The sequence below is a fragment of the Gossypium arboreum genome, chromosome 6 (genome assembly GCF_025698485.1).
Source record: "Gossypium arboreum isolate Shixiya-1 chromosome 6, ASM2569848v2, whole genome shotgun sequence".
Taxonomy (NCBI): domain Eukaryota; kingdom Viridiplantae; phylum Streptophyta; class Magnoliopsida; order Malvales; family Malvaceae; genus Gossypium; species Gossypium arboreum.
In genome coordinates, this window is record NC_069075.1 from 121,167,157 (window position 1) to 121,239,245 (window position 72,089).

General features: G+C 34.9%; 3 protein-coding genes across 5 annotated transcripts; 2 read left to right on the plus strand and 1 right to left on the minus strand.

The window, feature by feature from the left end:
- The first annotated feature begins 22,431 nt into the window (after positions 1 to 22,431).
- Positions 22,432 to 25,300, plus strand: LOC108484433 (uncharacterized). Of its 2 annotated transcripts, none has more exons than XM_017788213.2 (6): positions 22,432 to 22,923; positions 23,035 to 23,163; positions 24,225 to 24,386; positions 24,488 to 24,659; positions 24,745 to 24,818; positions 24,896 to 25,300. In XM_017788213.2, the coding sequence occupies exons 1-6, from the start codon at positions 22,621 to 22,623 to the stop codon at positions 24,974 to 24,976; spliced, it is 921 nt and encodes a 306-aa protein (XP_017643702.1). In that variant the 5' UTR covers positions 22,432 to 22,620; the 3' UTR covers positions 24,977 to 25,300. The 2 variants fall into 2 exon arrangements, with proteins under 2 accessions (XP_017643702.1, XP_017643703.1); XM_017788214.2 differs by having other exon boundaries at positions 22,433 to 22,923; positions 23,035 to 23,142.
- Positions 25,301 to 27,534: 2,234 nt separating this feature from the next.
- LOC108483938 (uncharacterized) lies at positions 27,535 to 29,114 on the plus strand. Its single transcript, XM_017787489.2, has 3 exons — positions 27,535 to 27,794; positions 27,954 to 28,075; positions 28,145 to 29,114. Exons 1-3 carry the CDS (start codon positions 27,671 to 27,673, stop codon positions 28,463 to 28,465), a joined length of 567 nt encoding a protein of 188 aa, XP_017642978.1. The 5' UTR covers positions 27,535 to 27,670; the 3' UTR covers positions 28,466 to 29,114.
- LOC108483939 (sm-like protein LSM1B) lies at positions 28,719 to 31,234 on the minus strand. Of its 2 annotated transcripts, XM_017787491.2 has the most exons (5): positions 30,804 to 31,234; positions 30,108 to 30,176; positions 29,868 to 29,983; positions 29,694 to 29,756; positions 28,719 to 29,317 (listed from the first exon to the last, which is right to left on the minus strand). In XM_017787491.2, the coding sequence occupies exons 1-5, from the start codon at positions 30,862 to 30,864 to the stop codon at positions 29,240 to 29,242; spliced, it is 387 nt and encodes a 128-aa protein (XP_017642980.1). In that variant the 5' UTR covers positions 30,865 to 31,234; the 3' UTR covers positions 28,719 to 29,239. The 2 variants fall into 2 exon arrangements, with proteins under 2 accessions (XP_017642980.1, XP_017642981.1); XM_017787492.2 differs by lacking the exon at positions 30,108 to 30,176 and having other exon boundaries at positions 30,804 to 31,232.
- Between the last annotated feature and the right edge of the window lie 40,855 nt (positions 31,235 to 72,089).

Genomic DNA, 72,089 nt, shown 5'->3' on the forward strand with positions numbered 1-72,089 from the left:
ACTTTATTAAATATGTCTTTGAATATATTATTATGTTAACTGATATTATAATGTAAATCAAAGCTAAAGGATTTATAATGCAATTATACCTATGTATTTATGTAGTGGACGGTGGTGGAGGCTTAAATTGTTTTAAATGTTAGAAATTTATTATTAATAAATAGTTATGATATAAAAACATTATGAGTAATAAAATAGGAGGGGGGAGAAGGAAAAAAAAAACCTCTCAAGGGTAGGTTTGACAGCTGTTTGGGGGAGAAGAGAGCTTTACCTTCTTCCTTGTTTTTGCTTGTTCATTCGAATGGAGACAAAGACCATGACACTGGCTGCATGTAGGGAAAAACTATTCTTTTGGCTTGTTCAAAAGCTTAATTCTTCAATGATTTGCTAAAGGAGAGGAAGAGGGTTGTAACAAGAAGGTGTAGGAGCATATTAGAAGCTAGGATCAGCTGGGGAAAAATCTCTCATCCTTTTTCCTTTTTTTTTCTTAACTTCTCTATTAAAATGTCAACACTGGTTCGTCTGGTATGAAGGGAAATGAATAAATAGTGATGTATTTATTATGTTTGAAACTGTGAATAGGAATGTGTCATGCTGCCATAAATGTAGTTGGGTAGGTAATAGAAGACTAATTTAATGCTGCAGATGTATGACCGAATGCCATTTGATGTGCTAAATTAATGATGTTTATTTAGTTGCAGTTTATGGTGTCTAAACCTGATTGTTAAAGGGGTTAATGCAACAATTTATGAAGTTATTGAATGAGAATAAAAGCGAAGTAAATGCTGTAGAATTTATGTCTAAGTGTTAGTTAATGTGTTGGTTAAATGGTGTTCAATAGTTGTATGTTTATGTTGTTTGGGCAGTTGATGGACAATTAATTACAACAAGAGAAATGGTTGTAATAATGTTAATTAATAATGTCTAAATTAATGCCAAATTAAGCTGTCGAAGAATGTAATTGGTAATTAATATGTGCTGCATTAATAAGTTAATTGTTAATTATTATTTAAGTCTGATTTGGTAGGTTATTTGGGTTGCTAAAATGCAGAATTTTAATGCTATCAGAATTGATATTAAGTACCTAGTTATACTGCCATAATTTGTGCATTAAAGTTGTCTATTTTAGAAGTATCCTAATACTATCTGAATTGGTGTTATTTTCCCAATTATGCTGTAATATTTCGTATATTAATGTTTTTTTATTTTAGAGCATCTTAATGCTATCAAAATACGTAAGTCTTTAAGACTTTATTTTAGGTTTCATGAACTAAAATAAATTCCTACTACATTCATGTTGTCCAAATTTAAATGAATTGAATGTGGTTTGACTTGAATAATGACTGCACTATGTTGTCCGATTTTTGGATAGATTAAATATGTTTTACATGAATGAATTTCTAGATTTAATGCTGTCCAAGTTTAGATATATTGAATGTGATACCATCTTAACAAATTTAGTGTTATGCCTTATTCATGGCTGTCCTAAACAGCATATATATATATATATATTAAAATTTCAGCCATTACTTGAGTGTTATTAAATTTTGATTATACTATTTGAATAGCCCATGTTAAAATTTTAGCATTTATTTAAGTGATTCCTAATTTATATTTATACATATTAAAATATAACACTTATACAAGCAACCTCAATGACTCAATTAAGTTGTTCAGAATAGTCCAGTAAATGTAAATTATCAACATTCATGTGAAGTAATTCAATATTTTCTTTAATGCTAAGAATTTGCATCCAAAGTTGGAAGAGTGATTGGAAGTGAGGGGGGCTATTGAAGTATGTTAGTAATGGGAGATAATGATTTCTTTAAGTTTCCTTGGAAACTAAAATCTTGTGTTTACATGCTAAGTAAGTCGTAATTCCTTAATTTGAATTATTTAAATTTTTACTCGTGAACTTTGATATTTATATAGATACATATGATACTTGTATACATTTATTAATTATTTGAGATATGATAAAATGTATATTTAATCCAATGAATGGTTGATAAAATGAATTAATGAATAATTAGCCTTAAATTGATAGTATGGAAATGTTATATAAGGAGTTGCATTGCTGAATTGATGAGAATGAAGTTGAATAATGTTGGTTAATGTATGGAGTTAAATAAATCTCGTGTTTACATGTTAGGTAAGTTCGTTCGGTTTAATTTTAGTCTATATTTAAGTGAAATATATGAACCTAATTGTATAATATTATATTATATTGATGTGTGTAATTGAAAACGAAAATAATGAATTGATATTACGTCAATCATTGATTGAGAAACTTGAAGCCATTACTGCAAATTAGTTCCGTAAGTTCATTAAAATGAACTCAATTATATTTCTAAGTGTTTATGAATATTAAAGTTTAAATGATATAAAATTACGATATTAAATTGATTTGTTGATAGAACATGAATTATAAAAAGTTACGGAAATGGTAATTTATGATATCAATGGAGACAGATTGCATTAACACGTAAAACCATGGTTGGACTATGGTAGTGTTTATATGTAAGACCATAGCTGGGCTATGACATTCTGATGATAAGACCATAACTGGGTTATGGCACTATGGACATAAGACCATGGTTGGACCATGGCAGTGTTTATATGTAAGACCATAGCTGGGCTATGGCGTTCTGATGATAAGACCGTAACTGGGTTATGGCACTACGAATGTAAGACCATGGCAGGGCCATGGCAATACATATGTAAGATCATAGTTGGACTATGGCATAAAGGAAACATGTACCAGGGTTTCAATCATCTTCACAGTATTCATCGATTATAAAAAAAAGATGGTTTCGACCATAGTTTAACACACTTTGTGTGAGCTCCGGTAAGGGTTTCAATTGACTTCACTACGACAAATAGGGAAAGATATGATGTGCCAATGATTAAAGTATGAATATTCATGAATATGAAAGGTATAATTTAAGAGATGCTATGTTTATGTACTATATCTTACCATGTGATGATATCGGTGAGTTATGTGTTTAATCATTAGCTTGTGCTATGGTAAGTGTTTAATATGCACCAAGACATATGTGTATGAAATTTATTGAAATGGTGATACATGGAAAACATGATATATTCTTGAGTTAGATTATTAAAGTTGCGAAATAAATTCAAATGCTTTAGATATACTTGTGTTTATTCAAATAAGTGAAGTTGCTTAATGTGGATTGGTTTGTGCCATAATATAAATACATTGTTGGTTGATCTATGCAAAGCTACTCATATAGCAAGTGGCGTGAATTGAGATTTATGTTCAAACCATCTAAAGGTGAATGCTTGTGAAAATTGAGTATAGTATGAAATAAAGTGATGAAGGCATGAAATTGAGATGGAGATATATTGTAATTGTATGTTTAGATAGTAGTATGATGATATAATTCAATTTGAGCATTCATGTATTATATCATGTCTTAAAATGTTTGGATTATAGAAATATCACTGATTTTTACTTAGTGTGTGATTTTGTTTTTCGTACGCAGGTTAGGTACTCTCTTTTGATCACCGACTCAGCATCCAACAACAACAATCCCGATCTCAAGTATGGTGATGTTTAATTTTGTAATGGCATGTACCTAGGATGTCTTTGGTTGTTAGTTGTTTTGTGAATGTGATGTAAATTAAGTTATTAGAATATGCTTATGATTACTTATGAATTGGTTGTTAAATGCTTTGATTGGTTAGTAATATTTTGTAACCCTACTCTGGCGACGGATACGGGTTTGAGGTGTTACACAACCCCATATTTTAAAGTGACTTAGAGCGGGTTTCTTTCCATGCCACAATTCATAAGGTGTCTTACAAGCAGACTTAGTTGGCACATCATTCAGAATATAGCAAGTTGTTTGTATCGCATATCCCCAAAAGGAAGTAGGAAGTTGTGAATAGCTTAACATTGAAAAAACCATGTCAAGAAATATTCTATTCCTTCTTTTAGCTATATCATTCTACCGTGGAGTGCTCGGCCTAGTCAATTGGGATAAAATCCCATTCTCTATGAGGTATCCTAAGAACTCATCGGACAAATATTCCCTACTTCGATCAGACCGAAGTTTCTTTATGGATAAACCTAATTGTTTTCCACTTCTGCATGAAACTTTAGAAATTTATCAAAGGTTTCACTTTTGCGATGCATTAGATACACATATCCATATCAAAAATAGTCGTTGATAAAATTCACCTAATAATCATAACTTCTTCGAGCACTGATGCTCTTGGGAGCACATACATTAGTGTTTAGAAGTTCTAAAGGTTGGTTTGACCTTATACCTTTCGCATTAAAAGACCTCTTAGTCATTTTACCTTCCAAGCAAGATTCACATTTTGGAAGACTATCTTCCTTAAGCATACTTAAGGGACAATCTTTCATGAGTCTAGTGATTCTTTCTTGGTTAATATGACCAAGTCTTAAGTGCCAAGGTACCCCTTATTAGAATGAGAAGTTTTAAGCTTTTTATTTACTATTTCAATTTGAAGCATTGAGTAGTTATTTGGTTTGATAAAGTAAAGATTATTTTCCGTCCATCCATTACATATTAAAGAATGATTTTTGTGAATAGTAATCCCTTTATTGAATGCACGGTATAACTGTCATAAAATAAACATGCTACAGAAATTAAATTCCTCTTAAAATGAGGTACATAAAAAATGTTCCTTAAAACAATCTTCCTAAATTTATCAAAGTGTAAAATAACTTTTCCCACAGTTTCGGCTAAAACATAGCTCCAATCTCCGGTTTGTAATGAGAGGCTCCTGTCACGCAGACTTTTCGTTTCACTGAACCCTTATAGAGAAATGCACACATGATTAGTGGCTCCAGAATCAATAACCTAGTTATCAATTGATTCTTTCACTAAGCAAACTTCAACCACAAAGAGTTCCATACCTTTGCCCTTTTGGGCTAGGTAATCCAAGTACTCATTACAATTTAATTTGAAATTTCCTTTTCAGTTGCAAAAGAAACATTTGATCTTTTTTTTTTATCTTTTGAATTCTTAGCCTTCTTCCTATCCACACGAGGTGGAACTGAGGACTTAGTTGGTTTCTTCTTTCGCTTAGCTTTCTGTTTCCCCTTAGAGGATGAGGGGCCACAACTAAGTCTGTCTCAGGTTTCTGCTGAACCGACTTACCACCATTCAGCACCAACTCATAGGATTGTAATTCCTTCATGAGCTGAGTCAAGGTAAGCGCCTTGTTCCCCAAGTTGTAAACAGCCCTAAAACCAACAAACTCATTGATTAAGGATTTGAACACTATTTCAATTTACGTGTTCATGTCTAGTTCAACCGCATTATCCTCCGCTTCCGCAAAGAATCCCATTAGATTAAGCATATGTTCTTTGATCAGAGTGCTGGTTTTCTATTGAGAATTAATCAAATTTGTAATAGTGGATTGTCTAGCCAATAAGACTTGGCCTCCGAGCAAACCCTCCAAATTTGTCATAATCACTTTGGTAGTACAAAAATTCTCGTGTTGTTTTTGCAACAGATCACTCATGCTAGCTAACATATAACATCGAGCAATCGAGTTAGAATCTCTCCAACAATTTCTTGATTTGGACTGAGCTTTAGGAGGGCACGTTTCGTTAAGAATGAATTTGTGTTTCTCACAGTTGAGAACTATAAGTAAGTTTTGTTTCCATTCTCGAAAGTTATCCCCATTTAATTTATTCTCAGTAAGAATACTAATAAGAGAAGTAGGAAACATATTTGAAATAAAAAAATAATTATTTCACTAATTACTATTTTTGTGTTAAGAAAATATTTTAAATTTTAGCAACATATCAAGAATACAGTATGATTCATCCATATTGTATTAAAACCTTCAAAAAAAAAAATTGTTGCTACGATCATTATCAGGCCCATCAACCATGTCGCCTTAAGGTCCTATGATTAACTAGCAAGAACATGGATTACACTCAATCAGTTTGTCAATCTTAATTCTCAAGACTCCATACGAACTAATGACTGTTTAACGTTTGACCATCATTTCTAGCTTAAATATCATTTCTTGGGAAACTATTTAATAAAATATGATCTTGAGTGTGTAACCGTTGACTCAATACCCATCATGAACATGCTTTCATTTGTAAGTCATCTTAGGACAATCTCTTTGAAAGTCATGCATGACTAGTTGTCCTTAAAAGGAAACTTCATCTATTGAACCCACATGACAAAGTTTACCTTATGGTGCGACCAGGGTAGGAATCGGCTCGAAACTATATCATGCTATCACTTAGGGACCACCAATGAAGGTCGTAGGTCTTGTTCAAGGACTTTCTCTCACTCAATATTTTAAAAACATGCAAGGTTTTTTTATCCCAAATTTCAAGAATGATCATAGAATAGTCCTAGTGACATTCTTACCTAATCTAAATGACATGCTTCTAGTATATGCATGGCATACTATGACAATTTTATAATATTCATTCATAAGAATCAATCAATCTTAGAACAAATAATTTTAATTCTCTACAGTTTTTCTTTTAAAGGAAAAATCAAAGAAGTTAATAAGAACAGTGCACCAGGTAGGGTCCAAGGAAAGGGAGGTGAGTCAAATTTTCCCGCTTAAAAACCAAATCTTTCCTAGCCAAAGCCAATCCTAGACATGCATATTCTCATTACCACACTTCTCACAGTTATCGAATAACTTAAAGAAGTGAGTAGAACAATACAACACATCATTTTCTCATTACCACACTTCTTATTTTTAATCGATTAAATGTGGATCATCTCATATATATATATATATATATATATATCATAATTATAACATTATATAATATAAATATTATAAACAATTATAAAATAGACATATAATGAGATAGGTAATTAAAATAAAATTACCAACCAAGGTTTCCATGGTTTTATTTTTAGAAAATAAATGGAAAAAAAATTACACAAAATTTTCACCACAAGACATTCCTTAGGTCTTCAATTGCCATCGTATCTTTTACTCGTCACGAGCTCTGTTTGGAAAAATTACATTTAAGTTTTACGTCTGTTTCTGGCTCATAAGAATTCTATTTTTTTTTTTAAAAATAACCTTAGTGGATATGATAGCCCACGGTCTATTTCCTAAGAACCATAAACTCGACATAAAACAATTATATAACAAATATATAATATCGCATCCATTCCCAAATATAACTCAAAACATGCATAAGATCTAAAGAATGTCACTTTCTATGTAATCAAATCATTCAAGAAGAAGAGAAATTTATTTTGATTACTTGTTTATACTTATAGATAGAATACAATCTGGCTTATGATACCAATTGTTGGAAAAATGAGTTTGGAAAATCATAGCGAAAAATAAATTAGGGGAAAACCAGAGTTTTACATTTTTTTTCCAAAACAAGATCTTGGTTGTGATATCTAAAGTAATAAACACTTATCAAAATTGTACGTTTTTGATTCGTCTAGGTTGAGCGCTTCGACCAAGTAGCCTTCTCAGCTATCCTTAAGCTCACGTCTGCCAAGTGTGGACTCGCTTTGGATCGAAAAAAAATTTCACAAAAATTACCAGTAGGGTAATTCTTGAATTTCTCTAAACTTTTGGGTCAAGTTGTAAATTAGAAAAATATCTCTAGAAATTTTCTGGAATAATCTCTTCAGAGAATTTTCTCTCTACAACTTTCTATTGAATTCAAGTGTGTGTAAATAATGACCCAAGACTCTCTTTATATAAGGAGAATTTAGAGAGTTCAACTATGACTAAACTTAATCATTTTAATATTAAATTAATATAATATTTATCACGATAAATATTATATTATAATTTAATATGAAATCTTATTAAAATAATAGAATGTTTATCTTGTAGATAAACATTAAATTAAATTAATATTAATATAATCACTTTAATATTAATGTAACATCTAAATTGAGCCTAAAAGTATTGGGATTTGAACATGGGAGCGGTTAGGAGATTGCTCATAAATATTTTAGTTAAGCAAGAAAGTGACACAAATTTCATGTTTGCTTTATTGGTTAAGTAATTTAGGAGTAATTGGGAGTGTTTTAGAAGTCCTAGGTTCAAATCTAGGCTTTAGAAAAATTTTTAGTTTTCCTCTTAAATGAATTCTGGCGTTAACAGGTGAGCCTTATATTTAATTGTGGTTAAAAGTGTCTCAAATGAGCTTGTGGTCCATTGGTAAGTGGCGTATGATAGTTGCTTGAGGTCTAAGGTTCAAGTCTTAGCAAGGTAAAAAGAGTATTTATTTTTCTACTCTTGCCATATGAGAAGCAGAAGTGGACTAGAACTCTGTAATGTGGAATTTGAATTGGTCAAAAAGTAGATGGTGGAGTAAATCAAGGGGGAGATTAAGGAGGATTTTTAGAAGGGATAGGGGGAGAAAATTAAGGGATTTTTTATGAGGGGAAGAGTTGTAGACATTGGTGAACATCAACCACTCAGGAATTTGGCTTAATAGTGGAAGTGTGACTCTCCATTTTGGGTTTTTGGCTACTCTTTGTTCTGAAGCAGAATGTAGTGTTGATTTTTGGGTATTTTCTTTCGTTTTGTGCTCTTCTCACTACTTTGTGGTTTCCTTGTTACCATTTTGCTATTAAATCTCCGTCTCCAATCAACATTTTCGATTGTTCTCCCTCTAGCTGATTATGCCATTTTCTCCTCTTTCGTCTCTTTTTCTCCATTTTTGCTTTTAGTTTTTGATTATCCATACTTCTCCTCTCGGTTAGGCCTCAAACTATTTCTCTTTTCTTTTGATCTCTTGCCGAATAACCTTTATCATATCCTCTCTTCTTGTCATCCTTTCACCATTAATATTCGAGCCGTTACTGCATTGCTCTCTCTCTACTTTTGCTTCCGATTTTTACAGTTGATCTTTGGTCAATCGGTAAGTTGTTTAATTTCTATTCTTTCTATTATCATCTCTTTCTTTAAGTATATAGGTCGAATACTGTTTCCCTAATTCTCTTTTTTTCGGGTTTCTTTCCTTTTTTCACTTTTGGGAGTAGTAGAATCTTCCATCTCAGGAATGGGTGTTCCTTTTTGTGCCTTGGTGTTAAGGCATACTCTGGTAGGCTGATTACTGGTATCTCTTCACTTTTGGTCAACATTTCGGTAAGTGTTATACAGTTGGTGCAAACCTTTGATCGGTTAGTAAATGGATTCGGTTGTTATAGTATTAGTTGTATTGTAGGATATCTCTAAAGGGGGTCTGTAGACTATCTCTTGTAAAGGATTAAGTGTGAGATTTGCAGGCGACCGACCAAGGTAGGTGATTAGAACCTTTTAGTTAAGTGCGATAGAGAGGGAGTGTTAAAATTCTGTAGTTAGGAGACTTATGGTATATCTTAACTGAATCAAGGTTAGGAGCTTGTGGATTTTAGCGCAGTTTTCGCAAACAGGTGTGTATGCATACACTGAATAGATTGTAGAATGGCAAAAGCTGAAAAGCCGAAAGAATGGCCTTTTGGCTACATGGGTGTGCGAACGCACATGTGGTAAATCGAGCCCACAAATCATGGGTGATAGACTATAAAGGCCACCACGAGCGTTTTCGTGCGCTTGGGTCGTTATGGGCCACGTTGGGCCAAAATGGGCCTTGTGGGCCCAATGGGCTCGTGGGCCTCACACAGATAAATGTATATGATGTGGTAAGTGCTGTTTGGACTGTGATGTTCGCATAGCTGTGGCTGTTTTTGGGCTAAATGGGCTACACGAGTGTGTGGGCCCACTTGGGTCGAGTAATGGGCCTTAGGCCCACTTACACCGTTATGTCCGTTTAGGTTACTTAAGTCACTCGAGGCGATGGTGGACCATCTGCTCAGTCATTAAGACCTCAGATTATAAAATTACCGAAATACCCTCAGTTTGTAAAATTATCAAAATACCCCTGTAGGGTAAAATGACTGTTTTGCCCCCGACTTAGACTATAAATTTGACCGATTTGACCGTGATCGTATGTCTGTGTTTTAACTGACTTGACGGTGGTTGTACAACTAATATGCTTTTAATATATGTTTAAATTATTGTTACTGAGCATGACCATTTTACATACACGTGTGATGATTGAACATGACATACACGACATATTGCATAGGGTTTGGGATTTTGATATGGAGGAAGTACTGTACTGGTGACTATGTTACATTCACTGTTACTGGTGGCTTTGCCTCATTTACTATTTCTGGCAGCTATGCTGCATTATTATTACTGGCAACTTTGCTGCGTTATTGGTGTGTTGGCTGGGTGGGTCGATTTATATACCCACATGGTGTGTTGGTTGGTACGGGTGGTGTGCTGGCTGGATTTGGGTGGGATGCATAATTGCATTACACTGTGCTGATACTGTATTGGCATAGGCCACACTATTACTGTATAGGGCTAAGGCCTAGACTGTACTGATATTGAATAGGGCTCAGGCCCAGACTACTACTGCATGCACTGTTTACTGTTTGACTGATAGGGGGCTACTGTAACACCCCTTACCCGTATCCGAGGCCGGGCTAAGGTACAAGGCGTTACCAGACAAACATACAAACATTAAACTAAAATACGAGCCATAAAATTTTATTCATATTTCAAAGCGTTCATTCTCTTACACATAGTCCCTTATTTGAGTCTAAGTCCCTTATTTGAGTCTACGGATCCCAAAACATACTTTAGAAAGGGTTTGGGACTAAACTGAGAACTTACGAAAATCTTGGAAATTTCATGCTTTAAGGCTTCACACGTCCGTGTCCCAAAGTCGTGTTCCATACACGGCTGAGACACATGGTCGTGTCTCTGCCTATGTGGAATATACCTAGGCTATTTTCCAAGCTTTGGTCAACCTTGATCTCTTACACACTTATACAAAATCAAAAGCATATAACATGGTATTCATTTAATGATTAAACATCCTCAATTAAACCACAAACATAGCATTTGTATGTCATCATACATGTGTCTCTCATACTCATTTTACCTTGTTTATTATAGTACCACTTATACATTTATACCAAGATTATCATCTTACCAAATATCTTCAGCTTAAGCATCAAGCATTCATATTTAAAGCTAGATCATATCTTTATAAAATACCATGATTCAGATGCGCAGAATAACATGTTTGCCTGAAACATTTCAATTCAATTCCATACCCAGCAAGCATTACATTGAGACTAGTCATATATATATATACATGTCATGATACATAACATTCTCTTTTTGTTTTCTTATAAACACATATCATTTATTTCATTATATCAATATTTCATATACCATAGTTTCCATGTCTTCCACATATATTTATTTTCCTCCTCCTCCTCTTCATTCCACATCCTTAATGTATATAGCATTATTGTAAGTACGATTTCACAATTTACTAATAAATGTTCACATCAAATTGTCTACACGAGTCATAGTCACTTAATTATTTATAATTCGAGCTACAGAGCTCCAAATTAATATCCATAAATTTCCCCTAAAACTAGACTCACATATATTTCCACCATAAAATTTTCATAATTTTTGGTTTAGCCAATTAGTACAGTTTATTCATTAAAATTTCCCCTGTTTCACTTTCTGACAGTTCTGACCTCTCTTCACTAAAAAATAATTATTTCACAGTACAGAACTCAAATAATGTTCTTGTTGATTTATCTTGAAAATAGACTCATTATGGATTTTAAAAATATAATTTTGAGCCTCTAATTATTTTTCTCCAAATTTTTTTGATTTTCCAAAGTCAGAACAGGGGATCACGTAATCATTCTGAATCAGTCTCACAAAAACATAAATATCTCAAAATATAGAACTCTTTTGATTTCTACATTTCTTTTATATGAAAGTAGACTCATTAAGCTTTAATTTGATATCTCATTCAGTCTCTGTTTCAATTTATACTATTTTTGGTGATTTTTCAAAATCACGTCACTGCTACTATCCAAAACAATTTTATTGCTAATTCACTCTTTCACACTTTCTTTGTATTAACCTCATTTTAACATACACATCACAAATCATTTTCACCACATTTCATGCATCACAAGTATAGGCCCATGATCACAAGGTCACCATAAAATCATCCTCATGTATAACTTACTTGTTTATAACCTTACCACATCCTGGTCACTTAATGAACACATCATTCACATAACCAAGTTCCTGCACTTATTCATCACAAAACTCACAAAGCAATACATAGAGAGTCTCCCATTGAACACTTCGGATCAATCCTCGATACTTGGTGGTTTCAGCACATAGCTCCACCCATCATATAGTTCGGCTCTCTTGTACACATGGTGAACACTTAGTACCACCCATGTGACCTAGCCGCTTTATCTCGTAGCTCTCTTGTCTACATGGTGTCCTTCACTTGGAACCACGCATGCGACCTAGCTACATATATCAGTAGCTCTCTTGTCTACATGGTGTACACATAGTATCACCCATGCGACCTAGCTACATCATAATGTCTTGTAGCTCTCTTGTACACATGATGTGCACTCAAGACTATACATGTGACCTAGCTACATACCATCTGTATCATCCAATCTTTCGAAGGTTCAACTGATTTTCTCTCTTTTCCAACAATTTCACCAATCAAGTAATTATCCACAAACATATTTCCAATATTTTTATAAAATATCATAATACTAGTAATAGTGATGTATTACTTACATATAAACTTACATCTCATTTAATATCAACGCAATAACATTAAATTACACATTGTCTTATTAAAAATCATATGAACTTACAATTTCCCATAATATCCATAATCATAGAAATCACATTTATGTATGATAATTCAATGCACTTCATGTACCATAGACATATTTTAAATCAATTCATAAACTTGGCACCATAATCATTTAATTTAACATAATTCAATTAATTCACTAAATTTAACTTTCAAATATAAATTACAAACATTATTGTTGTATTATTATCATACCAACTTACATACTTTCAACACATCGGAGATCATAGTAAATATATCAATTTTACATTGAAACATGCATAAATTAATGCTTATTATACATATGAACTTACCTTGATATTAAAACGGCCATTTTACCAACTTTCCCAATTTTAATTTTTCTCTCATTCTAGGTTCAAATCTCGTTTTCGGGACCTAAAACATCATATTTTACTTATTTAATTAATGTACTATTCAAAACAGTCCTTAACTCAAACTTTGAAAAATTACAATTTTGCCCCTAAACTTTTGCATATTTACACTTTTGCCCCTAGGCTCTGGAATTAAACTTCATCCCTTATTCTTATGTTTTATGACATGATGATCACTTTTCCCTTCTATGGCAACATCAAATTCTCACTCTAACATATACTTATGACTATTAGGTATTTTTACCGATTAAGCCCTTTTGCTCGTTTTCACTTAAAACCGAGTAGCACAAGTTGTCTAACATAACTTAAAACATCATATTATATCATAAAACACCAGAATACACAAATTTTACCTATGGGTATTTTTCCAAATATGAACCCTAGGTTGAATTATTGCTAGCATAAGCTAAATCAAGTTACCGGGACTCCAAAAACGTAAAGAACTTGAAAAACGGGGTTAGAACGAACTTACAATTGAGCTTGGGAAGCTTGAAAACCCTATACATGGAGTCTCCCTTGGTATACACGTCCAGGGTGAAAGATGAGCAAAATTGGCTTTTAATTTTGTATTTTAATTCATTTTACCCCTAAATGACCAAAATACCCTTACTACTAAACTTTTCAAAAATTCCATCCATATCCAATTTTTGTCCATAACTTAGAAATTGGTCAAATTGCTATTTAAGACCTCCTAATTAATATTTCAAATAAATTTCATACTAGAAACTTCTAGAATGCAAGTTTTGCAACTTATTCAATTTAGTCCCTAACTTCGAATTAAGCACTTTATGCATAGAATTTTTTCACGAAATTTTCACACAATCATGCAATCATATCATAGACCTCAAAATAATCATAAAATAATTATTTATATCTCAGATTTTGTGGTCCCGAAACCTTTGTTCCAACTAGACCCAATTTTGGGCTATTACAGCTACACACTGAGTTTTCGTAAACTCATGCTTTCTTTTCAACTGTACAGGTAATCCTAAGCTTTAGAAGATTTGGTGCTGCGAGGGACTTGGAGGTGGCCACATGATTGCTGTGTTTTGTATTTGACTTTATTTAATTTAGATTTCACTTTTGGGTTTTTAATTTTGTAATAAGGCTATTCGATTTTAATTTTTAATTGGGCTTTGGATTATATATTTTTAAACTGCTAGTCTAGGTAAAGACGAGTTTTTAAAACAATTATTGTTTTCTAAGACACGCGTTTTAAACTTCATCGACTTAAAAAGCTTCTGCGTTTTTAAATCAATTTATTATAAAACTGATGGTTAATATGGTAAACGTTTTGATGAGAACTTTCGTTAATTAATAATAAAAGGATTTAAATTTAGTAACGAATTTTTACCAAAAGGATCAATTTTTGAAAAACACTCTAATGTAACACGCCAGATTCGGCCATAACGTCTAGGCCGGGTTTGGGGTGTTATAATTAAATTATTAAAATACTATTAAGATAAGTATTAAATTAAATTTAAATTAAACTATTAAAATAATATTATTTTTGGAATAATTAATTTGAAATCAAATTTTCTAGTAGAGTCTCAGTAGGAGTGTAACTCTTCCATTGTTCAACCATTGATAACCAACCGCTGTTGGCCATCGGATGATGCCGTCTCAAACACCAACACCGCCGTGTCCAATGAGGCAGGTGCGGCACCCTTTTGACACCCCGAGCTAATTAGGCCGCTGTCAATTCGGTCTAGGTCAATGACGACCCGACCGGTCCGGTCTAGCCACCGATTGGACCGTCGACCCGGTTCAACTAATTTTTGGGTCTTAATCTTCATTTTGGCCACCTGTGCCTAATTTACGATTTTATATCCAATTTTCAAGTTTAATTACCCATTGGGCCAATTGTTTAACTTGAAAATTAATTTCCAAAAATATCATATTAATTTTAATTAATTTGATTAATTTAATTTTACTTTATCAAAATTAATTTTTCCAAAAAACACTTAGATTTTCCAAATTAATTTTCAAGAAAATTCTTTAATCAAATTCTCTAGTTAAACAATTCTCACGACCACCTAATTTAATTCCACATAGAATAAATTGACTCAATTAAATTAACAATTTAATTCTATCGAATAAATTGACTCAATTAAATTATTCCCAAAGTCATAGATTTTTCTTCTGTTTGAAATGTAGTCCAATCGAGCTTTTGTTGAGCTAGCGGAGGGATCAATTGGACATATACAATTAGGCTCTAGTGTTTGCAATTATGTCTAGAAGCATTTTTCTGATAATTCGCAATTACTTAATTATGGAGTCAGTCCACAATAAGTACCATAATTGGAAACTCCTTATTGTATACTCTTTACGAAAGCAATTCATCCAAATGCTTTGTCTAATGACCTTATCATGTGTATGTTACCTTCATATGATATCATTGATTCCTTTGAGTTAAATCCGTTCACTCAATATAATCCTATTTTATCTCATTATCACCATTGTTTCGTCTTGTAGCCACGTTCCATATTTAGAGCATATGAATTCCACTGTCGCTAGGAAAGCCATGCCATACACAAGTCATGTACCCAACATACCGGCTATGGGCTCAATCATCTTTAGAGCATAAGCCTCCACTTATATCAAAGCACATAAGTTGTATACGCATGGTCAGTGATTAACTCAGGATTTAGGTAAACCATACCATGAACGTTATAAGTAAATTAAGGCACAAACGGATTCAGAATTAAGTCATCTTGGGTCTAGTCCAATGTATCATTCTACTAATGAATACATCTATGCCTCTACTTGTGGAGTCAACTGCTCTGATAGCCAAGAATAGCCATCTCTCCAATTGGAATTGTAGATGACAAAATAATCATTCTCGGTATTTGAATCAAATGCTCACTTTGATTCTTTTACGGGATTACGAGCTTATTTAGATTATCTACTGAAATAAGTTGCCTTTCTCATAATGTAAACGTTATTTACAATGACAGTTATCTTCAGTTTGAACTTTAAACAATCAATAAGCTAATATTTGCTTGTCACAATTTTGTTATGCATGCAAAATATAAAAGATAGAAAATACATTATACTGAAATGTGAAATTAACTTTATTTATTTATTCATTGTTCAAATAAATAGAAAATAATTACATGTTTACTACAATATACGCACAATTCCCAACATGTAGCTCATTGTATGATACAACCCAATCTCCGTACAATTGCTCCATTGCCATCTATTTAATTATCCATGTTTTCCGGTATGATATTCAATACCAGAATCGTGATTGCATTATGATAATTAGTACCTAAACAGGAATGGTCGGCATGTCATTCACCATTGGCATGATACAGGTGCAGATAGTTTTGGAATCAAGTTTCCTTTGATCTTGTGTCATACGTGTTGAAGTGCATATGTGATGTGTAACACCTTTTATCTGTATCCTAGACTGGGACAGGGTACGAGGCATTATCGGACTTAGACAGAAACAAACGTGCAAAACCGGGCCATAAAATTTCATCCAATCTAAAACCCTTCAAAACAAGTTAAAATTTCCCTATTATGGACCTACAAGGCCTAAAACATACCTTATTGGCGGTCCGGGACTAAACTGAGAACTTATAGAGATTCTAAGAAAATTTCTAGGTTAAAGCCTTACACGCCCGTGTGGAGGCGTTACACACGCTCGTGTGCTTGGGGACACGCCCATGTCCCACACCCGTGATGAATTTTTGGATTTATTATCTATTTCAAACCTACAGGGGTTTTCACACGGCCGAACACATGCCTGTGTCCTTGGCTCATGTCCCTTACATGGCCTAGCACATGCCCGTGTGGTAGCCCGTGTGATTTTAATGAGCATTCTGTTTATGACGTCATCATACAAATTTGAGACACACGGCCAAGCACACGCCCGTGGCCAGAGGCCGTGTCCTCCACACGGTTCAAACATACGGTCGTGTCTCTGCCCTTGTGTTTACTACCATGCAAGTTAACCTAAAATTTAAGGTGTAGGAGACACACGGTCGAATGACATGCCCATGGGGCTGACTGTGTGTTACACACGGCCTAGAAACATGCCTGTATGTCTACCCGTGTGGACCATTTGGAGGCTACTCTCCAAGCCATTGGTCACCCTTAAAAAATCATACACTTCCATATGTTCAAAGGCATATCCCATGATATATTTGGATACTTAAACATGTAACATTATAGCATCACTATGACTCCTTTTTCATACTAGACATTAGTATTCACACAAACTTATCTTTTAGTCATTCCACACCAATTTCATGGTTTACCATACTCCTTATTATCATTCCATTATGAATGCTAAATCATGCAACCACTTACTAGCAATTGAATAGTCATCCATCAACCAACATATACACATCTTAGTATGCATGTAAAGATAAACTTAGGGATACATCCCAATCATTAATATGGACCAAATCACATGGCCACATACAAAATAATCAATACCCAAATAAGCCATTATACTTGGCTACTTCAACATGACACATATACACAAAATAGACAAGTTTCCTATACATGCTATGACCAAAATAATTAACCCTTTTTATACCCAAATTTCTTAAAGATGGTGTGATCCAAGCTCCGACGTCCCCCGATCCTTCGAGCTAGCTTGACGTATCTACAGAGAAGGGAAAAGAGAGGAAGGTAAAATATAAAGCTTAGTAAGTACACATACAAATAATCTACATTTTGTAACTATTGAATATCTAAGCATAATTGCTTATCTATTATGATACTTTTCATTAAGTCATACATATACTTACTTTCCCTATATGCACATGCTTATCCAAATACATATCTTTTCATATACTAAGTCCTTATAGGGTTTTAGTATGTACCTGTGCCATATTGCACACACATGGCCTACTTAAATTTTACCTTCAAAATTCATACTACGTTACCCGTTGAACACTTGGAATATGATTCAGACACACGGAAGAAATGCACCGAAGTGCCTGAACGTAGCCTTGGCTACCTGACAGAAAGTGCATTAAAGTGCCTCATATCACAGAATCACATGTCGTTCTCAACGGGGCTACTCAAAGAGCTAAGAGAGTATCCAAACACAACTCAGGATACCTAGCACCTGGACCCTAGCATGTATCACATATTAAATGAGCTTATAACACACATGACTATCCTAGTGACATGTCACTTGTATCCTCAACTATTCCTAAGGTTCAAACAGGATTTTAGACTTCTAGACCTTTACCGAACATACTCGCATAATGGTTTCTTTCTCATGGCCAACGTCTCATAATCATATAACAAAGCATCAAAACACGTTATATTGTCAACATAGTCAAATAAGCATATTAAGCATACATATATCAATAAATAATTTAATAACAATAATTAATGTATTTATTTGCATATGTACTTACCTCGGTTCAAAATATTAGAAATCGAGCCTAAACCTCGTAAACTTTGCTCTTTCCCCGATCAAGGCCCGTATCTCAATTTTCTTGATCTATAATACAAAATTTAGCTCGTTTAATACATACATTACTCAAAATGACCCAAAATTCATACTTGGGTAAAATTACTATTTTACCCCCATACTTTCATATATTTGCAATTTAGTCCCTAGGTTCGGATAATGCAACGTATGGGATTTCTTGGTTACCCAAGCCTAACCAAACATTTATTATGTTCATAATAGCCCACATTTTTAGTTCATTTCATATTTTCCTACCCTTTTCTACAACTTTTACAAAATAGTCCTTAAAGCCCTTTTCATGAAAATCTACTTAGTAAAAGTTGTTTACCATCCTTTAAACTCTCACATCCCTTCATAAATCATCAAAACATAAACTTGCATGGGTAAATTTCTAAACATGAGCCGTAGCATGAAATATGGGTAGAAATAGAAAGAGCAAGTTACCGGGATTTTAAAAATACGAAGAACATTAAAAACAGGGATTGGGAGCACTTACTATTGAGCTTGGAAAGCTTGAAAACCCTAGTTATGGAGAACCCTAATTTTCAGCAGCAACATGGAGAAAATGAGCTGCTTTTTGTTTTATTTTCCCATTTTATTTCATTTATAAACCAAATGACCAAAACGCCCTTAAAGCATTTCCTTCAAATTTTCCATACAAGCCCATCTTTGTCCAAAAACTTAGAAATTGGGAAAATTGCTCTTTCAGACCTCCTAATTAATAATCCAAAGCAATTTCATACAAATTGCTTCTAGAACACAAATTTTGCAACTTATTCAATTTAGTTCCTAATTTCCAATTGGATACCTTATACTAAGAATTTCTTCATGAAACTTTAAAACATACATATATTCATATTCTAAACCTCTTAACAATCATAAAATAAATATTTTAACATCAAATTTGTGGTCTCGAAACCATTATTCCGACTAAGCCCTATTTTGGGATGTTACATGAGGCCTAACAAATTTTTAGATCTCTCACATTTGCGACTTCTAGATAAATACGGTTCGTACTCACCAATTGAAGCCTTCTGTTGACCTCCAACACTCCCGAATATACAATGTTGGTTTAGACACAGCGACTTTGTAGTCTATCGACACATTCATGCTATATCGCTTAAGAAAAATACACACTCTTCCTTGGTTGCAAATTTTTGGCCAACCTCTCCGGTTCGAAATCTATGGCTAGTTGGTGAGTAGTTAGTATATCAGGGTACTCCAGGAAGTCGACTGCGTGCACCACATTAGGGCCTATAAGTGACATGTGTGCCCTAGGATCATTACGTATCATAATGTGTTGAATCGGGTTCCCTAGAGGTGTTAACATTTCCATCGTTATTCGTGCCTTCATAGTCAATATCATCTAGGACTTCGTCCAGATCGGGATCACTATAATCTATGACCTCATGATCACAAGGATCACTATTATCATATTCATCATCACTATTAGCATTAGTCTCAAACACCACTAGATGTATTTGTAAAGGGAGCCCAGGTTAATGTTCTTAGATGCAAGTGTAGCATTAAGATCGATGTCGATCTCGTGTATGGTCGATCGACTATCAACATACGTTATCGAAACCATCGTACACAGATCTTGAACTCCATGTTCTTCACCTAATGGAGTGAAATCTTAAATTGGCTCCACATCAGCTAACTTAGTAAATAACTGAATCGGTGCATTTTGGTGTCTCCGATTTACACAATAAAGAGCGACCATTGTCTCCACGTCATCATTGTCTACAAGTTCCATCTCAGTGAATTTGATGAGATTTGTTGAAACTAGAAACTTGTAAAAATAGCTTCGAGATCCTTTTCCCACAACGTCTAACAGTTTTTGCACTAATCCTTTCCTTCATATCACCAACTGAGACATTTCTATTAAATCTTATTGCTATTTATTAGCAATATTCAAATATACATCCAATTGTTGTTGTCAAAATTACTCCATTGAAATCAACGCATACGAAAAATTGATTATCCATTTTTAACACTAAATCTGTTAAAAAAGAATTAAAAATTCTCAATACAATTTCAAAAAGAAATACTATAAAAAAATTAAACTCATATCTACTAACTTTTAGAATTCTTCTACAAAAAATTTTTTTGTAGATTTTTTTTTATATTTTCTATTCTTGAATCTTCTAATTTTTTTTTACATAAAACACTAGCTAAATACTAGTATGGCCATTGGTGCCGCCTTTAAAACGGGCTTCACTAGTGCCGCCTCTGGCGTGACCTCAACCAGTGCCGCCTCTGGCGTGACCTCAACCAGTACCGCCGCTGGCGTGTCCTCAATCAGTGTCGCCTATCAAGAAGGCACCACCAAACCATACCATTTGGCCAACCTAAACTCATATTTAACCCATATAAATAACTCATTTTCGTGCCGCCAATCAACAAGCCTCCACCAATATAATTTTTTTTGTTTAACGGTTGTTGATAGGTGTTGGAAAAAAGAGGTGTTGCCGCCTTTCCACCACCCTAAACATACCATTCCCGTATTTAATGGTGGTGGGATACCGTTTTAGATATTTGTTATTTATTTTATATTATATGGGTAAAAAACCCCACAAATCAAAATCATTACTCTCCGTTCGCCTTCTCATCTCCTTTGTCTTTAAAGACTACGTCTTTAACTTTGTAGAGAAGCTTATGACAATGGAGGTTGGAAGCATACAATTTTCTCTCTTCTCTATGTTTCCTTCACGGTTTGGAGAGAAAAAAAATGAAATCAACCATTTCATTCATCTCTCCACTAAGGGCCTTGTTAAACTGCACACTAGGGCTTTACTTAAACTTGCATCTAATCTCCTTAATGTTTGCTACTTTTACAATTTAATTTTTATGTTTAAGTTACCAGGTTTTCAAATAACTTATTAATTCCCTTAGTATGTCACTTAATAGTTTTCCTTTTCATTTTTGTTCTTGCTTTGGAAACCATTCGATCTAACATTCTGGAATAACTTGATTTAAGAAATTCGACTTCGAAACTGAATTTACTATCACCAGCAAAAATCAGGCCATTACATTGATAGTTTACCCTAATTTTTTAAAAAAGTTTTACACGTCTCATTATAGATACAAACGAAAGTGTTTATGGGCTGGACTTAGGCTTATATTTTTCAACCCGACATGGCATGATCCATTATATTGTTTTTAAATAATAAAAATATAAAAAAATTATATTAATATTAATATTAATATTAATATTTTTAATAGTTAAATTTAAATAAGTAAAATAGGTCTTTTGGGCTACCTTATCTCGAGCTTGAATTTTTTTTTTTGAAACTGAAACTCAACTTGACCTGACCTATGAATAACTTTAGCTATGAATCATAAGTATAAATAATAAAAATATACGCGTTTAATAAATTAAAATTAGAATCATTACATACGACGTATAATGAATTAAAAATCAAAATATATTTAAATCTAAATCATAATAAATTTAAATAAAACTCACATATAATAAAATTTAAACTCGAATAATTTAAAGAGAATCCACGCATAATATTTACCCATGATAATACTTAAATCTAAATACTTGACACTACTTATGCCTCATTGGTGGAAGTTCATGTATTTGATAATTACATTATTTAATAATTTAATAGATGAAAGAAAAGTTATTTTAATATTTATTTTTAAGGTTAACGATCATTCATATGTAAATAAATTTTAAATATAAAAATATTAGTTAGAATTTTAATAAATTTTAATTGTTAGTTGTGGGTTAAATGCAAAATGGGATAGAAAAGGAGTATTATGAAAATTATGAACACGTGCGTTTATAATTTTGATATAATATATTAAATATTATATCAACTTTATTTGTAATTTGATCCGAAATATTGTAAAAAAGGAGTATTCCTTAAAACTCGACTCAATAGAGGGGTGTTGGCTGTCTTGGTTTATTTTGGTGGACAGGGTCCATGACACGTTGGGAACTTTTAATTCATCCACGTGCTACTAAAAGTTTCTCTTCAACCCCAACTTAATTAATAATACTAAGAAAAATCAATCTCGGAGCCGCAACTTAGGCGACGAACGACGGTGCGTAAATGTATCGAACGGTGGTGAATCGCATCCTTCTAACCAAAAACACCGGCGGAGGCCGCCGCTGCCTCCTCCGATTCCCTGATCTTCGAACTGCCGTTACCTCTTCTCGTTTCTCCACTACAACGGAACCTCAAACGTCCCCTAATCGTCCCCTTAATCCAGCTGATTCTTCCACGTCATCTTCGTCGACGAGTTTCCAAACATCATCTGGGGCTGGCGATATTCCGCGTCAGGAGAGAAAGAATCCGCGAGCTGAGTACCAGGGGGAGCAAGCTCGGGTTCTTCAAGCCTCACTACGACACGTGGTCCGTACACTATGTTCTACTATTTTGAAACTATATTCTTATTTTTATGATTTCCTCAAGAGTTAAAAATTGATTTTTTTTTTTTTTTGTTTTGGTTCATTTTAAATACAGTTAAGATTGGGATGGAGTGAAGAAGCGATGATAGCAGGAGCAAAGGAAGCTGGGATTTCTCCTTCCATTGTTGGATCTTTTCCCCGAAAAGAAGCTGCCCTTGTCGAGGTTCTTTTTGGGTTAAACAAAGTTTCAATCTTTATAACCTTCGATTTTACTCTTTTATTCATTTACTTATTCAAATTTATTCTTTGATTGCGATGGTTATCGATTCTGATTCGGAAATTTTAGTTAGGGAATTGCAGTTTAAGGACAATCTAATTGTATTTCTTATGATATAAAGCTACTTTCCTCATCATTATCTTATTGCATGTTGTCATGTTTCTTTTTTTTTCTCCCGTTTAAGGGCCATGGTTTTATCAAATCCAATCAAAAAAACATTTTGGAGGCTGTTTTTCTAGCAAGGGTTTATAACTTTGTTTTATGTTACTCGAAATCTGGTGTGAGCGATGAATAGGGAATACATCTGGTACGGGTATGGTTAGATTTTTCTATGTTTTTCTTTGTATTAGGAGGATCCTTAGAGGTTATGTCGGCATATCCATGTGTCTGACATGAGTATTGGACACGAGCCCTTAAAGAAAAATGAAGGGCTTGAGCAACATAGTTTTTGTTCCTTTTTTGTAGCATTCTTGATTTGGTTCTATTACTTTGTTTATTGCTTGGGTTCTTCTATTACTTTGTTTATACCACCTTGCTCAAGGTTGGTCTATAACACTAGGTTTAGTAGGAAGGAAGAAAAATAGAGGGAAGGGAAAAGGTGAAGAATGGAATATTTTTTTTCCGTTCCATTGCAATTGGCATTATTTATGGGTAATAGAGGGAAAGAAAGAGAATATGGGTAAAGCTGTAAACAAATTTGTTGAATTAGTGTTTTCTTTCCACATGTGGAAGTATTGGGTTTGGAGAGAAAGGAATACTTCAAATCCACTCATTTTCCTGCCCTCTACGGAACCGAGAAAGTGGTGGAAAGGAAATAAATTTTCCTTCCACCTTTTCCCTCCTTTAGACATAGTGCAAGAAACTGGTAGATGCTGGTTTCCTAATATCCTACACATTTGATATTTGTATCTATAAATATCTTACTCTCTGATGCATACTTAGCTTTGCTAATTTCAGCTTGTGCGATGTGTTCTCTTTCTTTGTCCAACAATGACTAGAAGTAAACTTTTTTTTTCCCTTCTCTGCAGTTTTTCATGGATGACTGCTTACAAAGGCTTATTGATAGAATTGACTCTGGCGAGGAATTACAAGACTTGATTCCTAGCCAGCGTATCTACAAGCTTGTAAAGTTTCGCCTTGAAATGCAAGCACCTTACATATCAAAATGGCCTCAAGCTCTCAGCATCCAAGTATTGATTCTTATACCTTTTTCTTTTTTCTTGTTAATAGACTGGTTTATTTAGTTGAAGCTATCACCTTTTAATACAAATGTTTCCTCAATTCTTTGTAGGCACATCCATTGAATGTTTCAACAAGTTTTAAGCAGCGGGTAATGCTTGTCGATGAAATCTGGCATGCGGCTGGTGATGAAGCCTCTGGTTTAGATTGGTACGTGAAGCGCACTGTCCTTGGAGGGGTATACTCAACAACAGAGATTTACATGCTGACAGACAGTTCCCCAGGTTCATCTTTGTTCTATCAGTGACCTTGTTGTGGATATGGAATGTTTTAGATAGCATTTCGTTTACTAGTCATTTTTGTTCACAGAGTTTCGTGATACATGGCTGTTCTTGGATAATCACGTGAAAGATGCATTTGATTTGAAGAAGACAATTCAGGAGGTATTCTCTGCCTCCATTCCTTTTCCTCTTTTTTTTTTGAGGGGCATTGGACTCAATAAAGTGAGATATGATTGCAGGCAACGTATTTGGCAGAAGCTGTAGGTGCTGGAATGGGGAGCTCTTTGCAAGGCTTTGTTGGCAAGGTGATTCAGAGATAAAAGGTTAAGTGAAGAGAGTATGTATGATCAGCTTCAGACTCAAAAACATTTTCTCTTTTGAGGAGCTATGGAAACTTTTAGTAGGTCAGACTTAGTGTTGATAACATGGCACAAAGCCATTGAGGTTTAGGTTCTACAATAAGAAGTTTACAGAGCAGGTGCCCTGATTCATGTCCTTGGCAGTTTGATTGAGTTAAAATTGTAGTGAGGACTGAGGAGGGCACAGTAATCATTTATTTACAGGATAAAGTTGCTTCATAATTTATATGATGATATTTTGGCTTAATAATATAAATATCTTCGGGTTGGTTGTAGCTTATAAAAGTCTATTCAACTTGGTTGTAAAACTTATTTTATACTCTAAAATAAGGGATAAAGCAAAATTGAGTCTCAACTTTTAAAACTTTTCTGTGAACTTATTCTATTTTGTTCAGATTAGTTCATGAATTTGAATTCTGTTAAACAATTTAAAATTTTTTATTTGATTTTTTAAGTTATATAAAATTTTAATAAGGATCTAAATTTATGTAATTAAAGATTTATGAAAATTATAAATTTATAAAGACTACAAATTAATTATAAATTGAAAATATAAAGAACAATTTATAATTTTCTTAAACTATAAAAATAAAAAATCTATAAAATTTATAAATTCAATGTTGATTTGATATCTGTGTATCAAATTTCTTAAAAAACATTGTAGTGTTGAATTCTAAAGGATATAAATTATAAATTATAAAATATATATATTAATAAATTTTGATAATTTTATAAATTTATAAATTTTAATAATTTTATAATTTGATAAATTTTTATAATTATATACATCAAATGCTTTTTATTTTTAAAAAATTATATATTTAAAAATATTTAAGTGATAGTGTGATGTAATCTTAAAGTGATATATCATCACCTCTTAATGATGTTACAGAAAAAGGACTAAGCTATTTGATAGAATTCAAGTTTAAATACTCTAGAGGGTTTTTTTGATGGAGAGAGAAAACGTTGCAAATAAATGAATGAGATGTACTTAAAAGAAAGCGGAGAGGAAGACTAGAGCAGATCTAGTAACATTAAGCACAACGATAGGTGGTGGTTGATAAAGTGAAGAAAGAGAAATGTGGTTGATGGTAAGGTTAAACAAATAAAGTAAGTTAGAGAGAACTTTGAAAGTTTGAATTTTAAAGTGTTAAAAAGTTCTTTAACTGGTTGTGAAAGGTTATTTTTTATATGTCTCAAAAAATTGAGAGTTACAAAGTTGGCAATTAATAGGAATAATAGAAGAAATTTCACTTACAATGGCATCAATGGTTAAGATGAGATAATGAAGAGTTTTTGTTGGTGATGGTAATGGTGAATAGTGAAGAAGAATTTACTATATTTCTTAAAGGAGAAAAAAAATACCCAGCGTTAGAAATGGTTAAGAATAAACTCTTAACTACCTCCTTATCTGTTCTTCTAAGCCAAGTTCTCCGGAATATTTTAAAAGTGAAGATAGCCTAAGAACTTTATTGTATTCTGGGGTTGCTTCCACTTCTACTTTGGTGAAGTAGTACTATGTGAAATATCTTTTGCGGAACATCTCTTGAAATGCAAGACGACGATTATTTTTAGATGAGAGTTGTTTTTGAATAAATAGTTATTTTGACTTGTTTCAAAAGTGAGTTGTTCTCAATATAGTTGTTCTCAATGTAGAAGTTGTTCCTTAATAATGGTTCTTTCGGAAAAACACAATTGTTCTAAATAAAAGCTGTTCTAAATAATAGTTGTGCTAAACAAAACTATTCTTGAAAAATGTCATTATTCTAAACAAGAATTATTTCGAACTTAGTGGTTTCCAACAGGAGTTGTTCTAAAATAACTACATTAGACGACAATTGTTCTAACCGAAACCGTTTCTAGACATAGCTATTCTTGAACAATAGTTGCTTTGAACAACTACTATTCTAAATAAGAATTGTTGCTCCAAAAGAGATATGCATGGTAGTACAATTTCTTGAAATATAGTATTCGTAATATTAAAACTTAATATTTGAAACTAATAATAATAACAAATGTAATATTTTTGAAATTAAAATAAAAATTAGTTTAAATTCTAAAAAAAAGAAAGAAATTTAAATAGATAAATACATCAAATTAAGAACATTAAATTCACTCTAAATATTTATCATAGTATTGTCACTTTTTTTGAGTTAATTCATGATATCAACTCAATTAACAATGTTATCAATATATATACAAACAATGCAAGTGAAAAAATGTGTAATAATATTAAAATGTATAAACATATCAAAATAAAGTTTTAATTGAAGTGATAAAATAAATTATAAAATAGTGAAGAAATGAGTTCAAATTTTATTATATACTAAACTTTATTGATTTTATTAAAATATAGAAAGACAAAAGTAGCATTACAATAACATAATATATTTTTATACATAGAAAGATTTTTCTGTAATTAACGTATAAATATTTAGTTTCAAGTAATTTTTAAAAAGAATCCTACTTTTAGGTGTTAGGTGGGGCTTGACTTTGCTAAATTCCTGAATTTAACTTGATGCAATGTAAACGTAAGGAGTGACGTTATAACCATAGGCAGCAGCTAAATTCACCCCCAAGAAAAAGAAAGGTGTCTTACGCGTGTCTGAAACCTTAAAGCAGCAAAGTCCCAGTATCTGAGATTAAAGGAAAAGCATGGCTTCTGCATCAGAGATTGCAGCCAAGTTGGATCTGGTGCCCAACCCTGAAGGTGGTCTCTATACCGAAACTTTCAGAGATACCTCCATCTTCCTCTCCAAATCTCAACTTCCTCCTCACTGTAATAACCAAATGCCTTCTTTCTCTCTCTCTCTTTTTTTTCCCTCCTTTAATTCTGATGTTACATATTCTGTACTCCATGTTTTTATTTATTTACGTGATTAAACAAACTGTGGATGTCAAACTCCTACATATTTTACCTGTTAATTGTGTACTGCAGACAAAGTTGATCGTCCTGTTAGCACATGTATTTACTTCATGCTACAATCCGGGAATGTGTCTCGCCTTCATCGAATACCATGTGCTGAGACCTGGCATTTTTATTTAGGAGAACCTCTTACGGTAATAATGGCTTAAACATCACAGATGAACTTGATTGGATTCTAGATTAACAAAGCGTATTTGATACAGATTGTAGAGCTGGATGAGAAAGATGAGAAGCTGAAACTAACATGTCTCGGACCTGACCTGGGAGATAATCAGCAGGTGCAATATACGGTACCTCCATATGTTTGGTTTGGTGCATTTCCAACCAAGGATTTTCATATTTCCAGTGACGGCAGAGCGGCCAAAGCTGAACCAAGGGATGCTGAGTGTCACTATTCCCTCGTTGGATGCACCTGCGCACCTGCCTTTCAATTTCAAGACTTTGAGCTCGGAAAACATTCCGAGCTTGTTTCCACCTTTCCGAATTATGAGCCTATCATTTCTTTTCTCACCAATACTGATTGACTTGCCATCTGATTTCTCCTGTTCTCAGCTCATTGGTGCCAAGAAGTTTTCATGTTTTTGATCCCTAGATTGCTACTTCTGTAATTTACAGTTTTTCCACAGCTGAAAAAAGCGTTAAGCTTTGTATCAAATGCTGTTTTCCATGCACCAAGATATTGTTCGATAAATTCGTGCTGTGAAAAAATTGCTAATGATCTATTATCGAGCAGCAAAACTAATAAGGCAAGTTAAGAGTAAGAGAAATTGAAGAAACTTCTGCATCAAATGATCATCAAACATAGCTAAAAGGGGTACATATAAAATGAAAGTGAAACTGCCATTAGAAAACGTGGCACAAAGCAACAAACCATGGAAACTTCGAGCAACTTCCAAACAAATGAACTGTAGAAGCCTAGGAAGGAAGTAAAGAGAAACTAAACCAAAGGGAGCAAAGACAGTTTTGGGTATAAACATCCAATGTTCAATATCCTTTAACTGATTGGAGAACCTAATGTAGCTAGCTAATGCATTTAAGGGTTACTGCCTGTTCTATGGAGGTATCCGGAAATCATCTTCATTGCTACTTAAGAATGTAAAAGAATAAACTTCCTCTCCTCAACCTCTTAGCAGAGACGCTCTTCCGAAGTGATTAAGTTTCCTCCTTATTCCAGCTTCCTCCAACAACAGAAATGAAGTGTGGACTTTCATGCCTATCCCCACCCTCTTTCAAGACTTGGGTCAGAGTTGCACTAATATTTGCGATGGCATGAAACACTAACAAAATGAAAGGATCTATTAATCAAAATCAAGGAACTCCATTCTTTTCCTCATGGAGCCCTTTAGATCTGTTGCTTCCCGTTCTGCTTTCTGAGCCTGGAAAAGGGTTGAGAGATAAATTTATTCATGTAGTTCAAAGAACATCAACAGGAGGAATTTATATTTTATATATTTACTAAACCTAGATACATGATCTATTCTGTTGACGTCTGACAAAGCCTCATGTTGTGTTTTATTTGACAAATTACAAAAAATAATTACACTTCAATAGTTCTCCATGTGATTTTTTATGTAATTTTAGCAGCCAAAATCAGACGAAAAATGAGGCATATGTGGCAGGAAAGAAACATAAGAAACCAAACCCCTTGCAAGTGGAATAATCAACCTAGCCTTCCATAAGATGGGTTCTCTCAAATAGATATGGCAAACAGGAAAAATATGCAACAAATGAGAACTCAAACAAGTTACTTACCCTTTTAATCTCGTCTTCCGATACAGGATTCATACGTGAGGGAAGCTCCTCCTTTTCCAAGTCCTGTGTAGCAAATAGCAATTTATAATGAAAAAGAATAACATTGTAGGACAACAATTCCACATGACAACCAAAGAAAAAAAGGGTTAAAGAAGATGGCATAAAACGGCACACCAGCTCTCCTATTATGACAACATTCTCCCCACGGATTACATATTGACCTAAGGGGATGTCACAGTACAAATCTCCAACGATAACTCGCTCACAAGCTCCTTCTAGAACAACATTAGCTGTAAATATGGAAGGGTAGACATCACAGATTATAATCGGAAGAAAAAGGAAGAAAGAAAATGTAAAGGAAACAAAGAAAGCAGATAAGAACTTATCAAAAGGAATAAGATCAGGACAAGCTACCAAATTGATCAAAAGAACGCAATAATCCCAAAAGCTTTCGGCCATCTCTGAGCAGGACAAGGAGTTTCTCTATAAAAATAGATCGATCTCTTGAGGCATGTTTTACAACCATTAAGGATCTCAAGCACAGATAAGTTACTAAACAATTCTTGTAATGTAAAACCAAAACATTCAAGGGCATGATGGGAATAGGTGCATAGTTTATGCTGTCAAAATCTCACTGTGAAACACCTTGTGCTAGAGAATTATCATGTCTCAATCACAAAACCTAGAATTTTGAGAAGTCAACCAAGTACCCAAGATGGCAATTTTCATTTTAGGAAATTCCAAAAGACCAAAAATTAAAAGCTCGTGACTTTAAACACAAAGGGAGTCTTTCTCAAAAAGCCAAATGAGAAGTATACAAAGCCTTTTTACTTGAACAAATTCCTTAAAGAAACTCAAGTTTAAAAAAAAATAAAAAATCCAAGGACATGAAAGAACAGAACTTCACAAATGGAAATAACCCATTACAGTAAAGTACACAAAACAGGGAATAAACTGAATCAAACGGTGCTATCAACAAACCTAAAGCTCACTTCGAAAAGAAAAGGAAAAAATAAATAAATACATACTGCACATAATTTAAAAAAATCAAATAATTCAACAGCATTGGCTTATTAGTACATATAAAGCAGAGAAAAAGAGGGAGATTACTGTCAAGATAGGTGGCAAGAGAGGTGGAGAGAAAGATATCATCAGGGCCAGCCCAAGACATGGAAATCAGTTTTCTCTAATACTTCAATCCCAAATTCCCAAACAAATAGCATTGGCCAGAAGAGATTACCTCGAAATCTGTAAAACAAAACCCTAGGTTTTTTTTTTCCTTTTTTTACAGAAAGCTTTTATTAAGAGGACAAAAGAATAAAAAGAGGAAGCCTTTGTTTCGTTTTCGTGGATCTATCACTCTTTCCTTTGTATATTTGTATTTCATAATTTACCAGAGACAGAGTAAAAACAAAGTGAAAAAGTAGTGTTGTACAAACAGAGAGTTAAAACTCAACTCCCTTTGACCTTGGGAAAGCTAAACAATTTTATTCTAGTGGGATTTTATTTTCTTAATAATGATGATTTGTTACTTTAATTATTGGCTCTGAACCGTTGGTTTTAGCATATCATGTCATGGCCTGCCAATTTATACTCTATTGCATATATTTTAATTTTATTAAGGTAAAATTGATATCAAATATTTTTTAAATAAATTATACTTAATATCACTAAATTATTAATAAATTTATATTTTGGTCATTGAACTTTAAAAGTTACAAAATTATTATTAAACTATTCAAAGATTTTATTTCAAGTTATTGGATTATTAAAATTGCTTTTGGCTTTCTTTGTTTGCATTGACTGTAGCAATTGAAAGCTCTCATTCCCTTCTCTTCTACATTTCAATTTTTTTAAAACAACTTTGAACGTTATGAATCTGCAAACCAAAATTCAAACAACTTTCTTCTTTAATTTTCGACACCGACCATTAGATAGATTTGGATCCAATGTACGTTCTTCTACTCATCAATAGGTATTGATGCATTGTAATCGTAACTTGGAGCTAACTATCTAGACTTTCTAAAAACACCCTTAATAGCTCAATGACTTAAATAAAAACTTTCAAATAGTTCAGTAACTTAAATGAAAACTTTCGAATAGTTCAATTATCAGTTTGTAACTTTTTGGAGTTGAGTGACCAAAATGTACACTTACTAATAGTTTAGTGACCTTGAGTATAGTTGATAACTCTAACATATAGAGTTATCTTTAGCACTTTTAAACTAGTAATTCATGTAAAATTTGAGTGTTTGATAACAAATTTTAGAGTTTTTGTTATAATTTTATTCCTATTAGTTGATACTAAGATGAATTAGCTAATTTGATCATTTTATACACTAAAACGCATTATTTTTGAAGTTTTTGAAACTCACATTTTGATGCTCAATATTGTAACATTTCTACAACATAATCCATGTAGAAAAGGACTGATATATAGTCATCTTTAGACGCCCAATTAAAAGTTTATTGGACTTTGGAAATTCTCTTGACCCAACTCAAGAATTGTGTCAGCAAAATTGGATAGACGGCTGAGGAAATAGGAGCCCAAACCATCCATTAAGGAGGAAAAGGCCCAATCGTCCATTGAGGTGCCCAAATTAGCCACCTATGGCTTGGTAAAACATTGAAAATCAACCAAAAAATTCATGTGACTGTCCAACTCCCTTCTTCATTTCAAGGTTTCTCTCCCATGAATCAAGCAAAAATTTCAAACTCATCCACTCACTTTCCTTAAAATAAGGGTTAGCCATATGATAAGAGATTTTCAAGGCTCTCATTTGCTAAAAATAGCTAGCCTCTACAAGTATAAATAGCTCATTGCTATTCACTCGTTTCACTCATCCCTCGCTAACTATCTCTTCTCTCATTCTTTACCCTTTCACCTCCCATTTGAGAGAGCAACATAAGAATTGAGAGAAGCATTTTAGAAGTTCTTTGAGCAGCAAAAATTCAACATTTTGAAGGCAATTGTGCGAAGGAGCAAAGCAGAAGGAAGGATAAACAAAACACAAGATGAGCTACGGAGAAACACTGGATTTGCCTTATAGTTTCTTTCCCTTTTAACTTTTTTGTTTTGTTCTAAATTGATGAACAAGATTACTAAATATTTTCTGCTTTTATTTTAATTCAAATGTCTTAATTTCGTTGTTGTTAGATTGATTGCATTCTCTTAGCTTAGATTATTAAAATCCTATTAATGATGTTATGTGCCTTGGTTGCTTATTCATTCAGATAACATCATGAACATGCTATTCATGTCTTAAAAAAATGTAGGGATTCAATTGAATTAATTATTTAATCAGGACTAGATTGTAATTAATTTACACAATATCTGAATGGTGCATGTTTGATCTGTTTATGATAGATTAGATCAAATTAGTAATAATATCGAAAAAAAATTATTACCTTCCATAATTTTAGAATTAATGTGATTAAACTATTTCAAAGATAGAAATATCATTGTTACCTTACATAATATGATGTCTACTTATAATAATTTAATAAGTGTGATTCCATGGGTTAATAAATAGTCGAGTTGCCATGAATTTCTTCCATAACATCATCCACACTATTTTAATAATTCTAAATTAGAAAAGACAATTAATTTAACTCTTTTATGTCATAATAATTAAACTTGTGAATTGTTGCTTACTATTTTGAGTTTACACCTTTCATTCATTTTTGGCATACTTAGTTTTTAGTTAAGTTAATTAGTTAATTCAATCTACCCTAATTATTTCCATCACCAATTTGCTATATAATTATTTAATTTCACAATTTTTGCCTTGCATATACAATCCCCGTAGAGATGAAAACTTTATACTTACTACTTTATTATTTGTTGACGACTGTGTACACTTGCACATCATTTGAATATATCACGGCAATAGTTGACCCAAACTTTTCTTCCTTGAACCACTCACATAGTTTTTGTTAAAAAAAGAAGCAGCTTAATTCATGATTTGGCTCCTGAAATATACATGTTTTCCCATTTGGTACCTAAACTTTTTTGCGTAATTTGGTACCTAAAGTATGCATTTCTTATTTTAATCCATTTGATACCTAAACTTTTTTATTTAATTTTAAAAATATATTAAATATTTTTAATTTCATGTAGAGTTAAAAATATTTCCATTTATATAATGTTTATAATTTATATATTTTTTAGATTTTGTATATATTTTTTGAATTTTTATATATTTATTTCTATTTTATAATTGTTAAGGTTTATATATTTAATAAAAAAATATATTTTGTAAGAGAATGCCACACAACATTCTTCTTTAGTCAAAACACACCATGTGACACATTTGCATTGACCAAAGCTGTCTAATAGTTTTTCTACTCATGTCTGCTACAAAACAGATTTAAAACATAAGAAATGTAGACTTTAGGTACTAAATTGGGAAAAAAAGGTTTAGATACCAAAGTGAGAAAATATATATACTTAAAGGGCCAAATTTTGAATTGAGACTTAAAAAAAAGAGTTAATATATGTAACATCCTGATTTTGGGCCTAGTCGGAATAGTAATTTCGGGACCACAAATCTAATGAGGAAAATTTTATTTTTATTATATTTTTATGGTTTAAAATTTCGAGGAATGATTTCTTAAAAATTTCTTTTGAAAATTTTGACGTTTGGACACTCAATTTAGTCAAAAGGACTAAATCGTAAAAAGTGCAAAAGTTGAGTTCTACATGCTAGAGGTGTCCAATTGTTATGAAATTTTAAATTGGACATTCTTATATGGTAATTAGACCATTGGTTAAGTTGGTAGACAAAAATGGACATGGTTAGGCATGTTTCCAAAGTTTTTCATTAAGGGCATTTTGGTCATTTAGTTATTAAAATGAATTAAAAACAAAATTAAAAGCCAATTTTTATCCATCCTCAACCTCCTTGATGAAACTTGCATGGATAAATCATGGATAGGGATTTTAAAGCTTCCAAGCTCGATTGTAAGTCTGTTCTAGCCCTGTTTTTAATGATTTTTACGTTTTTGCAATCCCCGTAACAAGATCTATCTATTTCTACCATTAATTTGAGCTAGGGTTCATGTTTAAAAATTAAACCATGTGTGAAATGCATGCATTTTAATGTCTAATGGTAGAAAATGAGTGTTGGGTGTTAAATAAACGACTTTTACTAAGCGATTTTCGTTGAAAACTTCCAAAAGGACCATTTTGTAAAAGTTGTAAAAATGGCATAAAAGGGTGTTTTGATGAGAATTGTAGTTTTCTATAGTTATGAAAATGGTTCGACTAGGCCTATAGAGTGAGAAAATTGAATAAAAATCACTTTACGAGCCTAGGGGAAAAAGTATAATTTTGATAAAGTTTAGGGGCAAAATTGTAAATTTTCCAAAATATGATTTTTGGATCACATTAAATAATGTGATTAATGATTAGACTAAATGTGAATTATAGATAAAGGAAAACAAGGATTGGACCAAGATCGGGTGAAAAATAGAAAATCGACGGTTAGGTTCCTTTTTGCTATTTTGGTGCCGAGGTAAGTTCGTGTGTCAATAATATTGCAATGTTATATTTGAATTGAAAATTATATATTATTATTGCACGAATGACATGATTTAATATATTGAAAAGTGATGAAAGAATGGTATATAAAATTTGTGAGAACAATGATATATGACTAGCAGCACATGAAATATTTGATGGTTCAATCATTGATGGCTTGCTATATAATAGTTAAATATATTGAGAATTTGATATAACATGATGTTTTATTAAGTTGGATAACTTGTGAAAGAGTGAAAAGGAAGTTAAGACCATTTGCAAGTAAATACAATGTGTGAGGTATGTTAATTGCTTAAATGATGATTATATGATAAATGTATGCTCTTGATAAGAATATGATTTGAATGCTCAATGTATGAAAATTTATGAAACATTGACATGATTGATATTAAGAGGAAGAAAATTCTCGGTTGAATGAAATAGGATATTCGATAGATTCCTGAAAAGGAATTGATTGTAAAAAGGATCTAGTCCGGACGGGTGATCCAATCCCTATATAGCCCTCTCGAAGAATATGTGTAAATGGATTTCGCCCGGATAGCTAATTTAATCTAAATTAGGTTTTGAATTTAACCTGGAATGATAATTCAGATCCGAGCTCATTAGAGTATATGTCGTTGCAAGGGATTTAACCTGGACTGGTAATCCCAACAATACTCTATGAGTTTATGTTATAGGGGATTTAGCCTGGAATGGTAATCCCGCTAAAAGAAAGGAGGTTCGTGTGAGTGTGCTTTTTAGAAAGGGAAAATACGAATTGACGGGCATGAACTTGTAAAGTGATCTAGCCTCCCGAAGAATATGTGTGCTGAAATAGATTTAGCCTGGACGGGTAATCTGATTAGGATCTGAATTTAGCCTGGACTGGTAATTCAAATCCGAACTCATAAGGGGAATTGTCGCTCGGGGGATTTAGCCTAGACTAGTAATCCCATGATACTCTATGAGTTTATATTACGGGGGATTTAGCCTGGACTGGTAATCCTGCCATAAGAGCGAGGTTTGCGGGAGTGTGTACTTGAAATGATCACTTGTATGAATTGACGGTGAATGAGATATCCATCGAGATTCCGAGAAATTCAATGAGATTAATATGAGATATGAAATAAAAGAGTTCTTGCCATGATAAACTCATTTATGTTATATGATACTATTATGATGCATATGAATTTTCATGTTTGGATGAGTGTTGTGATAAGTGATAGCACAGGTAAGTACTCGAAACCTATGGACTTGTGATAAGAATGAAAATGAATGAGTGATACTTATGAGAGTAATTTCATGCAAATCTTGTGATGGTATCATTATATTGTATTAAAATAGTTTGGACAGCTGTTGTAGTCCTACTTTGAAAATACACCAAAAATTGTGGAAGTCAACTTTGAAAGAGTTATAACTTCACAAAACTTCTCATCCCTTATTGTAATATCCCGAATTAGGACCTAATCGGAATAGTGGTTTCGTGACCATAAATCCGAGATAGAAATAATTATTTTATAATTATTTTGAGGTTTATGATATGATTGCATGATTGTGTGAAAATTTCGTGATGAAATTCTATGCCTAAAGTGCTTAAATTGAAAGTAGGGACTAAATCGAATAAGTTGCAAAACTTGCATTCTAGAAGTTTTAGTATGAAATTGTTTTGGAATATTAATGAGGAGGTCTTAAATAGCAATTTGACCAATTTTAAGTTCATGGACAAAATTAGGACATGGAAGGAATTTTGGAAAGTTTAGTAGTAAGGGTATTTTGGTCATTTAGTTATTAAAATGAATTAAAAACAAAATTAAAAGCCAATTTTGTCCATATTCTTCATTAGGCCGAAATTTCAAGGGTTCTCCATAGCTAGGGTTTGTTTCAAGCTTCCAAGCTCCATAGTAAGTGATTCCAAGCCCGCTTTTAATGATTTTTACGTTTTTGAGATCCCTAACTCGATAAAGCTTATGTTAGCAATAATTTAACCTAGGGTTTATATTTGGAAAAATACCCATAGGTGAAATTTGTGTATTTTGATGTTTTATGATAGAATATGAAGTTTTAAATTATGTTAGACAACTTGTACTACTCGATTTTAAGCAAAAACGAGTAAAAGGGCTTAATCGGTAAAAATACCTAATAGTCACAAGTACATGTTAGAGTGAGAATTTGATGTTTCCATAGAAGAGAAAAGTGATCAGCATGTTGTAAAACATAAGAATAAGGAATAAAGTTTAATCCCGAGCCTAGGGGCAAAAATGTAAATATGCAAAAGTTTAGGGGTAAAATTGTAATTTTGCCAAAATTTGAGTTAAGGATTAATTTGATAATGTGAGTATTAAATAAGCTAAATGTGTTATTTTAGATCAAGAAAGACGTGGAATCGACCTCAATCGAGGAAAAGAAAAGATTGTGGACTAAATTGCAAAATCTTTGTATTTTGGTACCAAGGTAAGTTCATGTGTAAATAGTGTAGCATAATGGTTATTTTTAAGTTATTGATGTTAATTATATGTTAAGCTGAATTTTATTATGAAATGTATGCTTTGTGGTTAATTTCAAATAATATGTAAATTATGTGAACTACTTGTTAAATATAATTGTTACCGAGTATTGATTTCGGCATTCTACGGAAGACGGCAAGGATAAGTGTTCGAGAAAAATCCCGTTTGAACCTTAGGAATAGATTAGGATACAAGTGACATGTCACTAGGATGGTTGAGCATCCGAACTCGTTGAGTTGAGTCCGAGTTCACTTATGGATGCGAATGTTCGAACTCGTTGAGTTGAGTCCGAGTTCGTGAAATGTAACTAGGCATCCGAACTCGTTGAGTTGAGTCCGAGTTCACTTATGGATGCGAACGCCCGAGCTCATTGAGTTGAGTCCGAGTTCGCTTATGGGCGGGTTACATGATTGCTTGATTGCATATATGGCACTTATGTGCAAGTTATCCATGTATCCGAATTATATTCCGATGTGTTCAACGGGTAAAGTTCTACTCAATGGAGGAATATTCGAGATGTAAAGAGAAGTATTGGTGAGTGATGTGAAATGGTTATTTTGGACAGGTATGTATTTAACCCTCGGGTTGAGTATTGATACAACCACTATAAGGTAATAAGATGATGAAAAATGATCAGAAATGTGATATGTGTTTTAGTGATGTATGCTAATGTTGATTGGTATAACTGTTTGTTTGCATATGAACTTACTAAGCATTTATGCTTACTCCCTCCTTCTTACTCATTGTAGTTTTGGACAAGCCATTTCGAGAGTCGGGATAGGTCAAGGCTCATCACACTATCCTAAGACTTTTGGTAAATGGCTTGTAAATTTAAGTATGGCATGTATAGCAATATACCTTTTTGTGTAAATGATCTTATGGTATGGTGATGGAATGGTTGAGGAAATGCTTGATAATGATAAATTATGAAAATAGTTAGTTTAGATTATATTTGATGTTAAGGAAAATTATTAAGATACTTAGTGCATAAAAACTCATATAAGGGATAAAATTTGCCATAAATGAAATAATTGCAGCAACAACGATGCGAGTTTAAAATTTACTAAAAATCATAGAAATTTAACTTGGTGATGAACTACATATAAAATTGAAGCTTATTATGTCTAGTTTCACATGAAACAAATGAAACAGGTAAAGGAATTATATGTTACAAGATATTTGAATTTTAGTGAAACAGGGTCATAGCAGTTTCTGAATCCCCTGTTCCAACTTTAGAAATTCATCATAAATTATAAAGATATAATTAGGTGGTATATTTTATATCCTCAGAATCCTTATTGAGTCTAGTTTTAGTAGAAAAAATTCTCATAGTCATATGAATTTTTTTACAGAGAGAAATATGGTTCGTAGTAAACAGAGGTCAGACCAGTCGTGTCCTGAAACAGGGGTAACTTTAACTAATAAACTGTACTAATTGGCCCAACCAAAAATTCTAGAAAAAAATTAGTAGATAGGTATATGAGTCTAGATTCATGGAAAATTTACGGATCTTGATTTTAAGTTTCGTAACTCGAGATATGATTTTTCTTGTGACTGTGACGTAAGTAGCTTAAAAGCTGTGAATGTAGAAACAATAATCCAAAGTTCTAAAAATGTTAAACTAAGCTTAGTAGCACCTCATACTCGACTCCGGCGATGGTCTCGGGCGTGGGAGCGTTACACTTATCGTAGTTTAGACTTGATCTTAGGCTAACGGTTACCGGCTTCACGAGACCCTTTTGGCCTAGACACGGCTAAACACTATTGGACGGAGCTTTCTCGATCCAAGATAACTACTGGAAAATTTGAAAAGAAAGGAAGTCTCACTACATAGATGAAACGGTGTAAGTAAAAGAATTTCATATTATGAGATATTTGAATTTTTGTAAGACAGGGTCAGAGTGATTTCGGCCTCCTTGTCTCAACTTTGGAAAATCACTAAAAATTGTAAAAAATAATTATGGGTTAGAATTCATATGACTAAGTCCTTAATGAGTCTATTTTCAAGAAAAATAGACAGGAACATTATCCGAATCCCGTACTAAGAGATAAATAAATTTTAGTGAAGAAAGGTCGAAGCTATCAAACAGAGAAATAAGGGAGACTTTAAAGAATAAACTGTACTTATTGGCAAGACCAAAAATTCTGAAAATTTTATGGTAAGAAGATATGTGAGTTTAGTTTCAGGAAAAATTAGAGGATCTTAATTTGGAGTTCGGTAGCTTCAGATATAACTAATTTAATCACTGCGACTCGAGAAAACAACTTGACTGGACTTTGAATAAATAGAAAGAATTTGAAATGGCATGTTAATACATTGCTTATTATTTTTCATGCGAGCTTACTAAGCGTAAAGCTTACTCCCTCTTTTCCATTTCCTTAGTGTTCTTAGGTCGGCTCGGGGTTGGAGATCGTCGGAGGCAGCATCACACTATCAAGCCAATACTTTCGAAGTATTGATACATATGTTAGAAATTTCAAGTGAGTGGCATGTATAGAGACCTAGTTCTATGACATGTGCTATTATGATTCAGCTAAATGTATTGGTCTATATCGAGTTATTTTATATGGCCATGAGATGTGGCTCATATTGATTATGGTTTGTAAGTCTAGGTAATCATGTCATGTTTTAATGCATATGATGGGATGATTTGAATATGTTGTTTGACATGCATGTTTGGTAATATGATGTGTGTTGGATGTATGCTCTATGACTAATTGAGGTGGTCATAGTCATGAAGTAATTGTACATTATAAAAACAACGTGATAACGGTTGAACATTAGTGCTTGATGGATAAGTTAGTAACCATAGTATAATAGTAAAAGTGGTCATCAATGGGACAAGTCTTATGAATGTGAATTAAGGAATCTAAACTTGGTATTTCATGAGTAGATGCATTTCATGTAAGAGGACATGTAAATGTTACGAATATGTCTTGATAAAGAGTGCTTAATCACTAAAGTGATTCCATGATTTGTGACTTTAATGTGTATAAGGTTCTAAAGGTTTATGGGTAACATGAAAGCCTAGAAAATAGCCTAAGTATTGACTACATGGGTTGAGACACGGCCATGTGTCTCAACTGTGTGAGGGACACGGGCGTGTGGCCTGGCCGTGTGGTTTAATTTGTTTGATAACGTCATAAACAGAGAGTTACACGGGTTGAGGACACGGACGTGTTGATGGCACACGGGCGTGCCCCTGTGTCCACATGGGCGTGTGACCCTGTTTCATGAGAAAAATTTCTAAGTTTTCCCAAAACTTTCTAAAGTTCTTAGTTTAGTCCCGAACCTTTTCTAAAGTATGTTTTGGGTTTCGTAGACCCAAATAAGGGACTATGTGCATGTGATTGAATGTTTTGAATTATAAATGAATTTTTATGGTTCAGTTTGCATGATTGCTTGCGTTTAATTCTGGTAATGCCTCGTATCCTGTCCCGACGTCAGACACAAGTAGGGGGTGTTACAATATATATTTTTTGGTATTTGAGTTTTTTCTTAATTAAGTACCTAAGTTTGACATTGATGTTCAATTTGATACTTGAGTGTGTTCTTTTTCTCGATTGAACCTATGTTTTTTTTACTATAACACACATGTCAAATATTCATTGGGCCACATAATACCATTTGGTATGGATACCAAATTGAACATGAAGCCAAACTTAGGAAGCAAATTAAATAACAAAGCCAAACTCAAGTATCAAATGATAAATTAACCCTAAAAATATTTTTGTTTTGGTATAATAAAACAAAATAAAAATATGAAAATACAATTTCAATAAATTTGGTTTCATTGTATTGTAGTCTGCTATTTTATTTACAAATTATGATTCTTTATACGTTTGTTACTAAGTTGGTATCGTGACTTGAAAAAGAATCAATTTAGTCAGTATATATGTATATATATATATATAAATTAGATTGTGACACACTTACGATGTGGGTGTAAAATTTTATATTACAAATTTATAATATTGAGGTAAGTTTTTGAAGTGGCTTGCTAAATGCTTGTAACGACCCATTTTCTGATGGTGTCGAAAAATACAATTTTGGGACCCCGTTTTCGTAAACCAAGTTCGTAAATATTAAATAAAAATGTTTATGGAGTTAATGTATACATGAATTGAAATTTGGATTAGTAATTTAATCAAAATTGTGAGTAATAATGGCCTAGGGACTAAATTGTAAAAAAAATCAGTATAGATTTTTAATTAGATTAAGGGTTGGAGACTTAAATAGAATTATCCAAAGAATTAAAATGAAAAATAAATCTATTTTAAATAGACGATAGTGAGATGTGTTGTTAAATATCATTAGTTTAAATTAATTAAAATTAAAGCTTAATTAAACATGATTAACTACTTAATTAAGTTTAATTAAAATTAAACCCACTATATGAATAATGAGATAGTGGAAAAAGATGAAACATATTATTCTTCATCTTTCAGCACCATCCACCATTGAAGGGTTTGGGAAGCTTGGTTTTTAACATTTGGCCCTTAATTTCAAGTAAGTCCTTAGTTCTTTTTCTTTATTTTTTAAAATAAATTTTAGGTCTTGGGAGCTTGAATTAGCTAACCCATGTACTAATTTGTAAAACTATTAAACTTTTGAAAGTTTTCAGTTTTGAGAATTGAATGAAATTTGTGTGAAATTGTTAGAATTTAAGTTTAGTATATAAAAAGGACTAAATTGTAAAGCTTAATTGTTAGTTTCGTACATTAGAGACTAAAATGAGTAAAATGTGAAACTATCATGAATTATTTTTAGGGATAGAAAATAGAGGGTCCCTAGTGAGTTTTAGTGAAATTAGATTTTTAATTGAGGTCTTAAATTGAAAGTTATGCTTGTCCCGGTTTTAGGGACTAAATTAAATAAAATGAAAAATATGTAAAAATTGGTGTTTGATCTTGATTTGGCTGGAACTTGATAATGTGATATGTTTTATGATTATTTGTAACTAACGACAACATCGAATCCTTGAGAGAGAAAGGAAAAGTGAAAATCATCGATGAGTGGCGCGTGAAAACTCAATTTGTACATTTATGATTTAAGGTTGTTTAAATTGTAATCAATTTCATGTTATTTGCAAATGAGATTATCAAGGTAAGTATTCGGTGATAAATTTAACTTTTAGATTATGAATAGTTGAAATGGAGGACTAAAGTGAATAAAATGTAAATTAGCATGAATTGTTTGAAATGTGATATGTATTATGGAATTGGGTGAAAATATGTATTGGATTATATGAATTACACATGATATGTTAATGAATTGAATTATGATAATGAGTATGATTAAAAAATGACATGTGTACTAAATTCTAAATGGAGTGGGATATTGATACCTTATTAACTAGTTAGGCTGATTCAGATATAGTTGGCATGCCATAGGATAGGATTGGCTATGGGATTATGCGCCAAGATGCATCTCATGTGCAAGGATGCACTTCGTGTGCTAGATATGTGCTTTGTGCACCAAGATGCGCTTCGAGCGCTAGTAAGCACTTATGTGCTAGTTTACCCTATTTCGGTTTATCCGGTGATGCACTTCGATGCTAGTTTGGTGTGTTGGTTAGACGATCCGAGTATTCATTCAAGTTTGAGTCAGTTAATAGGGGTTACAAATCATAAGTTAGTAAATAATCTAGACATGGTAATATTTAATGCTTTTGGGCAAAAAAATGTAATTATGTGAATTGAAATAAATAAGATATATGGCTATATTGTGACTTAGTTGAAAAAGAGCCCTATGGGTTGAAATGAATACGAATGAGTCATCAGACTCCAAAATCGATCCGAATGGTATAAAAACCTAAGCAAAAGAGATGAACCTTTTGGTATATTCATGATATGCTACTATTGTGTCTTATATAAATACATAAACGAGTGATTGATCATGGAATGATATGAAATTGGTATAAATTTAATGTTTGTTAAAATTTAAGTAAGTTGAAGATAGATATATATGTTGAAATATTGGTAAGTTTGTTTTGGACTTATTATAAATATGTTATATATGCAAATTAATTGTTGAAGCTTGTCATTTTGGAACATTAATTGGTTGATTACTATGTGCATATAAGCATGTTTATTTTTAGATGTGTAACAACCCGATTTTGGGCCTAGTTAGAACAGTGGTTTTAAGACCACTAATCCAAGGTCAGAAAAAGTATTTTATTATTATTTTAGGATTATAGCATGTTTATATTAGTGCATGAAAAATTTGGTGAAGTAATTTTAACGTTTGTGAGCTTAATTATAAAAAAAGGACTAAATCGCATAAAATTCAAAAGTCTTAAATTGATAGCTAAAGGTGTTAATTTGACATAAAACTTAAATTGAGGGTCTTTAAAGGGCAAATAGACCCTTTAGATATAGGCTTGGCCAACCATGAGACAAAGAAAATGGAAAAGTCAAAGTTAGGTAACCTAATTTGAATAAAATAAAACCTAAGAGAAAAAGGCTATCATCTTTTTGTTTTTGCTATCTCTTTTCCCACTGATTTTCCCCCAAGAAATGGCCATGGAAGCTTGAAAAATTTCAGAAACTTTAAGATTTCATAAGTAAGTGAATCTAACGAGATTTCTTGAAGATTTTTACATTTTTGAGACCCTTGTGTCATGAGCTTTCTAATGAGGGGACTATTTTGAAAAATGAACAAGAGTCTAGGGTTTTGCCATGAGAGTTTTTAGGTTGTTTTCTGAATTTTTATGGAAGAATATGATCCTTTGGTGAGTAATAAACAACTTTTGTAAAGGAATTTCTCATGAAAACCCTAATAGGGGCTATTTTGCATGAGTTGTAAAATAAATGATAAATGTGTGAAATAGTGGAAATTTTGGATTTCTATAAGAGTAAAAAGGGTTCGACTAGGCTTATAATATGAAGAAATTCAATAAAAATTAATTTTCGAGCATAGGGGTAAAATGGTCATTTTGTGAAAGTCTAAGGCAAAATAGTCATTTTGCCTAATTATGAACTTTCGGGTGTCTAGATTTATATGCTGATGAAATAAATGAATTTTATTAATTTAGATCAAGAGAAACGTGATTCGGGTCTTGATCGGGGTAAGAACAAAGTTTACGAGGATTAAGCTCGTCTTCATCATTTTGTATCGAGGTCAGTACATATGTAAATAATATGTTATTGAAGCTTACTTGGATATATTTTAATAATATACATGTGTAATTAGCTTATTTTTTTTATGTATCTAAATTCTAATTGTTTCCATGAATGTATGAATGGCATGTTATGCGAGTAAATTACAATGTGAGCAAATGCGATGCTATTCAATTTGATATGAAGCCCATTGAACCTTAGACATAGTATAGGATACATAAGCACATGTTATGAAAATTATGTGGTCTAAACTCATGAGTGGAGCCTGAGTTCATGAGATAAATGATATAGGTAACAAGGGTTCGGGTACTGACTTTGTGTACAGACCCGTGAGTGGCTCAATGAGAAAACGTTACATGATAGCTATGGGGTCAAGGTCCTGACTTGATAAAAAGGCTTGTGAGTAGCTAAAATGTGAGCGTTTTATAGCATGAGGTAGCCCTGATTTCCTATATATCATTTAGACGCAAATTCCCTGTGTATCATATGTATTTCGAGAGTTCAACGGGTAACCCGGAGATTTAGTTGGTGAATACTATGATGAGGTATGTATACCGAACTCATGGTTAGGACCTGAGTAAAGAACTAGGTGTGTAACACCCCGTACCCGAGTCCGTTACCGGAGTCGAACACAAGGTGCACACAGACTTAACTTAATCATTTCATAGTCCATTTAAAATTTTCCAGACAAGCTGGTTACTGCATCACTGTCACCTTAAAAATCATATCTTGAGTTCCAAAGCTCGAAAATCAGTTTCGTAATTTTTCCCTGAAATTAGACTCATATTTCCATCTACTATATTTTTTTCTAGAATTTTTGGTCAGGCCAATTAGTACAGTTTATTAGTTAAAGTCTCCCATGTTACAGGGGTCGACTACACTGACCTTCGTGCGTTACAACTTGAATATCTCCCTGTACAGGGCTTCAATACTGGTGCCGTTTGTTTCTATAAAAATTAGACTCAAAGAGGAATCTATAAATATATGGCCTGACTCCTAATTATCTCTGGTTAATTTACAATTAATTTCCAAAGTCGGAACAGGGAATCCAGAAATCGTTCTGGCCCTGTTTCACGAAAACCTAAATATCTCTTAACATACAACTCATATGACCGTTTTGTTTCTTCCATATGAAAGTAGATTCATCAAGGTTAATTTACATAATTTATTCTCCATTTAATTCAATTCCTACAAATTTTAGTGATTTTTCAAATCCACACCACTGCTGCTGTCAGCATCTGTTTTCAAGGTAACTTTACCTATTTCGTGGTTTCCATGGACCAACTAGAGTTTTGTCATACATAGGTCTACCTATGATCATATTTAACCATTCCAAGGGCTGATCATTGCCCAACACTTCCATTCCAGTCCATAGTCACATCATGAAACCATATATACATACATAAACACAAATGGTCTAATGCCATACTCCACTTCTACGAGCCATTTTCGCATGGCCGTACACACATACGTCACAAAAGTACTTGAAAAACAACAAAGGGTAGTCCTATACATGCCATATCTAGAGTTCAACTAAAGAGTACCAAAAGGGCTTTGATAGTGTGGATGACTTCGACTTTGATGATCCCGAATCTGATAGCTAACGAGCAAAATCTATAAAACAGAGAGCCAAAGCAACGGGGTAAGCATTTTAATGCTTAGTAAGTCTCAAGTAATGAAATCAGCTTTGACTAAAGTATTGCATTCACATAGCTAAATGAATCACTTTAGTAATACACATTCTCATAATCATACTTACTTCACACTTCATCAATATATACACACACAAGGTATCAACCTATCTAAGAGCCGAAAGTTCGTTAGTCGATTGAACGAATACTATATCAAACGAATCGACTTTTCCGATGCACATGTAAACATACCTTATCGTATGGGTTTTTCGAGCGTATTAATTGAATTTATTACAGCACCAAAATGCTCACCTTCAAACCGAAGTTTCTTGAATTTAGCGGATATAATCCACAAGCACAATTGCCTTGGTCTTAACCCGGATTTGGTAACTTGCACAAATGCCTTGGTCTTAGCCGGATATAACAACTAGCACGAATGCCTTGGTCTTAGCCGGATATAACAACTCGCACGAATGCCTTGGTCTTAGCTCGATATGATCACTAGCATAAATGCCTTCGGACTTAGCCCGGTATCATTCAAATGCTCATGTACACATATATCAATAAGCACGACACATCCATATTTCATTTTCGTTACTAAGGCTCAAACACAAAACATTTATCAAACCTTTCCAATTTCGCTCAATAGCCACACACAAAGAGCATGATTTCAATTGACTTTACAACGTAGTCCTTACGCACATTCGGCTATTCGCCATAATATGACAAATCATTTCAATATAATTCAAGTAGGGTCATTATCAAGACTTACCTCGGACGTGGTCGAGCGATTTCGACTGACTACTCGACTACTTTTTCCTTCCCTTTATCGGATTTAGCTCCCTTTGCTCTTGAGCTTAATTTAACAAATAAATTAATTTAATCATTTGAGCATCGAAAGAGGAATTCAAGGTACTTAGCCCACATATTTTCATTAGACATTAAAGTCACATATGTACGGAAATCATGAATCAAACTCAACACATTAGTTAGTACTCTCCTTAGCCGAATTTTCTAAGCCAAGAATAGGCATCAATGTGCTTGCCTCTAACCGAATGCATGCACTCCAATTCCCCTCATGTGGCCGAATATGCATGTCCATGTTGAGGCCAATTATACACTTAATACCACACAAAAACAGCATACATTTTACTAACTAACGATTCCATATTGTAACTCAATACGCATCAATCATTTATTTCATAACCAAACATCATCATATGCAAATATATACCTTGAGATGGTATATATGTCATACCAATACATCATGTGCAAACATGTATATCTATATATATATATGCTAGAGCCGAATCTCAAAGTTGCTTATCCAAATATAAACATATATCCAAAGCTCAAATCTTACCTACCATGCAATATGCATAAACCATACTTATGGATATACCATGGCCGAATACACCACAACACCATACCGTTTCGATTTTGGTCATGGTTAAACAAAGAACTTAATGTCTTACTCAAAAATGCTAAAAAGAAAGTCCAAGAGCCATCAATCCACCATCACATGTATCATTAGCAAGCTTCATATTTAACATGCAATGGCATTAACACAAAATCCACCTTGGCCAAATACCATCCCCATGATATAACAAAGATTTGAACCATAGGCTAATAAAAGCATCAAGCTATCAACTAAAAACATGCATGAATCTCATGGCACAACCTCAAACATACCTTAATCTAGATACAAGTATGGCCAACCCTTCTCCTAATCCTCTTCCAAACCAAGCATGAAGCAAAAACCCCCTCCTTCTTCCTTAGGATTTTCGGCCAAGAGAGAATGAAAGGATGAACAAATTTTTTTTCTTTTCTTTTCTTCAACTCACGACAATGGGGAGGGAGAGAAGCCTTCACACACATTTTTTTTTTCATTTCTTTATTACCCATGCACCTTATTTTATTTATTCCAACATGAAACACTTACACAACATGTTTCATGACATGTTTTGCCCATACTCCCTTGTCATGGCCGGCCACTAGCAATTAGGGGGGGAATTTGACATGCAAGTCCTCCCTTTTGATTACATGCACTATTAGGTCCTTATAGATTAGCCTATCACATTTCAAAAGTGTCACACAAGTCCTATTGACTAAATTCACATGAAATTTACTAAATCGAAACTTGAAATTTTCACACATTCACATATACATATTCTAGACAATAAATATTACGTCTAAACATTTCGGTGACTCGGTTTAGCGGTCCCGAAACCACTTCCCGACTAGGGTCAATTTTGGGCTGTCACAAGGTGTATTAAGTATACATGAATGAAAGGAATAGTAAGATAGAGGTGTTAAGTGATTTATATCTTTTAAGCATGACAAGCTACCGTTGCGTGAATATGACTTTCTTATAATTACACTTTATTTGCATATATGTACTTACTAATCTTCCACACTTATCCTCCTTTCTTTTCTTTCCTAATAGTGCCGCCAAGCTAACATCGGGGATCCAGTGACATCAAAAGCTTCAATCACACTATCATTCAAGACCTTGGTATAGCTAGTTTTATCGTTTTGTTTTCTGGCATGTATAGGGACTCGAGTCTTTGTTTAGTGTTTTGTTAGTTAGCCATAATGTGTTGGCTCATATGATGAATATGATACTCATTTTGTACAAGGCCATGGATGATGATCAATACTCATTTTGATTATAAATAGAAGATGATATTTTAACGGATGAGTAAATTGCATAAATGAAATATTGTCCATTTTGGTCATTTTGGCTATGTGATATGCCTTTATGTTAGTATAGAGTGATTATTGTGCAGGTTACATAAGTAAAGGTGGCAAAAAGGCTTGGTAAATGGCCTTATTTTATCCACAAGAGTAGGCACACAGGCGTGTGTCTAGGCCGTGCATAACACACGGTTCATCGCATGGGTGTGTGATATGGCCGTGTGTCCCCTGCACATGAGAATTGTAAGTCAGTATGCATGGTAGTAAACACACGAGCAAAGACACGGCCGTGTGAAGCGCATGGCCTAGCACACGGGTGTGTACCTTGGTCATGTGACCCTCAAGGATTGCTTGTAACACCCCAAACCCGGCCTAAACGTTATGACCGGATCCAGTGCACCACATTGATGCGTACAAAACATTCCGTATTACTTAGTTTGGAAAACCTTATTGGTGATGTAAAGATACTTTTAATATAGGTTAAAGTGATGGGAGTGTGCACCGTAGGAAACTGAAAAAAGGAGGTGAGTCTGTCGGATCGCTAAGTACCAAGCTCCCTTCGGATCCAATCCTAGACATGCACACCGCCATTGCCACACTCTAACATCTCGTATAATTGTGAGAAAACCATTTGGTTAAGTTCATCTTAATAACGTGATTAAGTTTGAAAACGTTTGCTTAGCGGAAGCCTCACTTGTAATCGAGTTATTTTGAAATCACTTAATGTTTTTGAAAACGTGTCCTAAAGCTAACCCATTTTCCTTAGTTATCATAGTTTTTTTCCATCATAATAAAATAAAATAATAAAAGTAAAACAAAACCATAAAAATAATTAAGCGACCTTATTACACTTAAAACCCAAAACCATAAATGAAATTAAAAGGACGTCCAGTTCACGAGTAAAGAAACCAGTTCGAGAAACATGTGGCCATCCGAATCCTCACACTCCAAGCCCACTATGGTTGAGGATTACTGCGAGGATGAAAATAAGGGTGAGTTTTGGGAAACTCGGTGTGTAATTCAACCCAACCATAGCCTAAATCGGTTCAAACCACGAGATGAATAAGTTGGCCTCAGCCTAGAACAGATATCAGAATAAAGCCCATAGGCCCAGAACAGACCAAAACAGATATATCATGCTTATGCAGAAACCTAACCATATCCAACCACATACACCCCCATACCATCCTTTCGCCATGTGGGGAGACTACTCGACCCATCCAACCGCTACACGCCACAAAAATATGCAGCATGGCTGCCAGATACAGAAAATGTGATAGAGTCACCAGATACAGATATTTTGTGGCAGTGCCACCAGAACAGATATATGTGGCAGGGCCACCAGAATAGATAATTTGTGGCATAGCCACCAGGACCCTTCCTCCATAATATAACCCATGTCCCCATGCAACAAATATACATTCATGGCATACATCATACAGATTTAATTCATCATGCTTTTCAGACAAAATTAACCCTAGGGGTATAGAGGTCATTTTGCATACATAGGGGTATAATGGTAATTTTACATACATAGGGGTACTCTAGTACATCTAACTATTTCTAAGGTTTTCATGCATATCGTAGCCATTACGTTTAGCCAGAAACACTTACCGAGTATTCTTATCAATTGGGCCGTTGGCCCATTAACCCGATTTTGGCCCATTAAGCCCAAAATATCAAAACGCATTTAAATCGCTGCGTCATGCGGTTTTATCACTTTCGATTACCAGTAATAATTACCCATACGTCTTACGAGCATTCGCACACTCGCAAGTGCCCAAAATACCGGCTTTTCGGCATTTGCCAATCTAGCCTATGAGAGGGTGTCAGTTACACACCTGTTTTTGGGATTTCCTCGACGAGATTTACACACGAACTACCTACAATTGAACCACTTCATATCACTCCAAATATCGAAATAAGATTGAGTATATAGTCTCCTACCACATTCGGCCAAACATGCCTAACACCCTTATTGCTCTTACCTTACTGCCGAAAGATGGTTAACTCCAAAGATCCGATCGTTCCACCTGTCCAAGCCCTTGATCAACCGCCTCTAAATCACACTATTACCAAAACAAAATAGTTATTACGACCCCTCAGGGTTACAAGTCCAAATCGACAACCTCCCTAACTTTTAGGGATTTTGACTTTTCCTAAAATATGTAAGAATACTAAGTTTTGGAGAAGACTTACCACCGATTCCTTAGTCAATGATTCCAATGAGTTTCCCACTCGATCCCAATGTAGATCTAAGCCCTCAGATGATAACAAAAGTCGAGCTTTCAGTGACTCCAGTATTCGGCCAAGTCCCTTTTAATGTGGGGTTTTCGGCTTTTTGCAACTTGTGTTTAGAAAGGTAAAACGAGAGGGTTTTGCTATGGTCTTGTCGTCAAAACTTGAGGTTCTAGAGGGCTGGTGAATCGGCCACAAATTATGAAGAGAAGAGATGTGGTTTTGGTTATAAGAAATCGGCACAAAAAGAATCAAGCTTTCGGGATTTCGGCTTTTTATGGCCAAAGGCTATGAAGGTTTTGAAACGGTTGAAGGGAAAAATGGAGATGAACAAGATGGTAGGAAGGTTCGGCAATAGAGGAAAGAAGAAGGAAGATAGATGGAGAGAAGAAGAAAAGAAAAGAAAGGAAGAGAAGGAAGAATGGTCAGAAAAGAAAAGGACCGGCACAACACTCCCAAATGCTGAATTTATACCTAGCCTTTGACCTAGCCGAAATTTACCCCCTAAAGAAACCCTTGGCCGGCCAACTCTTGCTCCTCAAGAGTCCACTATTCGGCCAACACCATCCTCCTTGATCAGCTCCTAAATCCTCTCCCTTATCCCCTCTTTACTCAATCTCCTGAGCAACTCAAACTCCTCCTGACAGACTTTTACTTCAGTTCCACTACTTACCTTTTTGTTCATAAAAATTAATCCCTTGATTTGCTATCATTGTGACTTGAACCTAGGTCCTCCCTAGCTTTCACACGCCACTTATAGCCTTCCCTGTGGCGTCACTTGCCACTTCACCACTTGCTTCCTTGTGATCTATTTTACACAATTAATTCCTCAAAGCCCACTTTACCAGAACCCCTTTCTCTTATGGAATTAAAATTAATTAAAACTATCGGGTTATCCTAAGCTTGGGCCTTCTAGAGGCCCACTATCACAATTAAACCTACACTTAACAAGCAGAACACAGAATTTTTAATTTTACAAACTTTTTTTTTCTCAATTCCTAAAAATTTGGGGCGTTACAACTCTACCCTCCTTAAAGAAATTTCGTCCTCGAAATTTACCTGATCCAAATAGATGAGGGTATTGTTGTTGAATTGCCTCCTCTGGCTCCCAAGTAGCTTCTTCTCTGCCATGGTTACGCCAAAGCACTTTCACTAATGGTACAGATTTCCTCATCAGAACCTTAACGTCTCGATCCAATATTTGTATAGGCTCCTCCTCAAAGGTCAAATCAGCTCGCACCCAATTTCTTCAACCGGCACGACATGAGTAGGGTAAGAATGATAGCGCCTTAACATGGAGACGTGAAACACATCGTGAATCCTGTCTAACTCTGAAGGCAATTCCAACTAATAAGCCACTGGGCCTACTCGCTTTAAAATCCGATAAGGCCCAATGAACCGCGGACTCAACTTGCTCTTCTTACCAAACCTTAGTATCTTCTTCCAAGGTGAAACCTTCAAGAAGACCATATCGCCCACTGAGTATTCAATCTCCTTACGCTTCAGATCTGCATATGACTTTGCCTATCAGACGCTTCCTTTAACCGATCTCTAATTAACCTGACCTTATCCTCGATTCGCCACCAACTCAGGTCCAAGAACTTGTCGCTCTCCCGATTCGGTCCAACAACTAGGTGTTCGACACCTTCGCCTATCTGATGCTTCATAAGGTGCCATTCAATACTCGATCGATAACTATTGTTGTATGCAAACTCGCCAAAGGCAAGTAATCCTCCCAACTACCTCGAAATCAATAACACATCCCTCAACATGTCTTCCAGAATCTGAATAACTCTTTCCGACTGACCATCAGTTTGGGGATGGAAAGCCGTACTAAAGTTCAATCGTGTTCCCAACGCCTCTTGCAACTTTTGCCAAAATCGAGATGTGAATCTAGGATCCCGATCAGAGATAATCGAAATCGGAACTCCATGCAGTCGCACAATCTCCGCCACATACAACTTGGCTAACTTCCAAGAGAAAAGTGCATGCGACAGTATAAAATGAGCCGACTTGGTCAACCTATCCACAATCACCCATATCGAGTCTTTCTTCGATGGTGTCAAGGGTAGCCCACTCACAAAGTCCATGGTTACCCTCTCCCACTTCCAAAGTGGTATTTTCTTCGGCCGCAATAATCCGTAAGGGTGGCGATGCTCAGCTTTCACTTGCTGGCACGTCAGACACTTCCAAAGTGGTATTTTTACTTGCCTGCAATAATCCAGGCCACCAATACAGTTCTCGCAAGTCATGGTACAACTTATTCCCTCCAGGATACATGGCACAAAGTCCCCCATGAGCTTCCTTCAAAATTGACTGTCTCAAGTTAGAGTCCTTTGGAACACAAATTCTACCTCGAAAATGCAGAACCCCATCATCATTTAACCCAAACTCAGCAGTTTCCCCTTCCTTAACTTGTTGAAAACGAGGGACCAAAGACTCATCTTTCAACTGCTTTCCCTTAATCGGATCCACCTAGGTTGGCCTTACTTGCAATTCAGCCAACAGACTTCCATCATCATACAAACTTAGATGAACAAACATTGCTCTCAGATCAGATACAGCTCTACGACTTAGAGCATCGGCTACCACATTAGCCTTGCCTGGGTGATATTCGATTGAACAATCATAATCCTTAAAAAACTCGATCCATCTCCTTTGCCTAAGGTTCAGTTCCTTCTGAGTCAACAAATACTTGAGATTCTTATGATCTGTGTATATAATACACCTTTCTCCATACAAGTAATGTCTCCAGATTTTAAGTGCAAAGATCACTGCTGCTAACTCCAAATTATGAGTGGGATAGTTCCCTTCGTGAGGCTTAAGTTGTCGAGACGCATAAGCAACCACCTTACCCTCTTGCATCAACACACAACCCAAACCTACGTGTGATGCATCACCGTACTACGATAAAATCTTTCCTGACTGGTTGAATTAACACAATTTGCTTGATCGAACTTTCTTCAACCTCTCAAAAGCTTCTTGCTGCTTCTCCGTCCATACAAACGGCACTCCTTTCCTTATAAGTTTTGTGAGAGGTGCTGCCATCACAGAAAAACCTTCCACAAACCTTCTGTAGTATCCTGCCAACCCTAGGAAACTTCAAATTTCTGAAACCGACCTAGGTGGCTTCCATTCCAAAATTGCTTCAATCTTTCGAGGATCCACTCTAATCCCCTCTGCAGAGACCACATGCCCCAAAAAGGTTACCTCCCTCAACCAGAACTCACACTTGCTGAACTTCGCATAAAGTTCCTTCTCCCTTAACACTTACAACACAGTGCGGAAATGCTCATCATGTTTTGCTTCGGTCTCCGAATATACCAGAATATCGTCAATAAAGACGACCACGAACCGATCCAGAAATGGTTGGAACACATGATTCATCAGATCCATAAACGCTGCAGGAGCGTTTGTTAATCCAAATGGCATAACCAGAAACTCATAATGACCATAACGAGTCCTGAATGCTGTCTTATGAATATCGCCTCCTTGACCCTTAATCGATGATATCCGGATCAAGATCGATCTTGAAAATCTGAAGCTCCCTTAAGTGGTCGAACAAATCATCAATCCTTGGCAGAGGGTACTTATTCTTAATCGTCAGTTTATTCAACTGGCGATAATCAATGCACATGCGCATCGTCCTATCCTTCTTCTTCACAAATAGCACCGGTGCTCCCCATGGAGACACACTTGGCCTAATAAAGCCCCTATCCAACAATTCTTGAATTTGCACCTTTAACTCCACTAACTCCTTCGATGCCATCCTATATGGTGCAATGGACACTGGTGCTGTCCCAGGCAACAGGTCGATTCCAAATTCGACTTCTCGGTTTGGAGGCAATCCTGGAAGCTCCTCTGGAAAGACATCTTGGAACTCTTTTACAGTCCTAACCTTATCCACTGTCAGCCTCTCTACATCTATTTGACTTACAAATGCCAAATAGGCCTCACAACCTTTTCGAATCCACTTTTCAGTCCTCAATGCCGATATCACATTAGACAAATAGTCCCTTCGTTCACCTATCACCACAACCTCATCCCCTTCCGTGGTCCTTAGCACCATTCGCTTAGCAAGACAGATCGAGTCGCCTTATGCTTAACAAGCAGTCCATTCCAGAATGAGATCAAACTCTCCAAACGGCAACTCCATTAGATCACCAGAAAGATCCTACCTTGAGTTTCTAAGGGTACATCCTTATACTGACTTGTCTACCCTAACCGACCGACCCAAGGGACTTAGCACGAGATACCCCACTCACTATCTTCTCGAATGCACTCCCAAAGACCCGGATATGGCACACGCAACATAAGAATGAGTAGATCCAATATCCACTAAGGCAAGATCGGCATATTAGAAACTAAAACGCGTGCAGTTATGACATCAAAAGGCCGCCTCCTCTCGACGACATTGCATACACCAACGCCGGGTCGTCGAGCCTCGGCATTTCGGCTCCCCGCCAGCCCTCGACCTCGACCATTTCCATTCCCATTTCGCCCCTACCTTGTCCACGTCCTCTCGGTGGTTGTGGTCCACTTCTCATGGGTTGAACAACCCTCAGACAAAGAACTCGAGCTCGATCACTCGTGGATAGTCCTTAACTCGTGCTCCATAGATTCAAGATCGAAACAAGCACCGAATGTTTCCTACACTCACCAGTGTACCTTACCACATCCCCACAGATTGGCGGTCTAACCACATTCATCGAACGGCTCGAATCGGCTCCTCCACTCTCGCCTTTTGACATTCTTGTTTGCTCCACCAAGGTCCGAATCCTCCGAAAATGGTTCCGATCTTTCTCACGGTTCGCCTCTCAAGACGCTTTACCTCCTCAGCAATCTTAGCTTTTTCCACCGTAAGCAGCAAGTCACGCTCCCTGCGGAGCAATCAAGACCTTAAGGTCATCTCGAGTCCATCCTCAAAGCGAACGCTACGCTCATACTCCGTAGCAACTATTCCCACAACATACCTACTCAGCCTCAGAAATTTAGCCTCGTACTCAGCAACAGTTTTGCCTCCTTGGACCAGATTCAGGAATTCTTTCCTACGGGCGTCCACATAACTTGCCCTGACGTACTTTCCTTTAAAGGCTTTCTTAAACAGCTCCCAAGTAACCCTATCAGCTGGGGTTCCATCCCTCACGGTGAGCCACCACTGATAAGCCTCATCTCGCGACAAAGTCGACCCTACTTCTTTCACGCTCGCCCACGTAAGTCCAAGTCATCCATGATTCGTCCGTGGCCTCCAACCAATATTTTGCCACATTCGGGGCTACACCAGATACACCCCTAAAGATCTCCGCTCCGTTAGCCCGGAGTCGTTCAGAAATCAATCCTCGAATTTCGTTGCCCAAACTTGCCTCGGAAACCCTTTCCAAAACTCGAAGCATTACCTGCGACAGGGCGTCATCCCCGGCACCATGATCATGTGATTCCACTTCCGTTGCTAATGGTACCGGTGCTTCTGCCGCTGGCATATGTCCTGAAGATGAAGATCCCGCTCGAGCTCTTCCTCGGCCTCGACCACGGCCTCTACCTCGAGCTGCTCGCGTACTCATATCATATTATCTGATTATGAATTTTATGCATTAATATCATTCCAATGTTTATTACAGATGTTTTATGATTCGCATGAGAATTGTAATTGGTTTTCGCAGAATCGATGTCTAGCTACAGTCTCAGTCTTTTAGCAAGCTTTTCTAGGGTTTCAAGAGCATCCTATCTAGAGTATTCTAGTAATGTTTCAAGATGCATGATAATTGAATATATTCGAAAAATTTAGAATACTTACGAGGCTTGGTAGGAGATTGAATGCCACCTTGAAGTCCGATTTTTTTAAAAACCAATTTTTTTTTGAAAATCTTCGTTTTTGTAAACCCATTCCACAGTCGAGTTGTTGCAACCTAGGCTCTGATACCACTAAATGTAACACTCCAAACCCAGCCTAGACGTTATGACCGGATCCAGTGTGCCACATTGATGCGTACAAAACATTCCGTATTACTTAGTTTGGAAAACCTTATTGGTGATGTAAAGATACTTTTAATATAGGTTAAAGTGAATGGGAGTCAGTGCACCGTAGGAAACCGAAAAAGAGGAGGTGAGTCCGCTTGACCGCTAAGTACCAAGCTCCTTCGGATCCAATCCTAGACATGCACACCGCCATTGCCACACTCTAACATCTCGTATAATTATGAGAAAACCATTTGGTTAAGTTCATTTTAATAACGTGATTAAGTTTGAAAACGTTTGCTTAGCGGAAGTCTCACTTGTAATCGAGTTATTTTGAAATCACTTAATGTTTTTGAAAACGCGTCCTAAAGCTAACCCAGTTTCCTTAGTTATCATAGTTTTTTTTTTCATCATAATAAAATAAAATAATAAAAGTAAAACAAAACCATAAAAATAATTAAGCGGCCTTATTACATTTAAAACCCAAAACCATAAATGAAATTAAAAGGACGTCCAGTTCACGAGAAAGAAACCAGTTCAGAGAAACATGTGGCCATCCGAATCCTCATGCTCCAAGCCCACTATGGTTGAGGATTACTGCGAGGATGAAAATAAGGGTGAGTTTTGGGAAACTCAGTGTGTAATTCAACCCAACCATAGCCTAAATCAGTTCAAACCACAGAGACAGAATAAGTTGGCCTCAGCCCAGAACAGATATTAGAATAAAGCCCATAGGCCCAAAACAGACCAAAACAGATATATCATACTTATGACCACATACACCCCCATACCATCCTTTCGCCATGTGGGGAGACTACTTGACCCACCCAACCGCTACAAGCCACAGAAATATGCAGCATGGCTGCCAGATACAGAAAATGTGACAGAGTCACCAGATACAGATATTTTGTGGCAGTGCCACCAGAACAGATATATGTGGCAGGGCTACCAGAACAGATAATTTGTGGCATAGCCACCAAGACGCTTCCTCCATAATATAACCCATGTCCCCATGCAACAGATATACATTCATGGCATACATCATACAGATTTAATTCATCATGCTTTTCAGACAAAATTAACCCTAGGGGTATAGAGGTCATTTTGCATACATAGGGGTATAATGGTAATTTTGCATACATAGGGGTACTCTAGTACATCTAACTATTTCTAAGGTTTTCATGCATATCGTAGCCATTACGTTTAGCCGTAAACACTTACCGAAAGTGTTCTTACTGAATTGGGCCGTTGGCTATTAACCCAATTTTGGCCCATTAAGCCCAAAATATCAAAACGCACGTAAATAAATGCGTCTGCGATCTTATCACTTTCGATTACCAATAATAATTACCCATACGTCTTACGAGCATTCGACACTCGCAAGTGCCCAAAATCTGGCCAAAGATTTGGCATTTTGGCATTTGCTTTTTCGGCTTTTGCCGATCTAGCCTATGAGAGGGTGTCAGTTACACACCTGTTTTTGGGATTTCCTCGACGAGATCTACACACGAACTGCCTACAATTGAACCACTTAATATCACTCCAAATATTGAAATAAGATTGAGTATATAGTCCCCTACCACATTCGGCCAAACATGCCTAACACTCTTATTGCTCTTACCTTACTGCCGAAAGATGGTTAACTCCAAAGATCCGATCGTTCCACCTATCCAAGCCCTTGATCAACCGCCTCTAAATCATGCTATTACCAAAACAAAATAGTTATTACGACCCCTCAAGGTTACAAGTCCAAATCGACAACCTCCCTAACTTTTAGGGATTTCGGCTTTTCCTAAAATATGTAAGAATACTAAGTTTTGGAGAAGACTTACCACCGATTCCTTAGTGAATGATTCCAATGAGTTTCCCACTTGATCCCAATGTAGATCTAAGCCCTCAGATGATAACAAAAGTTGAGCTTTCAGTGACTCCAGTATTCGGCCAAGTCCCTTTTAATGTGGGGTTTTCGGCTTTTTGCAACTTGTGTTTAGAAAGGTAAAACGAGAGGGTTTTGCTATGGTCTTGTTGTCAAAACTTGAGGTTCTAGAGGGCTGGTGAATCGGCCACAAATGATGAAGAGAAGAGATGTGGTTTTGGTTATAAGAAATCGGCACAAAAAGAATCAAGCTTTCGGGATTTCGGCTTTTTATGGCCAAAGGCTATGAAGGTTTTGAAACGGTTGAAGGGAAAAATGGAGATGAACAAGATGGTAGGAAGGTTCGGCAATAGAGGAAAGAAGAAGGAAGATAGATGGAGAGAAGAAGAAAAGAAAAGAAAGGAAGAGAAGGAAGAATGGTCAGAAAAGAAAAAAAATGGCACAACACTCCCAAATGCTGAATTTATACCTAGCCTTTGACCTAGCCGAAATTTACCCCCTAAAGAAACCCTTGGCCGGCCAACTCTTGCTCTTCAAGAGTCCACTATTCGGCCAACACCATCCTCCTTGATCAGCTCCTAAATCCTCTCCCTTATCCCTTCGTTACTCAATCTCCTGAGCAACTCAAACTCCTCCTGACAGACTTTTACTTCAGTTCCACTACTTACCTTTTTGTTCATAAAATTAATCCCTTGATTTTTGTCATTGTGACTTGAACACAGGTCCTCCCTAGCTTCCACACGCCACTTATAGCCTTCCTGTGGCGCCACTTGCCACTTCACCACTTGCTTCCTTGTGATCTATTTTACACAATTAATTCCTCAAAGCCCACTTTACCGTAACCCTTTCTCTTATGGAATTAAAATTAATTAAAACTATCGGGTTATCCTAAGCTTGGGCCTTCTAGAGGCCCACTATCACAATTAAACCTACACTTAACAAGCAGAATACAAAATTTTTAATTTTACAAACTTTTTTTTTTCAGAATTCCCAAAAACTTGGGGCGTTACATTGCTGACGTCAGAAACAGAATGTCCAAGTTTTTGCACATGGGTTAGGACATAGGCGTGTCATAGCCTTGTGAAGGACACGGACCAGAGACACGGACGTGTTCCCGCTGTGTGAAAATCCCTGTAGGTGTGCATTTAGAATTAATTCCACACGAGTATAGGATACGGGCGTGTCCTTGTATTGCTTAGGCCGTGTGAGCCACACGGGCCAATAGCACGACCATGTTGAAATGTCACACGGGCGTGTTACCCCTCCCATACGGGCGTGTGCCCCTGTGTTAAGAGTTATTTTTAGAGTTCTTTAAAGGACTCGAATTGTTTCTGAATGGATTTCAATGGATGTTTTGGGCTTAGTAGGCTCTTATCAAGGAGTTTATAAATAAAATTGAAAAATTTTAAAATTTGACCATGTTTTGGTGTTATGAAAATGTCTATATGTATAAGTTTAAGTTAGGTAATGCCTGTAACACCCCAAACCCGTGACCGTCACCGGATTTGACCACGTGGTGTTACCGGGCTTACTTCCCTTTATTTGTCTCTCTGAAATATTTGATTGCTGTTCCAGGCAGGCTAGTTAACTGCGTCACTGTCACCTTAAAAGTCATATCTCGAGTTCCAGAACTCAAAAATCAGTTCTGTCAATTTTCCCTGAAACTAGACTCATAATCCCATCTACAAATTTTTTTCTAGAATTTTTTGTCAAGCCAATTAGTACAGTTTATTAGTTAAAGTCACCCCCGTTTCAGAGTTCTACTACACTGACCTTTGTGCATTACAACCTGGATATCATCTCGTAAAGAGCTCCAATGATCATGCCGTTTGTTTCTAATGAAACTAGACTCAAAGGGGAATCTATGAATATAAGGCATGACTCCTAATTGTTTCTGGATAATTTATAGTAAATTTTCAAAGTCGAAACAGAGGATCCAGAAACTGTTCTGGCCCTGTCTCACAAAATCTCGAATATCTCTTAAAATACGACTCATATGGTCGTTTCGTTTCGTCCATATGAAAATAGATTCATCAAGGTTCAATTTCATAATTTATTCACTATTTAATTCTACTTATACTATTTTTAGTGATTTTTCCATCTCACCTCACTACTGCTGGCAGCATCTGTTCTTGAAGCAAACAATGACTATTTCATAATTCTTCCATGGCCAACTATTTCATCATACATAATACAACTATGGCCACCTTATCAAAATTAAGGTTTCTAAGGCTCGTGACTATAGGTTTTAGGATCACACTCAACCGACCACATAGGCCATTTTCGCATGGCTTAAAGTTTACAACCCACAATTCAACAAAACAAAATATCCTATACATGCCAAATGTTCTCCTAGTTTAACTACGAAGACAATACCAAAAGATTTCCAGCCGGTGTGATGACTTCAACGACGGTTCCGAGCACATAAACGATCTGAGTCCAAGAGACCTAAAATGGGTGACAAGAAAACACTGAGTGAGTTTATAACTCAGAAGTCATAAGCATTCATCAACCATCCATTAATAAAATTATCACAACATGAAACGATAAACGACGCTAGGTACTCCATCCATATCAAAACTATACCATAATTCCTCGGACCTTTTGGTTCAATCTCATACCAAGTCATACATCCACATTTCATATTCCGTACAATAAGATATTTGAGGCATTTTCACACACCAACTCATTTTCACCATAATCATACAATTGCAATCATCACATAGATTTAAAGCTTACCAAGCTCAACCCCGAGCATGAACATATTGCCTATTGTAATGCAAGAGCATATAGTGAATCCGCACACTTAGTGCTATAAAATCAGCTCGCACACGTAGTGCTATATAATCAAATTCGCACACTTAGTGCTATAAAATCAGCTCGCACACATAGTGCTATATAATTTGAGCTCGCACACTTAGTGCCATATATTTCCACTTGCACACTTAGTGCCATTCTAAATCACCGTACACACTTATTGCCCGCACACTTAGTGCCGAAAGCAAATTTTCTACACTTTTCACTATCTCTTTTACATTCATCAATATCATATTTTCATACACATACATTCGTATATATTTCATCTCATTAAACACAATTGCATAGATATTATGATCATTTAATCAATAACAAATATATGCTTAATGACTTACCTTGTGTTAGGTAAAACGGTTCCAACTCAACTACTCGATGCTCTTTCCCTTGCCTTTGCTTGATTCTCCCCTTTAACTTCTTGTGCTAAATCAATAAGTTAACTAGTTTAACTCTTGCTAAATATTTATATCAAAATATTAATAATTTCATAGCATAGGAGACACATGACAAATTCATATATTTCTACTTTATGCTTTTGAGCTATTCGCTAATAACCTTATGCAATCACCATACTATCAGTAGTCCAATCACACATGCATATCCATACTTGGGCATTAGGCAATCACCCTTGTTAATTTCTCATTTTCAGTCGGTTATATGTATACGTAATCCTAAGGTAATATTACGAATGGGCTTCCATATATATGCATCTATGGCCGAATGACCAAGCTCAACTCGACATCACATATGCTCCTTATTGATGGTCGAATATGTATATATATATAACTCATCAAATCACAAAATTTTATCTCATGAACACTTGACCCATTTCTCATGAGAATGAAACAACAAATAAGATGAACATCCCATTTTACCCCATGTGGCCGAATGCACCATTTGCTACCCAACTAATGATTTCACAATTCCAACCTCATTTCAACCTCTACTTATGCCATATAACATGAAAACAACCTCTACCCCTAACTCTTGATGTACGGCTTAGTGCTCCAAATCTCCATAGTAGTCTTGAGTTTCTTGACATTGTTAAAAATGTATGCAACAATTGGATAAACATGTATAAACAAAGGTTTAAACAACACTTCAAGACTCACCTCCAACTAGCAAAAGGGTTGCCGAACTTCATAAATGAAGACTCTCTATTTCCTTCCCTTAGTTTCGGTTTTGGCAAGATGGAGAAGAAGATGAACACTCCTCTTCCATTATCTCTTTTATTAATCTCTATTTCTCATCTATTTTAATTTTACTTGCCAATATAAAATGATAAACAACATAACTTGGTGGGATGAAGCCTTGATTGGCCGGCCACTTAACATGGATTGGGCATTTTGACATGCAAATCCAATCTTTCCTATTTTAATACTATTTGGTCTTTACTCATTTACCTATCATAATTCTCTAAGTCTCTCAACTAAATCCTTTCAAGCAAAATTCACATTCCTCCTATAAAATTAAAACATCAAATTTTTATACAAGTACTATCACACATATAAGATATGCAAATAAAATTTTAAATAAATTTTATGACTCGGTTTTGTGGTCTCGAAACCACTTCCCGACTAGGGTCAATTTGGGGCTGTCACAATGCCTCATATTCCGACCCAGAGTGGGGCACGGGTATGGGGTGTTACAAGATGTATTGTGAATATTTGTTATATATCTTGAATCATAAATGTACCACTGAGCCCTATTGCTCAATTTACGGTTTTTTTTCTCTGTGTACATCAAATATTCCTCGAAGCCTCGGGACTTAAAGTCAGCATCCAAACTATTGCTTCTGACTCAAAAAAGTCTATGAATTGTATTTCATTTTGGTATTTTGGAATGTACCTAGGGACTTTTGGTTAGATGTCTCAAATGTTTAAGTTATAGATGATATGCTCTTATGCTAATAATTGAATTTGTGTTTGGATGTGCTCAACTAGTTGATTTTGGATATTTGAAAGGTAGAAGTTAGCTTGAATATTCAATGTTTTGAAGTTTACCATTTAATGTATTTTTCTGTTGAAATCCCTTGGTCAGTTATGAAATGGTTGAATGAGAATGTATATAAGTGATTTTAAGTTCCTTTTTAAACTTGTAACAAGTTGAATTTGGAAGTAACAGATTGTCACATTGTGATAACAAACCCCAACATGCAATGAGAAATAGAGGAAAGTACCTACACCAAAATCGTTGCTTCAAGGTCACGACGAGCACCAAATAGAGAGTTGTGTTGCGACGTCAACCCCAAATATTAATTTTTTACAACTTGGTCCTATTTCGACCTCGAGTTATCAAAAGAGCTTTTGTAAGCCCGTATAAGACCCGAAAATGATTATGTATCGTTTTATTCTCATGTTTTAGTCTTATTTGATTGTTTTAACCATTTTAATTGAATGTAATGTTATCGTAGTTTCTTTGAAAACAAATGTAGCACTTTGTAACTTGGACCTAGTGATCAGGTTGGGTAAGTGGGTGTTACAGTGCTAATCGAAAGTGACCACTTCCGTCATCCCTGCAAGAGGATGCTACTTGTCATATTTGGAATTAGGAATTTATTGAAACAAAATATTTTGGATTTGAATTGTGTTGATATTTTTTATATATGCAAATTCAACTTTAAAGACTGTTCTATTTGAAGGAACTAGCATTGAATATTGGATTGGATCAGACAAACAATTGAATCCTTTGGATTGTATGGAGAATAGATTAAGATTGCATTGAAGATACCATTATAGAATGAATCTCCAACAGTCCACTTTACATTAGTATTTGTTAACACTATAACAAGTCTGATAATTCATTAAAATACTTCAGAGATTTATTTAAATATCATAAATCAAAAGCCATTCATTATTAATAGCAAACAAGCAAAAACAAGATGTAAATCGAGCTTATGGAACTCTAAAATCAGTTTAGAAACAAAAAGGGACTAATCTAAAACAAAATAGAAAAATATGGTAAAAACTAAAAACAGGTGTCACACAGCCGTGTGGCTCAAAAACATGGCTGTGAGGTCAAACTGTGTAACAAACTGTGTTCGTGTGATTTAGGGTTACACGGCCGTGTAACTCATTCTAACAGTGTGGACAAACTTGCATCAAAATCATATAAGCCACATGGTTGTGTCATGCAACTATGTGTGGCACAGGGACGTGTGATAGAGCGTGTTCACCTAAAAATACCTTAAAAAACAAGTCATTTCAAACCAAATCTCTTAGACTACAAGTTATATTATAACCATCCATTAAACCTATCCAAAATACATAAAAAACGTAAAAATATACCACATAATATTCAACCTAAGTGCCTAACCTATATGCTCTTATTTGTACCACAATTCCAACATTCAAACATAAATCATTCAAATAAACTACTTAACATTTCATGTTTATTTAACCATCAACTATACCTTATTTTTCATGACCAAAATCATCAACCAAAATTTATCAAGTTACCTAATACATTTGTACCAATTCAACCATTCAAAATGCATTTTAAACCAAAAACATATCATTGCCATCGCATACCAAAACCAACCAAAATTCAATAGGTTACCAGAAACAAAAGGACTATTCGACAACAAGATATCAATATAGACATGGTAGGACATTACCAATTGATGTCACCAAAACAACCGAATACAAAGTTTACATCTCAAATGACACAAAACATTACCACTATATTCATTAACATATACATACCAAAAACCTATTGACATGACACTTATAACCGAGCCAAAATAAACAAATACCTAACGAATGATTTGACAGATAGTGTGATCTCCAAAAAAGGTACAACCGATAGCATGAATCCGACAATCTACAATGAAGAAAACGAAACAAGGTAAGCTTACTTAAAGCTTAATAAGTCTGTATTAAACTTAAACTTAAACTTATTGTAACTATTGTAACTAAAACATTTCGTAATTAATTTTATAAACAATGTCATGAGTTCATTTATTTCCTATACACACCACATATCTCACAAGGTTAGTGAGTTCACATATTCAAAACATATAACTTACAAGTAAACACATTTAAAAATCAATCCAACCATCACCTATTCATTTAACAACTAACATTTTATTTCAAATATCTATATCCAATGTTCCATTTCATATATCAATTTCCATATAATTGGTTCATATAACCATTTCATTTATTCATTTTTTTCACTTGATGAACCAAATAAAATAATGTCGGATACCTCAGAATGATGCTCACATAAGTTGTAACTGTAAATGCTTAAACAAGCTATGAAATGTGTAACAACCTATTTTTAGTGAAACCGGAACAGTGGTTTCGGGACCACAAATCTGACCCAAAAATATGATTTATTTTTATTTCATTATATGGTCCATAATATAATAGGCATGTCATGTGAAAATTTTGAAACAAAAATTTTATCTATTAAGTGCTTAATTACGAGAAGAACTAAATCGTATAAAATTAGAAAGTTGAATTCTAGTAGCTATAAGGAGCAAATAGCTATGAAATTCAAAACTTAAGGTCCTTATACAATAATTAGACTATTAATAAAAGTATGTAGATTTTTCTTGGTGACTCATCCATGGAATTAGAAAAAACGACAAGGACTAAATTAGAAATACCAAAATACATAATTAATTAAAAGATGAAAAGAAATATATCATCTTATTTTCATCATATTCAACCTAAAATTTTATGGGAACCCTAGGATAGAGAGGGGAAACTTTCAAGGCTTAAATGGGTAAGTTCTCTTGTCCTGTTTTTAGTAATTTTGGTATTTTTAAAACCGGGATAGCTTAATCTCTCTATTTGAAGGATTAATTTGAAAAGTTATTAAGGTATGAAAATGGGTCACGGATGTATTATGTTGGAAATTATAAATTGATGGTAGAAAATGAAAGATTATTGATAGATAAACAACTTTTGCAAAATGATTTTTGATGAAAACTTGAATTAGGGACTAAAATGTAAAATTGTGAAATTGAAGGAAAAATTCTAAAATTTTATGTATACATGTGCTGTAAATTTTGTAATGGGACTTTGGTTAGGTTTGGAATAGGGAGTAATTTGCACAAGTTTCATTTTCCGAGCCTAGGGACAAAATCAAAATTTATGGAAAAGTTAGGGGCAAAATGGTAATTTTTCCTATGACATAAATTGAGTCCATTTAAATATGAAATGTGTGAAATTGATGGTTAAATTCATTTATATAGATCCGAACTACACTAATTCAAGGTTAGATCGAGGAAAAGAAAAGATTTCGGATTAGTAGACTTTTACGCGAACAAGTGTCGAGGTATGTTCGTGTAACTTAATTTTGCATGTAAATATGTTTAATTGAATGTTGTGTTGTATGAAATGTGATTTATATTGATGTACATTACTTGAATGTTATAATGAGAAACTTAATACATGCTTGAAATGGTGATAAAGGGTTAAGTCTCGATTGAATGTTAAATTCCGATGATTGTATGCGCTTTCTCGAAACAAATAGGGTCTTACATTTGTTGCGGACGGGATTTAGCTCGGACGAGTAATCCCAATGACCTTGTCATAGAAAGGATTTAGCCCGAACGGTTAATCCCGAAACGTTACGTCTCAAGCATATGTTAGGATTTGGGTTTAACCTGGACTGGTAACCCTAATTGAGCTCTTTTGAGCATACGCTCTATAAATGATTTGGCCTGGACTGGTAATCTTGTTGTACGACAAGTGGCTCAAGAGTGTGTTTCTTGGTTAAGTACCATAAGGGGTAATTCGATAAGAATTGAAAGATTAATGAATCGTACACTTCGAGTGTACTATTTGAGCCTTCATCGGAATTTCAATGATTCAACAGACATAAAACTCTTGACATGGCATGAAAATCTTTAGATGGTATAATAATGACTTGAAAGAATATTGTTTGATGAGATTATCTATTTTTACTTGGTGTCTATAGAAACTTTGTGAGTAACATGTTTGATTAAGTGTATGTGATTAGGCAATTTAGCCAAATGGACGGGAACATAACATTGTATGCCTAGATTTAGTAAGCAAGATTGGTAAGTGTAGATTCCATTATATGAACTTAATAAGCATGTAATGCTTACCCCATTTTATTTTCCCCCTTTTTTACAGTGCTCAGAAGCTTGTGAAAGTTGGACGATCATTGGAGGATCGTCACACTATCAACTAGTATTTTGGGTATACTTAGTAAAATCATTTTGGTATAATGGAATGTATAGGACAACTTGGCCAATAGAGGCTTGAAATGTTATTTTGTAACGTAGCCATTAGAATGGCTAGTAATGGTTCATTTTGATATTTCTAAGTAGGCTATTATAATATATATACACATGTGTTAAGTTGAGTACATGTGATCAAAGGCTGTTATTGCCTAAGTTAAATCAAGATAAGTTTATAAAAACTTGTGCTTGCAATGATATGTCATGTTAAATGATGAAATTGCCTATTTTAAATGCTTAGAATGTTTGGCATTGGTTTTGTGTTTCAAGTGCAGGTCTTGGTTGAAATTTTAGGTGAGAAATGAAACTAGAAATGGCTTCATTTTGTTCACACGGGCAGACACATGGCGTGTGTCTAGATTGTGTGTGGCACACGGCCTGGTAACATAGGCATGTGGTTAGGCTGTGTGTCCCTTGCACCTTAATTTTGAGTAATAGAATGCTCAGAATTGGGCACACGGGTAGAGACACAGGCGTGTGTCTCAATCGTATGTGCCATACGGCCTAGAACACGGGCGTATGTCTTGGCCATTTGAAACTTGCACCTATTTATTGAATTAATTAACCACACGGCCTAGCACACGGGTGTGTGGTATGACTGTGTGTACAAGTCAGAGAGTTACACGGAGTCGAACATGGCCTCTAACACGGGCGTGTCCCAGGGTCACACGAGCGTATCCCTTGGACCACACGGGCGTGTGAGCCCTGTATCTTGGAAAAATTTTGAAAAGTAACGAAAAATTCTTAGAAGTCCCCATTAAGTCCCGATTCAATTCTAATGCTCATATTGGGCCTCAAGGGCCCGATCAAGGGACGTTATGGATGATCTCGATAAATGAATAGTAATTTCCATGGTTTAATGGAAAAATGTTCTGAACGTTCTGGTAATGCTCCGAAACCCTGTTCTGGTGACGGGTACTAGTTAAGGGTATTACATTTAGTGGTATTATAGCTACGGTTTAGTCGATTCTTGGATTTGACGTAGCAAAAATGAGTTTAGCTATACATGCCATTTTATAAATTGTGATAGTGTGATGACTCCTGATCATTTTAAATGTGTTTTTCACATAGTAATGTCATCCAACCGAGCTAGAGCTGAATCAGAGGAAGCTGAGAGCAATACTTCAGTTTCGTTTCAAAGAGTTGCATTTGTGTTTGGTAGTGAAAGGCCCGTGTCTGAGGGCCGAGGTGAGGAGGCAAAACAATCCTTCTTTCAAATGATGAATGAATGGTTTACTCAGTACTTGAGAACATACCCTACTGTACAACGACCTCTCTCACCTGCTCCCCAATCGATTCCTGAGGTACCACAGGGTGCCGAGCCTGTTAGATTGGTAAGCCTTCGATAGATAAAATCCACAAACACAGGGTGGAAGAATTTAGAGCTACAGTAGATGATGATTCGGAAAGGGCTGTGTTTTGGCTAGAGAATATTATCCGAGTTTTTGATGAATTGTCTTGCAAACCTGTTAAATGTTTGAAATGTGTAGTATCTCTACTGATAGATATAGCTTATCATTGGTGGAATACCATAACTTTAGTGGTACCAAGAGAGAATGTCACATGGGAATTCTTCTAAGCTGAATTCAGGAAGAAGTATGTGAGTCAGAGATTTATGGATTAGAAAAAGAAAGAATTTCTAGAGCTTAAATAAGGAAACATGACCGTATCTGAATATGAACTAGAATTTGTTCAGTTGAGTAAATATGCTATAGAATGGGTTTTAACTGAGGCTAAAATGTGTAAATGCTTTGAAGAGGGCCTAAATGAAGACATCAAATTGTTGATTGGAATTCATGAAATAAGGGAATTTGCGGTGCTAGCTGACTGAGCACACAAAGCGGAGGAACTGAGTAAAGAAAAGAAACAAGTTGAAAGAGAGGCTCGGGTTTCTGGAAAAAAGAACTATGAGTAAGTCACAATTATTTGCTTATAAGAAATTCAAGAAGTATTATGATCGCGTGACCACCTCTATGGGATATTCTGAAAGAGAGCGGGGCTCTCAACATTCTATCCCGAGGTCTTTTTCTCCATTTGTGGCCAGTGTGGGTAGTGTTAGTAATCCCAAACTGAAAAGCAAGCATTGTAACAAATTTCATCATGGGGAATGTCGGTCTAGAAGTGGAGCTTGTTTTGGATGTGGTTCACTTGACCATTTTCTCAGGGATTGTCCCGAAAGAGTAGAAAAGGAGATAGAATCAGCTCTAAAACTGAGTAATCCTGTCTCGAGCAGCGGACTACCCCACTAACCCGGTAATGTTAGTGTTAGTCGAGGTACTACCAATGATACTACAGTTAGATTTGAGGCATGAGCACCTAAAAGGACATATGCTATTCTTGCTAGAGAAGATGCCTCTGCACCAGACGTCATTACTGGTACATTTTCTCTACTTGATATTGATATTACTAATTTGATTGATTCTGGTTCCACACATTCATAGATATGCATGAACTTAGTGACTGTTAAAAATTTACCTACTGAATTCATTGAATTTGTGGTTAAAGTTTCAAACCCCTTGGGCTAGTGTTTTATGGTGGATAAAGTTTGTAGGAACTGTCTGTTGATGGTAAAAGGTTATTGCTTTCCGACTAACTTGATGTTATTGCCATTTGATGAATTTGATGTGATCTTGGGAATGGATTGGTTAACCCGATATGATGCAGTGGTTAATTGTAAGCAAAAATATATTGTATTGAAATGTCAGAATGGTGAATCGTTTTGTGTTGAATCTGATAAACTATATGGACTACCTAGTGTGATTTTAGCAATATTGGCGCAGAAATATGTTAGAAAGGGGTATGATGCCTATCTTGCTTATGTGATGGATGCTAAAGTATCTGAGTCAAAGATTCAGTTAGTGCTGGTAGTATGTGAATTTCCTGAGGTATTCTCAGAAGAAATACCTGGTTTACCACCGGAAAGAGAGGTGAAATTTTCTATAGATCTTGTTCTAGGAACAAAACCGATATCCATAGCACCTTACAGAATGGCTCCTACTGAATTGAAAGAGTTGAAAGTATAGTTGCAAGATTTGATTGATAGAGGTTTTGCTCATCGTATTTTCTCACATTGGAGTGCGCCGGTTCTATTTGTAAAGAAAAAGAATGGATTGTTGAGGTTGTGTATTGATTACAGATAGCTCAACAAAGTTACAATAAAGAACAAGTATCCATTGCCTTGGATCAATGACTTGTTTGACGAGTTAAAGTGTGCTACTGTATTTTCAAAGATTGATCTCCGTTCTAGTTATTGTCAACTACGGGCAAAGGAATCGAATATGCCAAAGACAACTTTTAGAACCAGGTATGGACACTATGAGTTTCTTGTGATGCCATTCAGCTTGACAAATGCACCTGCAATGTTTATGAATTTGATGAACAGAATTTTTAGCCCATATTTGGACAGGTTTGTGGTGGTATTTATCGATGATATTTTGGTTACTCTCGAGATGAAAATGAACATGCTGAACATTTGAGAATAGTGTTGCAAACCCTACGAGAGAAACAATTATATGCCAAATTTAGTAAAAGTGAATTTTGGCTTTGGGAAGTTAGTTTCCTTGGGCATATTGTGTCTACTAACGGTGTCAGAGTAGACTCGAATAAAATTTCAGCCATCATTAATTGGAAGCCACCAAAGAATGTGTCTGAAGTTTGAAGTTTTTTGGGACTAGTTGGTTATTATCGGAGATTTGTAAAAATTTTTTCAATGATAGCTTCTCCGATGACTCGTTTTCTACAGAAAGATGTAAAATTTGAGTGAACTGATAAATGTTAGCAGAACTTTAACAGAATAAAGGCTTTATTGAAAGAAGCACTTA

Bases quoted from the DNA above. Each gene is read 5' to 3' on its own strand.
- LOC108484433 (XM_017788213.2), top strand. From the start codon at position 22,621: ATGTATCGAACGGTGGTGAATCGCATCCTTCTAACCAAAAACACCGGC. The intron at 22,924-23,034 runs GTCCGTACACTA...TTTTAAATACAG, and splicing joins AAGCCTCACTACGACACGTG to TTAAGATTGGGATGGAGTGA. The intron at 24,819-24,895 runs GTATTCTCTGCC...ATATGATTGCAG, and splicing joins TGAAGAAGACAATTCAGGAG to GCAACGTATTTGGCAGAAGC.
- LOC108483938 (XM_017787489.2), top strand. From the start codon at position 27,671: ATGGCTTCTGCATCAGAGATTGCAGCCAAGTTGGATCTGGTGCCCAAC. The intron at 27,795-27,953 runs GTAATAACCAAA...TGTGTACTGCAG, and splicing joins ATCTCAACTTCCTCCTCACT to ACAAAGTTGATCGTCCTGTT. The intron at 28,076-28,144 runs GTAATAATGGCT...TATTTGATACAG, and splicing joins ATTTAGGAGAACCTCTTACG to ATTGTAGAGCTGGATGAGAA.
- LOC108483939 (XM_017787491.2), bottom strand. From the start codon at position 30,864: ATGTCTTGGGCTGGCCCTGATGATATCTTTCTCTCCACCTCTCTTGCC. The intron at 29,757-29,867 runs GTGTGCCGTTTT...TTTGCTACACAG, and splicing joins TTGTCATAATAGGAGAGCTG to GACTTGGAAAAGGAGGAGCT. The intron at 29,318-29,693 runs GTAAGTAACTTG...ACCCTTTTCCAG, and splicing joins CGGAAGACGAGATTAAAAGG to GCTCAGAAAGCAGAACGGGA.